This window comes from Chanos chanos, chromosome 10, assembly GCF_902362185.1.
Source record: "Chanos chanos chromosome 10, fChaCha1.1, whole genome shotgun sequence".
NCBI lineage: Eukaryota > Metazoa > Chordata > Actinopteri > Gonorynchiformes > Chanidae > Chanos > Chanos chanos.
The window spans coordinates 3,878,092-3,930,517 of NC_044504.1; the positions used below are offsets into that span (position 1 = coordinate 3,878,092).

General features: G+C 41.9%; 3 protein-coding genes across 3 annotated transcripts in view; 2 read left to right on the forward strand and 1 right to left on the reverse strand.

Annotated features, from left to right (window-relative positions):
* glra2 (glycine receptor, alpha 2) overlaps positions 1–8,169 on the forward strand; it is an 18,974-nt gene extending 10,805 nt beyond the window's left edge. Inside the window, exons 5-9 of the mRNA XM_030786231.1 lie at positions 1,332–1,414; positions 1,899–2,036; positions 2,782–2,996; positions 6,156–6,305; positions 7,885–8,169. Of these exons, the coding sequence (XP_030642091.1) occupies positions 1,332–1,414; positions 1,899–2,036; positions 2,782–2,996; positions 6,156–6,305; positions 7,885–8,169 (871 nt within the window). The remainder of the gene's footprint in view (positions 1–1,331; positions 1,415–1,898; positions 2,037–2,781; positions 2,997–6,155; positions 6,306–7,884) is intronic.
* Positions 8,170–18,222: 10,053 nt separating this feature from the next.
* Positions 18,223–26,311, reverse strand: fancb (FA complementation group B). Its single transcript, XM_030786585.1, has 8 exons — positions 25,349–26,311; positions 24,653–24,808; positions 24,447–24,539; positions 23,567–23,695; positions 22,399–22,565; positions 19,919–20,298; positions 18,914–19,154; positions 18,223–18,625 (listed from the first exon to the last, which is right to left on the reverse strand). Exons 1-8 carry the CDS (start codon positions 26,309–26,311, stop codon positions 18,223–18,225), a joined length of 2,532 nt encoding a protein of 843 aa, XP_030642445.1.
* A 676-nt stretch (positions 26,312–26,987) lies between these two features.
* On the forward strand, positions 26,988–48,934 carry mospd2 (motile sperm domain containing 2). Its single transcript, XM_030786169.1, has 15 exons — positions 26,988–27,240; positions 27,333–27,390; positions 28,317–28,472; positions 29,391–29,477; positions 30,063–30,217; positions 33,567–33,627; positions 34,003–34,041; positions 34,239–34,363; positions 34,774–34,947; positions 41,671–41,789; positions 45,787–45,880; positions 46,410–46,506; positions 47,228–47,357; positions 47,623–47,728; positions 48,302–48,934. Exons 1-15 carry the CDS (start codon positions 27,208–27,210, stop codon positions 48,440–48,442), a joined length of 1,575 nt encoding a protein of 524 aa, XP_030642029.1. The 5' UTR covers positions 26,988–27,207; the 3' UTR covers positions 48,443–48,934.
* Positions 48,935–52,426: the final 3,492 nt, after the last annotated feature.

A 52,426-nucleotide genomic window follows, 5' to 3' on the forward strand; every position in this document is an offset into this window, starting at 1 on the left:
GACGGACACAGACAGCACCCATACGAAACACACTTCTAGGTAAATACATAACTGTCATGCCGCAAAAAAAAAAAAAAAATTACTTTTAAATATTAAGAATTATAAGCAATTGATAACATTTCTTTTCCTTTTTCACATAACGAACAATGTTTTGATATGAGACATGATGAATATTTTAAGGCTTTAAATCTCTGCTACATTGTTGTTCATAACTGTCCTACTGTTTCATTCATATTGCCAAAATAGCAAGAACCGTCTTGACCTAGTTTCGAAAAACAGCCCCACATTTTCGGCAGATGACGAAACAGTTGACGCTCAAAACGGTGACGCACGCCATGATAAACCGATTTTTTTTTTTTTTTCGCTTTCATTCAAAAATCAATTCACCCACAAGCCCCTGGTGTATGTGTGAGAGCAATCTTTTGGTCAATAGGACTTCATGCGGAGAGTGGGAGGGGTAGGTTTGGACAGTACCCAAGCAGGAGCTGAGACTAGATTTTGGGAACAGTAATGAGAAAACCTCTCTGTTCGCCCTCTCCATGGGAGAGAGAAGAGGAAAGAGACCGAGATGGGGCCAAAACAATAAATGTCAGTAATGAAGGTGTGATGAGATGCTGTGAAGAGGGCCTAATCCTGAAGGATGCAGGCCTGTTCACTAAACCTCACAGAACAGCATGGACAAATACATGTGACAACCACAAACAGCATTCAGTCGCATTAGTTTACATCAAAAAACCAAAAAAACAAAAACATAAATGTACCCGACATTGAAACCTAAATAATGGAATAATTTTGCCTTTTTTCGGGTTTGTAAGATTTCCTGCTGTTCATGATCAGTGGAAGCACTGAGAGGGAGTCTGACAAGGAATGTCTAATATTAAACAATATATTTATTATTTTGCAATGTACACATACTAATGAGGGTCTTACGACCTCTACTTGTGATTTGTGACAGTCAGAAAAATGGTATAAAAATGGACTGAGTGTTGCGGTGCGGCTCAGTATTTGGGAGAAGTTCTGTGATAAAGTAACTCTCCAGACTGCCCTCTCATTTACTGAAATAATTACAAGGTCATTTCCAGTTCAACTCCGAGGAGAAGAGACCATAGACTGTACTTTTTTCAGAGTATTTGGACAAGCTCAGTCATACAAATATAAGCATTTAGCATTCGCTTGCCAAGATTTTTTTATGTTTCACAGCGTCACATCAATCATTTATTTTGTCCATTGTGAAAGACAGAAAACACATTGATTCAGCGTGTTGAGAGCAACCGTACGAACATGGAAAGTGTACGTTTAAAAGTTGTTTTTGTTCTGTTCCTCTATCCCAGGCTGACTCTCATCCTGTCCTGTCCCATGGATCTGAAGAACTTCCCCATGGACGTGCAGACCTGTACCATGCAGCTGGAGAGCTGTGAGTAGCACTTTAACCTTTGACCTCATCGCACCACGCAGCTGAGACGACGCTTTTCCTCAGCGCTGCCCCGACTGACATCACAGTGACATCTATGAAACCAACTGCCTTTCCTCCACTGTCCAAGCGTTGCTAGAATACTGTCAGAAAACTGACAGCAAAGGATTCTGCCATGACGGAATGGGTTTGCTGTGCAATCGCCTATAGCACTTCAACGAGATTTTGAGTGTGGATTCAGTATTTGATGGAATGAAAAATTTGTCTGTGATACCAGTGCTATTTGAATGATTCAGAGCTTCAACACGCTTACTATAGTGACATTATTAACATTAAGAATGCTAGTATGCTAACATGTTACTTTGTCATGCAGTTTCCCCCAATTTTCCAGAATGGTTCATACCAGATCTGTTTATTGTAGTGACTGCGAGCAGTAGTAACATGCTTTTGTTGTTGTTGTTGTTGTGTCAACTGGTTTTGTGTGCAGTTGGCTACACCATGAACGACCTGATCTTTGAATGGTTGGACAAGGGACCAGTGCAAGTGGCTGATGGCCTAACCCTGCCCCAGTTTATAATGAGAGAGGAGAAAGAGCTGGGCTACTGTACCAAGCACTATAACACAGGTAACACACAGCAAACACACTACATCTCACCACACACCACATATATACACACGCTCCTCTGGGGGCGGTCCAGTCAAACTGATCCCAATCTTTATAGAATAGAAACGTAACAGCAGAACAGAATTATTAAAGACTGAGACAGAAATAGGAACAGAACAGAAATTGTTTGAGGGGCCAATGAAGTAACGACTATGGGAAAGCAAAATAACGTTGGTCATATGTATTTGCTGGTATGTAAAAAGTGTGGTCTTGTATATTTACAAGTGTGTGTATGGAGGGGGCAGTATGTTGTATGCTGTTGGGAGATGATAAACGGAGAATAAGATTGTTCCATACATACTCATGGTTGGTAGACAGACATGCCGAACTTTCATCACACCGAGCAGGTTGCCAGGGGCTGGTGAGGCAGAGATGACTCACGGTCACTGATGCACAGACAGCTGAATGTGTTTTTAAATGATATCTGTATATTTATGATATGGAGAGTTCGACAAAACCTTAAAATTGTTATATATAGCTCATGTGAATGCAAAATGTTATTCCTTGTTGAAATAAATGTTGTGAACATTGACACTCAAGAGTCTCCGAGGGTTCCAAGTCTTGCAGCGTGTCACTGAGTTCTGGTGTTTTATCGTTTTAACCATGTTCAGTTATCGTCGTTTTTCATTTTCAGTTACCGTCTCAGATCTTACGACCAAGACCTCTCTCAACCTTATTTTCACCTCATGGTGTTTTCTGTTGTTAGGCAAATTCACCTGTATCGAGGTGAAGTTTCACCTGCAGAGGCAGATGGGGTATTACCTCATTCAGATGTACATTCCCAGTCTTCTCATCGTCATCCTGTCCTGGGTTTCCTTCTGGATCAACATGGACGCAGCCCCTGCACGAGTGGCCTTAGGCATCACCACCGTCCTTACCATGACGACACAGAGCTCTGGATCGCGGGCCTCCCTACCAAAGGTACGGACTTCATTCGTCTGGAGAGACTCCAGACACAGCACTGATGCCCGGAGACAGAGACGTTCTGAAGTGGCTTTGAATGTACCTGAGTTTCAGTCAATATGAGTCAGTGAGTTCAGTATAACCCATTTAATCCAAAACCGAGCGACTTCGCTAATTCATCTCTCTTTCCTAGTGCCATATGTGAACCTCTTGCAATGGAGTCGTGTTTGAATCTGACTTGCTCATTTGTTTTTTTAAAAAAAAAACAAAACAAAAGGGCAAACGCTGCTGAGTAATTATCTTTGTCATTAACTGAGTCCACATCTTAATAAATACAAACAAAATCATGCTTTCACATTCTTCACAAAGTGTGTGAGGCTGTTTCAGTCAGTTAAGTCAGAGAAATAGGATCTCTTCTTACTTGTCCAAATCTTACAAACCCAGGTCAAAAATGAGAAAGCGCGTAATGAGTGTTTACGTTAGCATGCAATATATTTTGGTTTCCTCGCCTCGCTTCGCTGTATACCCAATGGATATTTTCACAACATACACATACAAGTGTGCCGGTGCTAGTGAATAGCTGTCGAAACAATAATCAGTTTGAAGTCGTCCGTTGATTGTGAATGCAATGTTGCGTCTCCTTAGATCTGAAGATGAAACAGTCATTACGACGTCGATACAGACTTTGGACTCTTAAGCAGACCAAAGGTCGTCTTCTACTCTTCTCAAAGCGCACTAGTTTCTCGGTTCACTGATTAGCAGTTCAATGATTATGTAAATGTAATCTCTATCTGCTGGTTCGCTCTTGTTCGTTACTACCCAATATTATTGTTATGAGGTGACGAACAGAGGTTTTAAGGACTCTTTGTGCCGTCCAACATGTTCATACAAATGATGAAATGATAGACACACTTCTCAGGCGGACGACGAGGGAGGAACAGTCGTCGCGTGACTCATTTCAAAGAGAGCGAGCGGAGCAACAGTTCTCCGCTACATCAGCAAGGAGCACATGAAAGGAAAAATAAATATTTAGTATAATGTTTTTTGAAACTGTGGACTGAAAACAATACATGCTCAGTATGCTAAAAACACACTTATCACGCCTTTTTTTTTCATCCCGTTGGCCTTTATGCTAATTAGCTTGTCTTTGTTCTGGCGAGACTGTGAAGGTTATTGCTTTTGATGAGACGCGGCCGCAGACGTCATTTAGTTTGTGAGATAAACAGCTTCGGCATTTCAATTGAGCTCTTCTTTGGCTTCGTATAATGGGCGCACGGTTTTGCTGCTGAGGACATGAATAAGAAACCAGAGTGGTCCGGTTGTGTATCATACAGCCATGGTTCAAAATACATACTTTCTCCAGTATAAAGTCAAATGTCACCGTGCCGTATTTTCCCCTAGCATATTTTACCACCAAAGTCCTTTAAAAAAATCCAGCCACGGTTGCTGAGACAGATTTGTTCTCAACCACACAGAAACAAAACACATAAACATTTAAAGGGTAAAACCCGACTCCACATCCTGCCGACATAATAAAGTCAGGCTATAACACTGGCAAGATTCAGAATCAGGGAGTAATAATTACGCGTTTGCACGTAACTCCAGAGCAAACTATTTTACGAACCGTTCCACACGCTGCTGAGGACATATGAGTTTGCTCGGATACAGGCACACAGCAAGCAAGACGACGTCAGACAGAACTATGTCAATCACGTGTATAAACAATGCACTTGTAGGCCTACTTATTAAAGCTCTCTTCTAAATAGCCTACCTCACACTACACACATACCAGTAATGTTTCACCAAAGCAATCTCTCTCTCTCTCTTTCTCCCCCGTTCGTTCACATTAGTGTGGAACGTTGTCGTGGTACACAGTTAAGCATTCTGGGTTACGGAGAAAGGAGCAACCTCCCAAAAATAATCTGATTGTATGTCGCTTTGGCTAAAAGCGTCTGCCAAATGCTAAATTGTACATTGTAAATTGCAAAAACTTGCGCCGCACAACTCTACTGAAATTTTATCTGAATTAAGTGTGATACAGGGAGCTTCCACGGGTCAGGCTGGAAAAGGATTATAAACAAACAAACAAACAAACGCATGAACGAATGAATAAAATAAACAAATAAATAAATCGAAATTAGGATATAAAAGTATTGTGAGAGAACAAAAAGCGTTGGTTGTGATATGTAGCAGGCTCTGGTGTGCTCGGTAATCAGGTAGTATGGTCAGGGTTCAGATTGCGAAGGGGATTGGGGGGGGGGGGGCGCTAATCCCTCTAATTAAAACTTGGACCCCCCCCCCCCCCCCCCCCCCCAAAAAAAGGAGAAAAACAACAGTTTGGGGGGGTCGAAACATTTATATATCCTATGCTATAAAGGTGACGCCCCCCCTCCATTGTCACTGTATAATTCGCAGTCTGAGTATGGTAATTATGTAATTACGTAGACACAGTAAGGGTCTCCGCTGCTCACACGAGTCTTTACCCACGGACTGTGACGCATGACTGTTGATCAAGCATTCAAGTACGTGTCTAAATATATCCGTTGAAATCTGCGCTTTGAGGCAAGATAGGTGGAAGATTAGCTTTATCAAGTCATCTTCCCTTGATGCATTCATAAACTATTCTTTGCCCGCGTCCAAACTAGACATTAACACTGTTTGGCGCCGAGAGCAATTATCTTTTGATGACGATATTATCCCTCAATTACGACTTGAACTCATTTCTGGGATATCATTAATCACGGAAATAAACAGCAGTGAAATAGACTTCTCTGACAGTGACAGTGACAGTGAGTTATTTGAAGTGACAGCATGTCGTTTTTTATGGATTATAGCATGGTTTATATGAGGCCATGTGTAAATGTAATACAGATTGAGTAATCTGAAACCATTTAAAAAAATCTAAACAGGGCGTGCAAAGACGGTCTTTAGCGCATCAGCTTTAGTTATATACAAACTCCAAATATACAAAATCTTGAGTACACATACTCAAAGAACAAAACTCTATAGGCCTATGCTTTTTCATTACAAAGAGCGCACCGGTTGACCAATGCCTCAATCCAATTGATAGCACAGATTAAATTTTTGGGTGTTCTTTACGTTTTCTTTCTCTCGGTATGTTGCTAAGACTTGAATCTGATGTTGGGCGCTTTCTGTTTTCTGACACCTGTCCGACAGGTATCCTATGTGAAAGCCATAGACATCTGGATGGCTGTCTGCCTACTGTTCGTCTTCGCCGCTCTGCTGGAATACGCTGGAGTAAACTTCGTTTCCCGGCAACAGAAGGAGTTCCTTCGTTTGAAGCGAAGGCAGAGACGAAATCATAAGGTACCCAAACGTTTGGCCAAACTATCCGACAGCCATTTGAACGGGTTGCAGCTAAATTGTGGGGGGTTTTCCTATCTGTCTCTCAGAGGTTGTGATGTTTGTTAACGTCTGACATATGAACTTTCTCAGAGAATCTGAGACGCAGTCGTTTGACACACAGGTCATTTGCTGTTTGAAGGCAAAAACCAAGCATTGGTGTGGTTGAAAAGGCACTAGAATTATCACGGTAGACTGGGTCCCATTCACTCCGAGCCAATGAATAATTTACACTATCATAATCTGTCTGTGACTTAATGGTGAACTCTGACAGCTTCAGGATTTCAAATGTGAAGCAAATAGAGCAAGCAAATACGTTCACACAAATCCTCTGAGCTTAACGGAACTTTAACTTTGCCTCTTCAGCACAGAAATAGCACATAACTTTTATACTAAAGGTGCTTGGTAGTTTGGTAGTTAGCATAATGTTAACAGAAAGTGATCAGAAAGTTTGGCTGCAGCTTACTGAAAAGTGTAGTCAAGTCCTCGTAACACACACACTCAGTTTGAAATTTGTTTGACCTGGGGTGTATTCCAGAAAGCAGGTTTAGTGAAATCTCTCAGAGCAAGTAGTAAACCTCCTAATAGAAGAGCCCTATGGCTTTGTTTTGCTAGGAGAATGAGGTCATAGGGCTCTTCTATTAGGAGGCTTACTACTTACTCCGCGTGAACAGTTTTATTTGTAGTGGTTTTTGTTTGTTTGTTTGTTTATGTTCTGTCTGTTCAGCGCCCTCCAATTAGATTACAGTTTAGTTTATTGGTTTGAGTGTGGATTAGGCAGTGAATGTTAGTTTTAAAATGATTTTCTTTTCAATGATGTTTATGGTTATACATAATTACTACTGGGTTTATGAAAACCACAAACCAGAATTACATTTAAGAGTTCATAATTATCATAATAGTTTACTGAAGGACACTTATATTAACACTTTAATATCCTAAAATTAGAAGTGTGATAAAAACAAAAACAGGATTGTCACACCTTTTATTCGAATACAAATACAAATAATTTTGCCACCTCAACAAATGATACAAATACAAATACTGGGTTCTCTGCACATCCCTGAATATATATATGGGATATAGGAATGTATGGATGTTAATATTTATATCTTTATAGATATATACATATAAAGCTGATATGAATTCTTGCCAAATAATTCCTGTTCCAGATTGCGAAGTGAAGGTTGGGGGCACAGTGCAGGAGACACAGACTGATTAAATGGGAAAAGAAAACGAGAGAGTCAGATGGAGAGTGAGAGCGAGCGAGCGCTATTGGAGTCTAATTAGCCATACCTAGACAATATCATGACTCGACAGTGATCCTCTTTAGTCCCCAAATTAAAACTGCATGTTCCTTAATGATCTCCCCCTGCGGTGCAACTTCGTGTTACACGACTTGCAGTGATTATTCCTTTTGTGTCACCCAGTTTAGGTGTAGCATAATTTCTCTTTAGGCCGTGTCAAAAAGGTCTTCCCTTCTTTTACTTCTCTCCCTCTTTCTCTCTCTCTCTCTCTCTCTCTCTCTCTTTCTAACGTGTAGGAGGATGAAATGCAAGAGGGACGGTTGAATTTCTCCGGTTACACCGTCGGCCCCTGCCTGCAGACGAAAGACGGGCCGGCGGCGAAAAGCTCCGCGTCCAACGCCGTGCAGTCCTCGTCAGCTGCTCCGAAGGACACGGAAAACACGAGGAAAAAATTTGTGGACAGAGCCAAGAGGATAGATACAATCTCCAGGGCCGCGTTCCCTCTCGCCTTCCTCATATTCAATATCTTTTACTGGATTACATACAAGATCATCAGACATGAGGATGTTCATAAAGACTGAACTGCTCACAAGGACGAGGGAAATCTGCCAGAAGAGGAGAGGAGCATTTATTCTGATTTTCTCAGAAGAGAAACGGCAGCTAGACCAATCCACGGTGAAGCAGGGCAATGGGAAGGACATTGGTGTTGAGAAGGTTCTTATCTTCACGTCAGAGTATCAAGGCTGAGTGTAGACGCAGAATCTTGTTTAGAGAGATTGTAAAGAAGTGTACACATCTCAAAACACAAACCAGGAATTATTAAGATATAACCTCCTTTTTTTTTTTTGGTCTGTTTATCCTTCGGAGCTGTATTGGTTTTGTAATAGTCAAAAGGAGGTTTTGCGTCCAGTGTTATAAACAGCGGGCCCAAGTTAACGTTACATCACCAATGCATTTGTAGGACCCTACCACATATTTAGAATTTGTACAACTTGAATGGTAAGATTTTTACAAGAGATTTCATACAAAAGCTGACGACTGCAATTTTATATTAATGTCTTGGAACTCTTTACAGATTTTACAACTTAGAATTACTAGGCAAAGAGGACAAGAGACACACAGAAACTGAATAGATTTGGAAATCAGGGCTGGGCGAAGCATTGTTGAAAAGGTAATAACATTCTGAAGCCTTCGACTTGACACAGTCAGTAGGACAAAACTATATGCTTCCATATTCTGTCACTAGAGCAATTCTTTGTCACTGCTTTTTTGTTGACTAAACAATAATGCAACATTTGAAATGTCAGGCTTTTCTTTTATTTCGATGGTTATTGCTTTGTTCTGTCTAGCATCATTTGATTTAAATTGCACATAAGTACATAGTTTCAAATATGTCTTTTTTCTGACTATAACAAGTGTTAAGACACTGTTTCTCAAGCCTTAGTAAGATATTGTACCACACAATAGTAAGATACTGTAGATGCCTCTGTTTGCCTCATCTCCCTCTGATTCTCAATTCCCTGTTGTTAATGAATGCACACAGTTAAATAAACAACACTTGATTAAACAACAAAACATTCCTAAGAAGCTACTCAGACGTAGGAGAGCTTCAGAACACACAAGATGTTCTCATTAAAACACAGTGTCCTCATAAAATACAGTATGTCCTCATAAAACACGATTTCTCATACATGAGAGGATCTCACAGTATATGAGACGTCATCATAAAACACACATGCTCACTACAGACAGGGTGTCCCCATAAAACATACCTACACAGACACAGGAGTGATTAACAACATGCATAATGTCCTCATTATACACAATAATTCATGCCCAAGAGGATCTCACAACACACAGCAAAATCCGGTCCTGGTGGTTTTTGTTTTCACCTCTTAGTTGCCTGTTGATTTTCACTATGAGAACAGGTGTGCATGCTCTTCAGCCAATCAGAGATTGTGTTTAGTTGGTTGACAAGAAGGACCATGGCCCTCCAGGACTGGATTTTGACATCTTTGACATACGGGATCTCGTCATAAAACACAGGCACTCAGATACAGGGGTGCCTGACAATTCCCGGGATGTCCTCATAAAACACAGATATTTGGACATAGGAAGGCCTCACAACACACAGGATTGTCCTCATAAAACACATTTACACTGATACGGGAAAACAGACACAGCTCAGCCCTCAAGACGTCTTTATAAAACAGAGGTAATCAGACACAGGATTGTTCAGTATGGCACAGGCTCCACAGATAATCCTCATAGCACACAGGCGCACCTCATTACACATAAGCATGCTTTAGAGGACACAAGGTTACACACCATGAGATCATCATAAGACCATGAGAGTTCACCATAGCATACAGAAGTTCCTCAAAAAGGCTTTTCTCATTAAAAAAAGAGACAGATCTTGTGAGACACAAACAGATGCAGGTGATCTTCATACGACACCGTGAGCACAGGTGTTCCTCATATAGCATCCTCATACACATCTGACTAGACACAGGTATGAACCACAACACAAGAGTCACATAGCCAGATCCCACCTGTGTCGACTACACCTTATAATACATTTGGCTGTGTTCTTTGGAAAGGGAAAAATAGCCAGGGCTCCCACGACCTCTCACTATCCAACAGCAGATACCAACAGTCAGGGGCTTATGGAATTAGGGGTAAGGTTAACCAAATACAGGTATGTGCTGCATAACAACGTTTTGGTCAACGACCACGTCTCTTGATTGCATTATTTTGAGTACGCTCTATGGTGTTCACACAATGATGAAACCGCCTAACGAGGCATTTCTCAGAACATATCCCCGTCATTTAGCGGCGAGCACCTGTATTGCTATCTTCCAAGTGTTGGTGGGGAAAAAAAATCAGTATTTAGCGTAAGTGGTTCCAGAAATGTGGCATGAGCTTGACTTAATTTGATTGGCTTGGCCTGTGTGGGGAGAGCTATGAGATCAAAGGTGATTGGATATTTCAAAAGGGAGGAAAAGGAAGGAAGAATAAACATATACAGATAACAGTATGCAAAAGCACATACAGTTCTTCTGAAAAGCAAATGCTTTTCATGATAAAAAAAATATGTATTCCTTAGAAGCCACAGCCTCCTTTCCTAATCAAACAAGACTTCTTCAGAAATGACAGAAGTTGGTCACAAAAATCCAAAGCCGCTACATTTTGCACCTTGCCACACCACGATTGTACGGGACATTATGATGTGTTTGAAAATGGATCCATTTAACTGTACACAATTAAAGCTAAATGCACCCCAATACTTTTCTCATCTGTGTATTATTGCCCTTTAAAAGGAACCAGTCGTGAGGGACATTGTGTAGTGAAGTGAATAGTGAGGCTCTGTTTGAGGAGATGCCACTCAGTCAGGCTCAGATGTCAAAAGCTTGGACACTGCATGTAAGTTTGGAGCATACGCGTTGACGACAAAAAGATCCCCCAAAAATAATAAATACAGCCCATCAAACTGACAAATTAGTACTGAAGTTTACAGGCCACTATTTATCCTTTAATTCAGTGGAAAGAAGGAGAAACTGAGTTGAGACCAAGACAGAGAGGGAGAGAGAGAGAGAAAGAAAGAGAGAGAGAGAGACAGAGAAAGAAAGAGAGAGAGAGAGAGAGAGAGAGAAAAATAGTGCTGGCTGGCGATATTATCTGACCAACTGGGCTGCTCCTTGAATCGGTGGAGCCATGCACTGAATGAAATGAGGAGGCACACAATACCCACTAATGTTGGACAATGCCTACTCATGCACAACAATGTCTACTAATACCTGACAATGTCTACTAATGCTGAGCTCCTCACCCTATCCCTAAGGGTGCGCCCAGCCACCCTGTGGAGGAAACTAATTTCTGCTGCTCGTATCCGTGATCTCATTCTTTCAGTCACCACCCAGAGCTCGTGACCATAGGTGAGGGTTGGAACAAGGACTGACTGGTAAATGGAGAGCTTTGCCTTCTGGCTCAACTCCCTCTTCACCATGATGGTCCAGTACAACAACTGCATGACTGCCGCCCCGATCCACTTGTTGATCTCCTGCTCCACTTTACCCTCACTTGTGAACAAGATCCCGAGATACTTGAACTCCTCCATTTGAGGCAGTAACTCAGTCCCAACTCGGAGGGGGCAAGCCACCTTTTTCAGGCATAGGACCATGTTCTCGGACTCGGAGGTGCTGATCCTCATCCCAACCGCTTCACACTTGGTCGCAAACCATCCCAATGCATGCTGGAGGTCACAGTTTGATGAGGCCGACAGAACCACATCATCTGCAAAAAGCTGAGATGCAATCCTGAGGCCACTGCACTGGACAGCCTCCACACCCCGACTGCACCTTGAAATCCTGTTCATTCCACCTGTTTCCTCTTTGAGTACAGTTCTCTGAGTTCTATTCCTGTCTTGCCTGACACTCCAGTGCAAGCACCAAAATTCCTGTACCAGCTCCCGTACCTACCAACTGCCTTTCACTGGTGACCTGAACAGAGCTCCAGTATTTATGCTGTGTTCTCCTTTAATCCCTCCATATAAAACAATATTAATTTTTTTTTCTTTTTTTTTCAAGATTAACATTGCATTTATATTCTGTCTGCAGCAGGTAACCATCAATTAAATATAAATTTTGTTTAACAACTTGACACATGTCCATTTACTCACCCCGTAATAACCATGTGTCTAAATAATAAAATTATCACAAATACACACCTGTCAAAATATCAGGCCACGCGTGCATGCAGACGGGCATAGACTCACACAGAGTGACAGTGGTACTGAGTCAGAAATGAGGACGTAATTACCTACTTCTTAAAGAGAAGTGTTCCAGTTCTGTAGTCACAGCATGTGAAAACACAATTCAATAGATCATCATTATGTGCTAAAAGAGACGGGAACTTAATTGTCTTTGAGGAAATGGGGCTCCCAGTCTTGCCTTAAGCTTCAAAGCAACAGCCCGAGAGATACCGGGGTTTCCATGGTAACTGTCGGCAGCAGACAACCAGCTGGCAGGGAAACAGGGTAAACTGATGTAGACGCTAAGGAATATTCTGAGACACATTAGCCAGAAAAGTTGTCCTCCACAATGTGTCTTCTTCTTCTTCTTTCTCTTCTACTTCTTTTTCTGTCAATGTCCAGAGATTACGAAGTGTTCTTCAAAGATAACTCAGCATCTGTTTTAATCAACCTTGGCAGGAATGTTTATGTTTTTCAAAAATAACCTGCTCCTGCTCTGCATCGAGACACTCTAGACATTTCAATCCTTAAAATCTATTTTCTTGATGGACAGGTTCACATTATTTTATGACTCATAAGTTCTTACCTTAAAGCAACTCTTTTGATCGGCATGCACTGTCAGCTTTTACTCTTACTGTCTACACTGTCATCACAAATGGATTATTGTTAGCGGTGAAATGATGGAAAAAAACCAAAAAAAAACTGGTGGACATCTCCTGTAACATCAAACAACACTTTCAAAGCAATCATTTTCAGAATATGAAACATTCCACAAATGAAGAATAATGATGTTTGCTGTGAAAACAGTGTGCAGATAGCTTCATTATGGTCAGCGGTTCTTTCCTGCATGAGGCCAGACTCTGCAATCCTCCTCTTCACCTCACCTACTGTGTAGGGTGAGAGACAATGTATTTAGAGGGTTAAAGGGAGGAACTCGTAAACAAATGGACATAACATGGATAGATGGTTAAGAAAGTCTAATATTCAACTGTCAAAACATCATACCTTCATCTATGTTTAATGTCTAGCACATTTAATCACTAACATGTTTTACAGTACGTTTAAATTCTTTAACAGGTGTGGACTGAACTTCCTCTGGGTGATATCTTTAAAGAGACCTGGCCACACTGGTACAGACATGGACTCTGATCTGTTACTTGGGTGTAGCGGAGCATTATAGGGTATCTGACCGAGCCAGAGGTCAGCAAGGGGGTCAGATCGGTGACCCCTGTCACTGCCAGGCGTGGTGAGAGGTCATCTGGAGGGGGTCTTGTTTCCTTGATGGGGGGCTCAAAGCTGTGAGACACTGTTTGGGAGACACAGGAGTCTACTGACTGAGCTCTGCTGACAGTGTGTATGGCTACAGGTGCTGGAGAACAGCCAATGTCTGACAGGATGGAAACACTCATGCTCTCCAATGAACCGGAACCAAAAAAAACCCAAATCAATAAAAGGTAATATTAACTTGTATGAGAGCTAAGATGGATCACACAATCGCCCTTGGCATGACCTGCTCTCTCTCTCTCTCTCTCCTTTATCCCCCCCAAAAAGTAAACTCATTTTCCCATGCAGGCTCTTTTTTAATTCTTTTAATTCACATTTCTAAACAGTCTGGTTTCTTGAAGGACAGGTTTAGGTTAGGTGCAGGTTTTATGATTCAGCTATTGCCTATGGGGATTTGATCCATCCCACTTGTAAGCATAGCTGAGTTTAAAGGTAATCTTCTAATGCTGGCGTCCTGCCTTACCGCTGGAAACAACAGAAGAAACGGACCGTTAAATTGATCTAGGTGTGGGCATGATGCGTAATCACCAACGTCACTAGGCTGCGAAAGGTTAGTTTACCAGTCCCAGGTTAAACCCAGACCAAGACTAGAAAGGATTTTCAATGAGGACATTTAATTTTGTCCACAATAAAGCATAATCTGTGTTCTCCACAATAAAGCATAATCCGTGTTCGAAAACCTACCAGAACACCGTACAATCTCGAAATTCTACAATCGGTTCTATCAGTTCTATTTTAGCCAAATGGAAACACATATTTTCTGTCCACGAGGTAAAAATTATACGCAATTAAAAACTGAAAACAACAATAACAACAACAATGGCCTGGAGGCTTGCTGCGGTAAAACAACAATAAAATGTATGACCGTTATAGGCCTATTGGCCTTCTGTGCCTTTGTTGAAGGCTTAAAAAATGACCAAAATTACCAGTTCTGATGTCTGTGAATCAAATATACAGGTTTTAATATGGGATGCGCAACTTCTGTTATTTTCTTTGCTTCCAAATTACTAGTAATAATTAACAGTAATGAGCCCTGAGTAACATTTTATAAGTCTCCGATTTGTGCGTATCAGATAATTAATGCTCTCCTTAACGTTATCTAATATTGAGATTCCACAAATTGCTCAGTAATAAGCCTTTTCAGAACAGAAACTATTGTTTTCCCCAACAAAAGTGGCTAGTCTAATTCGTTGGACAATATTCAGGCACATGTGAGCGAACTTAATCTGATAAGGTATAGTGTCAACCGAGGAAATACGTCTGAGCATTGAGTCCGAGATTTTGCGACACTGAGCGATATCCAGAATCTAATATGGCCCATCCTGAGCTCCAGGTCTGATTGGTACGTTGACTTCAGTTTTGTTTCAGACCACTCAGCTGTATACACTGTGTTTAAATTGTTTAAATTTGCGCAAATAGCATATCATAATTAAAACAGAATCCATAGGCTATACCGTCACAAGAGTTTGTTCATTAGTTAACTTGGAAGCAAGTTAGCTGTGGAAAAAAAATGAAAACAAACAAACAAAACTCATCAGTTTATCATTCAATTCGACATCACAGCCTATGGAGTTGAGGCATAGTGGAAAAACTTTGGGTCCTTGAATCCTCCCTCCTTAATTCTTTTGGTAGGAAGAGCTAAGCCTTTTGTACACCATGTTCCAGACAACGCTGGTGAACTGGATTTACACAAAACTGAGCCTATCCAACAGATAAGATCCACGAACACTTTAAGAATGTGTTTGTCTCAGTTCTGTGACGAACTAAAAAGATACCAGATCATCTCCATGTCCTCATTTTGTATTGAATGTTTGTAGAAACTTAAGTGCCTGGTGTTTTGCAAGGAAGGGGCAAAAGTCGGAATTTCCTCATTTGTTTTTAAGTCACATCCACGTCACTGAAACTGTCGAACAAGCCAGCGGGGGGGGGGGGGGGGGGGGGGGGGGGGGGGGGGGGGGGGTTGTTTCAATCATTTCTCTCGTTTTTCTGGTTAAATTATTGGCAGAGATATATAAACCCAAAATGGCTGGATCATTTTGCAGAGACAAATCACCTCAGGGCATTCGTGGCTATTACCCACTGAAAGGCCGTGCATGCGAGCGCGCGGTGAACGAGAGGAGTTTATCTCTAATAGGACTGAGCATGGCTAACAGATGGAGGCATTCAGCAGTGTCTGGCTCTGATTCCACCAGCCCAAACCCCCCCCCCCCCCCCCCCCCCCCTTGTCCCTCTGGGGCCTCCATTCTCCAGTTCCAGACCAGAAATCAGCTATAACACATACCTTTACCCAGGCTGTCACATCACTCTCACAACCTCTCTCTCTCTTTCTCTCGCTCTTCTCAGAAGGCTCCTCCACCCAACAGCCACTTCAATGCCGGACTGGAGATGGGCTTCCTGGAGACGGGGCCTAGTTTGTAGTGATAAACCGAAGCAATTTTTCACAAACGGCTGTTCTTAAGGTAAAGTGATATATATCCACAGAGCGAGAGAGAGAGAGAGAGAGAGAGAGAAAAAGGTGTCGAGTAACACTTTTTTTTTTTTCCAGCCACACTTGACAGTTGACAGCATATTGATTCAGTCCTTAACACCTCTTTTTCTAGAACTTTCCTCTTAGTGGCCGAAAGGCTGAAAAGTGTTCTTTTTTCCCCCCCTCCAGCTGGCTGGACAGCGAACCCAAAGCAGTGAACCCAATGTCCCCCAGGGGAGGTAACACGTACAGCTGATTGCACCATGCTCTGGTTCTTTGAAACTACGGGGGGGGGGGGGGGGGGGGGGGGGGGTGACGGTGACAGCAAAAAAAAAAATCAACAACAACAACACCGCATTTCTGCAGACTACCACATAAAAAAAAAAATCAACAACAACAACACCACATTTCTGCAGACTACCACAGAGACATTAAAGCTGTGAAACTCCCGAGGAACGGCAAAGGTTACGTCCCAGATGCCATGGGTTATTCCTCCCCACCCAGGGGCTTGGTTCAGAGGCGTATGAAAAGGATGAACTTGGAGAGACGGTTTAAAGCCATCCATAGCATTGCCCTCAGACTAGAGCCGAATGAATTCACCCTCTCTCCCATCTAGCAGGAGGAGGGATTACACATAATATATATGTTGTACATAACGAATGGTCTTTTTTTCAGTAAGGTGCATAGAACTTCGAGTACTGTAAAAGTACATATATCTTAAAAGAAAAGCCTCAGCAAGGTTTCTCTTTTTTTTTTTTGGTCTTTTCACCCTTGTGGTCTTACCTTAAAAACAACCCTGTTAACTAGTGTTTGGTAGTCTCCAGTGTTGATTTTTCAGAAACAGCACGTTTTCAGATTGCTCTTTAATAATTTAGCATTGTTTGATCCTCTCCTTTTGGTAGAGGCATAACACAAGCAGGCTTCCAGACATAAGGGATTGAAAGTCGTAGCCAGGGAAAGATTTAAAAAGTGAGTCAAAGGTACAGCTGTAAAATCTGTTGCTAATTTTTGAAGACCAGGTTCCAAATGATGGGGTTCAGCCAGTTTTCTACTGGCAATGACAGTATTGTCATCATTTAGATTCCACAGTGTGAGAGATGACAGAATTAAACAGGAATCCAGACCAGATAAAATGATTGCTGTAGGGAGGTCGGATGAATGCTTGGAAACACAATGAGTTTACAGCTTTCCTGAATTTCCTTGGGTAATCCAAGTTTTCCATAGTTATATATAGGTAAAACCCAGTCTTGGCATTTCTCAAAAGAGAAGTGAGCCGATTTGACAGCTGCCTAAAAAGAAGCCGGGGAACCTCAGTGTCTCAGAGCTCCCTAGAATTTTGAAGTAGAAGAAATTTTTGACATCATCACTGAGGGAAATTCAAAGCAAAATAATACAAGTCATATAAAAAAAAAAAGCCTGCTCCACAAACATCTTCATGTTCTGCCTTTTTTCCTAAATGAAGTTTACATTTAGCACTCCTAATATCTCTACTAGCAGCTGTCACACGGTGATCACTCACATCATAAGGAAAGACGCCAGTCGCAGAGTATTTAAAATGAGCTTTGGCCATGACTAGATTGATAAAGTGAAGATTTCTCAGGGAATTTGGGATTCAGGTCCAGCAGGGGAGTTAATTACTTGCGTCAAATTCAGAGAATCGCATTATGATTGAAATGCGTCACATTTGGAGTGTTCCATGTTCCAAAACTCTTCACAATTAGCATCCATAGCCAACTGTTATTTTCTCATAATTCACTGTTGACTTACTTTAACCTCTCCTTTAATGGTATTTTTGTTTTAAATGAACAAACTCTTGTGACGGTATAGCCTATGGATTCTGTTTTAATTATGATATGCTATTTGCACAAATTTAAAACAAATCAGTTCAAAGTTAAATTTTAGGAGAATGACACAATACATGAACAAAAAAATATCAACGTCCTCCACAAAACACACTGTACAGACACCATACAGTGTTTATTCAGCTCTCTCAGTCAGTTGTATTGTTCACATTTTAGCAGCATTCTGACCACACTAAATCAATCCCCAGTATGTTGGTTCTGGATTGGTTCTGCTCTCACATAATTAAAGCCTGTCATTTCTAACAAGATTCTTCAAGGATCTTCGTTTGTCTCACAGAGGAGCGAAACCATCCCCGGCTTCCGAGAGAGCAGCCAGATCGGTTTTCTGCTGGGCCTTCAGGAGTTCCAGAGTCAGTCTGCGATAGTCCTGCCCATCCACCAGGGGGCTCCACCTCCTCTTACACCTCTCTCTGTCTCTCTGCCATTCTTCTCTTCGTCTCTGTAGCGGCTCCGCTCCCTCGCCTCGCTCTGCTCCTCCGTCGCTCTCCATCTCCTCTTTCTCACTGTTGCGGAGGAGAGCGGTTACTCCTTCTATCGTGGTGAGTAGTTCTTTCTGCAGGCACTCTGCCAGACACCCTTCAGATCCTTCTCTTCTCCTCACCCGCTGTATACGGTGGGATGCTGGCAGGAAGTCACACAGAGCATCCAGAAACTGCAGCAAGCCCAACTGTCCACTACACACACACACACACACACACACACACACAGAGGGAGAGGGACAGACAAACATTTAATATTCCAAATACAAGATGGAAACATATACACAGAGGGATAAAACCTAATAAGGATGGATGGATAACAGAAAAACTTTCATATTCAACTGTCAACTGTCAGATTTTTTTCCCACTTGAAATAAATGCATAACCAAGGCACCAAAAAAAAAAAAAAAAAAGAAATGAAAATGAAACGTCAGGCATGACGATGATACTGAAGCAGCTCTGATATTGTCTCTGCTCACTCACCTGCAGTGGATGCATAGCAGACCTTGGAAAGGAGAGCTCTGGTGCCACTTTAAAAGCATGGCAGTGCCCGCTCCCGCAGGGCTCACCAGCAGGTGCTGCGGGCTGACTGCCAACCTCTCGCAGCCCGCGCCATGCTGCAGCCAGCTGCCCACGTCCACCAAGGTGTGATCTGGACAGCTGATCTGGAAACACCAGCAGTCCCAGGCAGCCAGCAAGCTGTAGAGATCCTCTCTGGCTTCATCTGAACACAGAGAAAAGGGCGTGAATGTGTGTGCAGTGGGTTTGTACGATGAATCTCAAACATGCATGTGCACACGCACGTGCACACAGACACACACACACACACACACGCACAGACACACACACACACACACACACACACACACACACACACACTGAGGTGCTGGGGTGGTATGAACAGGGACAGTCTGTGAGACATTAAGTATTAAATAGCCTTTGGCAGAGCAGATTTCCCATTAAGCAACTTTCTGCTGAAAAACAGAAAACAGCAGGAGACGCTAGCCCACCACTACAGATGCCTGAGTTTGATTCCCAGGGCTTCAGGCCTGAACAGTTGTCCAATAGAAAAATAGAAAAAATATAAATAAAGAACATAATATATAAATAAAAAAAATAAAAAACAAAACCCAACCAAAAACAGTAAAGCAGTAGACAGACTGTCGAATTGGAGAAACTAGTACATAAATACATACTGAGCCTATGTCTGGTTAACAGTAAGACTTTTACAGGAGCAATTCGAGAGGAAAAGTGTGACATTTGCAATTCCTTGGCCTATTAGGGGGAAAAATGATACCTGCAGATTATTTGGAAGAAAATGGCCATATTGGAAAAAAAAAACCCAAAAAAACCTGAACGTTTTGTCAGTGATTTCCATAAATCAGTTTTCTTCTTTTACTGTCATTATCATTACTGCCATTCAGGCCCTGATCAATCAGTCTTAAAGTCTGACAGATTACAGAGTGCTGTAGATCTGCCTTGCATTACCTGTGGTGAGTTGGCAGTTCTTTAACAGCTGGGGAGTGAACCTGCCCTGGGTGATATCTTTAATGCTCAGAGAGACCTGGCCACACTGGTACAGATGTGCACTCTGCTCTGGTACTTGGGTGTAGCGGAGCATTATAGGGTATCTGACCGAGCCAGAGGTCAGCAAGGGGGTCAGATCGGTGACCCCTGTCACTGCCAGGCGTGGTGAGAGGTCATCTGGAGGGGGTCTTGTTTCCTTGGTGGGGGGCTCAGAGCTGTGAGACACTGTTTGGGAGACACAGGAGTCTACTGACTGAGCTCTGCTGACAGTGTGTACTGATACAGGTGCTGGAGAACAGCCAATGTCTGACAGGATGGAAACACTCACGTTCTCCAACGAACTGGAACCAGAAAAACAAAACACAAATCAATAACAGGCATCAGAATTCATATGTATGAGAGCAGGAATGAATCTCTCAGGCACTGGTCACACACAACTGGAGGAGAAAGAAAAGAAAAAAACAACAACAAAAAAAACAAAACAAAATTGTTTACTGTCCGTTCGAGTTGTGGAACATAAACAAACACTAAGACCTGGAGCCCCGGCGTCACCGAGCTGTTTCTGACAGCTCCTGCTCCTCTCCATCAGAAACCTTAAAATAAAACAACAGCCAGACTGGGGAGAGATACAGGCGCTCGCAGGGGGAGAGCCGGCGGGCCGTTGCCATGGTAACCCGGCAGACAAGCTGCTGTCTGGGCTATTACCGCAGTGGAGAGAGAGATTTCAAACTCTTCTGGTATTGGACCAGAGAGTAGACACACACACACACACACGTCTTCCATGCTGTGTTGATGCATGGAACTGTGGGGAGGCATTACGGCAGGTGAGAGAGGCAATTACATTTATAATTACAATTACAATTAGGATAGCAAGGCAAATATATGACTTGTTTACATGCGCAGCTTTCCGTCAGCCACTGCAGAGTTCAGAGTCAAATTCATTAAAGTGAAATGAAGCCAAATTCATCATGCAACTTATTACACTATTGTGAATTGTGTCTACTGTATCCAGGCAACCACTATGCTAATAAACTCTGAAAGGGCTATACACAATGCAAAAATAATTCAACTGTTTATTTTAGTGACAAAATATGTTAATATCTTGAATTATAGCAACTAACTGAATTTTAGTGAAATTACAATAAAGTCCCTTTAAAAAAACGCCTGCCTAAAAAAGCCCACCACACGAGAGACTGTTAGAAGTTCTCTGACAATGAACCTTATCAAATACCAGCGTCAAGGACTATGATACTCACTCTAAGTGCATTGCATACTTCAATTAGACGTTGATGTATTTACTTATTTTTGCTCTCAGATGACACCTATGCATACAATGTACCAAGCAATGTACTTTTCATGAAACATGTACATTCACTGATAATGAATTAGCTGGGTTTCTGTAAAAGTAAATAAATAAATAAATAAGTAAATAAATAAATAAAACAAAGTAACAAACGCGTTCAAGGTGTTTTTACTGTAATAACGTAATCATCATCTACAAAACTTGATTGTCAGGCCATAATCAGTTTCATATTAAAATCTTGATGACATATTTAAATGGAAATTTGGTTACTTTGATGTTACAACGGTTTATACAGAGGCTTGAGCTGGGATTAAAACAGCCAATTACTACACCAATTATCCAGTGGGGGGGGGAAGAGGGAGTGGAAGAGGGGGTGGAAGAGGGGGCTGCTCTGATAATGACTAAGAACCTAACCACCACGTCTCAGGAACTGCAGTCTGCACAGCCCAAAAGGTCAAATAGAGGACACCGTTCAGAACAACGTCTGCTTTCAACCCAGAGAGTTTGACCTTGGTTTGGACAACAGCTTTTGTGCTAAGACCATACAACACAGGACGAAACCCATTAAAGTCAAATGAACTTAAAATGCATTAAGACTGTCCCAGATCATAACATTAGATTCATAACCAAGATTTTCTTGTCTTTCTTTACAAAAAAAAAAAAAAAAAAAAAAAAAAAGCTTTATTACAGTTCCCTTCAAAGGCCTGCTGTCGGCTGAGTTTCTGTTATGGTTTGGATTTCGCTGAAGATGTGATTTTAATGTGAGAGCAGCGCGCAGTCACACAGCAGCATCTGTGATGGCGAACAGCTGGCGAAGACCACGAAGTGGAGAAGCGCATGGCTGGTCACAGTTAGCCGACCATGCACCGTAGCACTGAGGGAAGACCCCCTGAACTGACACTCGCATTTCTGCCAAAACCTGATGAAGTACAACACGGCTGCGGAGAAACACTGATTCACTAACAAGCCCGACGGGCGGGCACGCTCACCGAACGAGTGAGCATTAAAAAGACATTTGGAATTCAATGTCTGTTGCAGTAGACAAGTAATGAACACATAACTACTTTAAGTGCACAGTTCATTAGGAGACTATGCGTTCTCTGTCAGGAGCGATGTATATGTAAAGGAACTGACTTACGTGGTACTCTTTGGAGACAGCATCACACCAAAGACCAAATGGTCACCGAGGATTCTCTGCCACACTCTTTCCACTTTGACGGGTGACTCCGGAGGGTCGGTTTGCATTTTTTCACCCGAGAAATCTTCGCCCTGTTCTTCATCATCCCAGAGAGAAACCAGGCCTTCCTAATGAGCATACGGTTAAAGGCACAAAAGATAAGGACAACTCACAGGCACGCAGTTATCAATTCATTTCATCTAAATGAATCTTTCACATGGGGGTGCGCGATATGTATCGTCTACTATAATATCTTAATTGTTGTTTTAACGATGACATCACCAAGTATGTCACTCACTTTGCAAAGACCAATCAAAAGCACATCTTGAGAGTCCATGCCTTCACTGTGTCATGTAGCCTAGCAGGATAGACTACTGGACACGCGCATTGAAAGTGCATGCAGCGTGCTAGTACGTGGTCACCACACAAGAAGTTAAGCTAGCCTAGCTGCCTAAAAATGCACTGAAGTTAAAAATGTGTGAGCAAACAGCGCCAGGAGACAAAATACAGACCCCACCAGCCACGCGATCTACGTCGTTAGATTTAATTGCTAGACGTGAATCATCCTCACTCGCATGGAGGTGGTTTGGCTTTGAAAAGACGGATGTTGCTCAAAAGACAGCGATTACAAACTAGCCTATGTCGGACATAGGCTGCTGCCATGTAAGACAGCTCGACAATTAACTTGTTTCACCATCTGCAAACTTGCACAAGTGATTTCAATGTTTTTGTATTGTTTTTAACTTGAATGCTTCAGTTTTAAGTAAATTAATAAAAAAACCTGTTTTCCTTAAATATGTTGTTTCCATTAATATCATCAGTAAGCAACAATTAATATCCTGTTTACAAGAGCGAGCTAGTACAATATAAGACTTTAACAAACACATTTTTGGAGGATGCAAAATCGCACGCCCCTGTTTTCACAGCAATCAGAAATTATAATCTGATTGCTCTATTCATGGCCCTAGCTGAGATAACATTTGGCCTGACAACTGCACGTCTCTTTGTTCCGTCAAGAAACAGCGGAACAGCGGCGCATATTTCAGGAGATAATTTGACTCTTTCTCTCCCTTTTGGTATTGTGACATTTTAAGCGGCGGTCACGTGACGTTTGACTTAACGAGACGACCTGTGCAGGGCTGGAGACGAGGTGCGGCGTTCCGGAGACCAGGTCGGTCAGAGCGCGGAGAGACTGTCGCAGCACCCTGTCCTTCACCTCACACTCTCTCTCAAGGTCGTGCAGCATGGTCAAGCCGCTCTGAAGGTCAAACACACACACACACACACAGAGAAACTATTCAGAATGACATATGGAAGTTAAGATTGAACATTTGAAAAAGCATGTGCTTCAAGTTTTTGTTTATTTTTTTAATTAAAAAAAAAAAACATCACTGTGATTTTGTATGTGTGCTGCTGTTTGTGAGATTTTTTTAAACATTTTTTTCCCCACACTGAAATTAGTGTGAGAGGCTGACACGTCACTGTGTTCTGCTGTTATCGTTATTGTGAAATCCAGTTGGAGTGGTACTGTCACTCAGACACACCCGAAGATCGGAATGAATAAATCTGTTTGTGTGGTTGTGAACACAGGCCAAAAAAACCCAAAACATTCTCCCAACAATTTCATTAATAACGTCTGCTATGGTGCAGGTTCATAGTTGAGGTATGACTGCACTAATCTTGACATTTTCAGAAGGAATTTAAATTCCTTTGTAAACGGTGTGAAACACACGATGTATCAGCTGGCTCTGTGCCTGGTGAATACTCTTCAAATACTAATGAAGCTTTTTTTGCTTTTGTTTACATGAACTGTTGAAATTATTTGTAGATGTTGGGATCATTTTATGTGACATCATCCAGCTGGCAACACAAAGTTTGTGAAGTATGGTTTTATTTCCATTATACAGTATTTTTTAAGTAAGTCAGCTGGCTCCACTGAGTGTTTAATCTTCCAATCAAGACTGTCTGACATATTTATTTTAAATAATACATTCACTTAGAGTAAGTACCTGCAGTCTAGTTTCCAAAACTTGGACAGTGCGAAGGTAATTCTCTTGGGCTGCGTCAGATTTACTTAGTGGTCCACCGTCCGGTTGTCCACTCTGAGACGAACAGACAAAACAAAAACAAGAGGAAAAAAAAATCGATATTACTTTATGTGACAACCTCTTAATACTCGGTGGCTCAGGTAAGGCTGAAAAAGGGCATTACTGACGGTGAGAGTCGTGCCACAGAGGTCAGTGATGATGAAGCTGCTGAGAGGGTTGTCGTGACAACCTTGGCCTTGGAACACGAGCAGCATCTGGTCGGTACCGTAACCCATAAAGTCATCTACAAGGAGCAGGCTCACCCCGGTCCAACAGGACGCGACCTGAGGGAGATTAAAAATGTCACTCAGAGCAGCCAGGCTGCAAGTCTGCACGGGAAAATGCTCATGAAAACTTTTACCAAGTCAAGCAGGCAGTCAAAGACTGAACCAGTGCAGCATAGTGTGATGGGCCTGTAGACCTGTTTGTCCGTTTATAGACTTAAGTCTTAAAAATACACAATTTACTTCACTTTCTGGAAATTGTAGAAGGAGGAATATTATATTGATGTGGGGGGGGGGGGGGGGCAATATAGTTACAGATAATGTGTCTGCTATAAAAGAGTTCCTTACGGAGATAATGTGATACAGAGCCAAGCTGTTAGCCCACACCTGGTCTTTAAGCGGTCAATTGCCAGTTTTCAAATTTAAAACAGCCAGTGTGATTACAGTACGCATCCCATCTCTTTACTTTTAAATAAAGAATAAGTAGATAAAATAAACAAATGTATTACATATAAGCCGTATCTCTTGATTCAGCTATGGATGAACTGACTCAGCCATCAGCTCAATACTGGGTTGGTTTACCCTGTCATGTGGCGTTACCTGAAAAGTGTCTTTCCAAACCGCACAGACATTTCCGTGGGAAAACGTGATGGCAAACAGACAACCACTGCAGCCCGTGTCAACCATCTGAATTGTCTGCGGTTCGTTATACGGGAGTTGACAGACGTCCCTCGGTAGTCCGTTCACAAAACATACCAACTGTTTTCTGTTTGTCGCCGCCACTACAACAGAACTCAACGTGCCATTCCTTCTTTTGGCTTCGACCACACAAACGCACTGAATGACACAGCTGTAGGCATCTGGCACCATGAACGTTCCGTCAGATGCGTTCCCGTCCTCTATAAAGTATATGAGGTTTTTATTTACGTTCATTGCATTTGATTGGCTCTTCACGTCTTCCTCTGGGAACGTTCTGGAACCCAGCGCGATTATTTTCCTTTTGGGAGTGGGTAATTCTCCAATGAAGTGCACATTCATGTGAATGGGAATTTCATTCACTCCGCCAGACAGAGGAGATGTGTAGAAGACTGTGTCTTCATTACTCCATACCAATGTGGGTCCTTGTAATATTGTTACATTGTCTCTCATCTCATATGGTAGGACAAATTCTACATGAAGTTCTGCTTTGGCTGGGGTAACCAAGGAATAAAGCATATACGTGAAAGCAGATACTCTTTTCTTGCACAGCCTCAGCAAAACGCAAGGCACTTTTTGACCCCTTCTCACATCTAGAGCAGACGCACAACAAACTATGTCAACTTCTCTGGCGCTGTTGAACATGGGGAATATTCTGTCGTCTCTCATAGAGAAGCAGACAGTTTCCTTGTCGAAAAACATCCTCCAGCATGTTATCTCTGACCCTAGTCTAGAGTCTCTGTCCTTTTGTCTTGCATGTTTGCATCGGAATAGGAGAACTTCGCCGGCGACGGGCAACATCCTGACGTAGCTGTGCTGCTCCGACGTAACAGCGGAACATGATGACAGCGCAGTGGCTGAATCCATGAAGTCTGAGAGCAAAAATGCGATTTGTTGATACGCAGAAGAAAAAAAACAGACAAGAGCTATGAGTATACACGTTACTGTCACTGATAGCAAATACTTACTTAAATAACCAAAGTTAGTCGCAGAATTTTAGTTTCGTATTAACGTGGCGTTGAACAAACTAAAGTAACTATTACAGTTCTTATCAGTGCCGGTCACATTCTGACCGAAAACGGACTGTTTCACCTTTATCTGGACAGAAGAACTATTGTATCAACGGAAACTTCATGTAACAGAAATACGTATCATCTAACTTGAATACACTGGATTGGCACTGCATTGAAATACCGATAATGTGCAACAGTTAGCTAAATTTACAACGCTAACAAATCACATCAGTCGCACTCTAAAGAATATAAATGTAAGACACAAAAATAATCACACCCGATAAGTTAACTGCTTCGGAAAGTTGCAGGGAAACGTAAACAATGTTGTTTTCCTCTTAACATTACCTATTTGTGCACAAATTATATTTTTTTCAGCAACTTTGGGTTGGTTCATCCGCACTTCAAGACATTACCCTAGATAAAATTGCCCGCCCTCGTTAAGGGGTTGGACCTATTGCATTGTGGGTCTCCCCTTAAAGTCCTAACAAAGTCATTGACAGCAACAGTTTTACACTACTGGTGTACACCTCTTTCAAGCTCTTTTGTGTACAGTGTACCTGACAGATTGTAACTTATTGTAATGTACTGTAAGTCTTGAATATAGAATTCGTGTTCTTTGGTTTCAGCATACTGAGAAGGAAGTTTTAACAGCAGAGACAAAATGGTATTTCCTAGGCACTAGTTTCTCTAAAACCGCTATTGCAACAAACTGCTTTTAGCACTCACTTGTGACAGCTAGCTAGTACAAACATGGCGGAAGTTGGACAGCCTGAATCAGAGCAGGTACCTTGTTATTCAACTAACACAATGTTTGAAACATTTCTAAATTATTACGTGACATGTTCATACTTCTGTTTGCTTTTTTTCTCCAAAAGGACCTTGAGGCTAAGATCGAAGAAACGCGTCAGAGATTCAAGAGTGAATTCGTGCAAGGTAAGGTAGCAAAAAGCTAGTTAGTTGCCATTACATTTGAGGATCAGGGCAGACAGCTTTAGCTGGTTAGCATGTCAAGTTCACTGTAATTGTAAAATCATAGCAAAACTGATTTCAGACAGACGTTGGAAAAGATCCATCAGCTTTACCACTGGCTTGTGAAACAAACACTTATCTTTCCAGTGTTAGCTGGGCTCTCTATTAGCAGAGTGGGCTAAAGCAATAACTTGTTTGTGTCTCAGCACAGAAAATACCCCTGACGTGTCAGCTGAGCAGAGAAACAGCAACTGTAAATATGTTTTCTAAGCAATGATTGTTTTGTCGAAGGAAAGATGATGTGAAGACTGTGACTCATGTTTCACCGTGAACTGTTTTGGTTACTTATTTTGAATTGGGTTTTATTAGTTAGTACATGTTCTGAGAGTTTTATTGTCATTTTGTTGCTCTGCAGCAGAACTGTTCGCTTAAACGGCTGAAATTAAAAGGGAATTTACATGCTTTTCACATTTTTGGCCATCTCACGTTAAATTATGCTACTTTTCCTATTGGGACAATGTGGGCTTATAGCTTAGTCCTGCTGCCAAGTCTTGCTTCTAAGTGTCCCACCTAATTCAGTGTCCTCGATAAGTATTCATATTTTCATAACGCAGAACGATTCATTTGCAAAAGCGAGTGTCCCCTGGAGAGATCAAAACAACTTGGTTCGAAGCAAAATCTAGAACTCAACCGGAGTTAAGCTTTAACAAAAAAAGAACGAATTTCCCACTTTTGTTTATTGTTATTCATTTGTTTTCGTTTTCCCTAATCATAAAAGGGGAGTCAATTATAGATTCATCAGATGGGAGCTAGTAATTATCGATAAGTTTCAAGGGAACCTAAAATCGTATTATTCATGAAATTACTTATAGCTTCTTTTAATCCCGCAGATTCGTCAGACAAATATGATTCCAGAGACGTCGAGAGGCTGTTGAAAGATGACACGCTGGTTGAGAGTTATCTGACCTGGAGACTTAATGTGGTTAATGACGCTTTACAGATGATCCACGACAGCTTTCAATGGCGCAAGGAATTTGGTGTGAACGGTACGTTTGTTAACGGTTTATTAATTTGCTTTGTTTATAGAACATAAACAAGAGAAAGTTAAGCTTGTCGGGGTCTCACAGAAACATTCTCACCAAGCATAATGCTCGTCTGGTGTTTGGAGAGGGAATATTTAGAAAGTCAGTGACAAGTTTTTTATCTTTGAGGAACTTAGTGTTAGGGTTATAGTGAAATGAATCAGAAGTCTTGTCTATTACTATGCGAGTCCCAAGGGGTTGTTTCATTTTCACTTTCATTCATTCATTCATACATTCATTCATGTAATGAGTGGCTGAATGAATTTAACTTGTGTTTAGTCAGTCTGATCTGGTTTCATGATTGGACAAAATTTTGAATCCTGTAAGCTGAATTCACTTTGGGTTAAAGTGGTGTTGTGCTAATAGCTGCTGAATTGCAGTGTAAACATCTGAACTTGGCTAATGGTCCAGCACTTTAATCTGTAACAGGGTTCAGCAGTAGCGTTTATTTTAGCGTTGCTGCCAGTGGATGTCTTGGTTTCCATGTAGATAAAGACCCCCATTGTACTGACTCCGAGAAGTGCACTGTACATCTTAAACTCGACACAATCGCCTTTGTCCCTGTTCAGAGAGTTCCACCAAAAACAGAGCTGTTTATTTGAAATGATTTTCCAATGTCCAGCCATTGAAGGACACATCCACCCCATGATGCAATGCACCTTGTGAAAAAAATTCCAGTATGTCAGTTGACATAACATATATCTGTACTTGTTCCATGGAAACAATGAGATGATTTCCTAATACTCTTAGGGTATTTGAGTGCATTTGAATTTGAATTCATCGTGTCATTTGTCAGTAGTTGTTTCTGTCGTGGAAGGGCGTTTCAAGGGTCTTGGTTTGTCCTTGCAGAAATGAGTTTGGCTTTTTTTTTTTTTGGCACAGATCTGACTGAGAGCAGCATTCCCAAGTGGATGTTTGAAACTGGTGCTGTCTACCTCCATGGCTACGACAAAGAAGGCAACAAACTCTGTAGGTGTCTGTCTGCTGTTCTGTCGTTTCCTCCATTTTCCCTCCATTCCTCTGGTCTTGTAACAAAATTGTCATGTTGTGTTGTGACCATTCACCGTAAATTCACACTTTGCCCAGTGTGTTTGATGTGGAGATAGTGGAAGCACTAGTATTGTCCTTGATAACTGTGTCCTTGGCCAGTCCCCACTCTCATATTCAAATAGATAAACCGCTTATCATATTCTTATAAAAGAAGAAGGTCATTTGCTTTCGTTTTTTCTCTGAGATGAGGAAGAGACTTTGTTTGCAATACTCTGTAACAAATTTTTCCTTTTTTTTTGCCTCAGTTCATTGGTGCACTAGCTCTCTTTTGACAAGCTTGTAATAGAGCTGTCATTACAGACCAAGCCTTAATTAATAGTTAATAATTAATAATGTTTGCTTTGATCACTCTGCCTAGGCTCTGCACTGTCAGCTTTCCTTTAGAAAGAACACGGGCCTTTTAAATGCCACCCCTGATTGTTTCATTTAACGTGTACACTGAGGATTTGGGCTGTAGTAGCCAGTCAGTTTGTTTTGTGTTGTTTTCTCTCCCTCCTTGTCTAGTCTGGTTCAAAGTGAAAATGCACGTTAAGGATCCAAAGACGGTCCTGGATAAGAAAAAGTACGTTGCCTTTTGGCTGGAGCGGTACGCCAAGCGGGAACCAGGAATGCCTCTCACGGTGGTGTTTGACATGTCCGACTCTGGGATCAGTAACATTGTGAGTACACACATGGTTTGGGATCCATACTTCCAAAAGACTGGAGTTCTTTTTTTTTTTTTTTTTTTTTATAAATCTCATTCCGATCAAGAAACGGAAGTGAAATTCTACACCGTTCATGGAGAAGAAAGTCCTCCTCGTCAGTTGTTTTAATTCCCCTGAATTGACATTGAGTTGAAATTGAATTAGCTCACTTCTGTTTCTTTAGTCCTCAGGAGTTGAACTAATTAAACTAAACCTAATCAGATGAGTTTTAATCAGAGTGTGTAGCTGATTAGCTTTTAATCATGCACTCACTCTGAAAGTGAGGTTCAAGCATACATTCTGCCGTATGTTTAATCCCTACACCATCTTTCTGCTCTGTTTGGTCATCCTGTTATCACAGCTTTTGATACAACAAAGAGACACGAGAACAGCACTTCTGATGTTTGTGGCCAAACATGTGTTTGATAATTTATCTACAAGAATCTTTATCTAAAAGACTTTGTCCACTCCACTTATGTATTTATTTAAATACACCCAGCAGGGCGAGTGCTCAGTTTGGTTTGAGGTACACAGGAGGTTGAGGTCTGCGTCTCTGGTGTTGTTTGACCAAGTTCAAACCAGTAAGTGGATTCAATTAGTCGAAAACCGTGTGTTTAGGTCATGATAATTGACTTTTTGATTTGTTTTTGCACTTTTGAAAGGTGTTTTTTTTTTTTGTGCTCCTGTAGTTGTTGTTTAGAGTCTGATGTGCGTCTTCATGTTGTTTGCTATCTGAGTCACAGGCTCAGAACTCTCGACACTGCTCTGTACTTTGACACTTCAGGGATTATGGTGATTGTGGTAAATCCGTTTGGTCAGATTGGATTTCTTAATCCGGGAAACAGACTTGGCGAGCGCTGGGGGAAAACCCGCAGGATCTGCTCATCTGACCACTCAGTTTCTCAGACCTGTATCTGTCAAGCTGCGATAGAACCGTGCGTGAGGAGAGAAAAAGACCAAGCTCTAATCAAACTTCCCATGAGCGTTAAATGAGTGGATTAGCAGAGGCCTTCAGTCGTCTCTCATTAAGATTAGTTAAGTTTGGCATATGTGTCGGCCGCTCACACAAACTCATGTTTGACAGCACAGTAATGGACAAGGCACACACACACACACAAACTGAAAACATTTGACCCAGTTTGGGAAGGTCAGTTACTCTAAATATTAAACTTCCCTCTCTCTTGACAATTGTGAAAATCGGGGAAGGAGAGACGCGTGTCATTTCTGTGAAAATAAAATGAGTTCTTCATTTTTTTCTTTGTTGTTGTTTTGTTTATTTTGCCTGACATGGAAATGACTAGAAGGAAACATTTTGAAGGTAATACCTGAAGTGAAATGCTTTCACTTTGCTGTGCAAACTCTCTTCACTTATCCTTTCTGCCTCGCACAATTAGCCAACACCTAAAATTTTAACTGCCACAACACAGCTCGATTCGTTTACGAAGTAGATTCTTGAAAAAATATTTGCGCGCCACTTGCTCTGTCGGCAATAAAGTTTATCAGGTTGATTGTAGTTTAAAATAAAAGCACTCGTATTCACTGCAAAGATCATTTAAGTGAAACTAAGTTGAGAAGCAGACAGACAGTTTTCCTGTCAAGCTCATGGCAGTAGGGGGTGGCTGTTGCTCCCCGGGGCGAGACATGAAGAAGCGGTCGTTACATAGCAACATAGCACACAGATTGGATGGTTTCCTCAGGTACACATCAAACTTGTAGTACTCCTTTTCTCTCTTGACTGGGGATTTACAGGCATGGTGTGTCTACGTGGCATGTGTTTATCCACTGTCGTTTCTCTCCCCTTTCCCCTACTCACCTTCTGGCCACGCTGCTGTGTGGACTCTGGTCTGATTTTGACTGGTAAAGATGGCTGAGAGTGTGTGTGATTTTGACTGGTAAAGATGGCTGAGAGTGTGTGGATGTGTGTGATTTTGACTGGTAAATATGGCTGAGAGTGTGTGGATGTGTGTGATTTTGACTGGTAAAGATGGCTGAGGGTGTGTGTGATTTTGACTGGTAAACATGGCTGAGAGTGTGTGGATGTGTGTGATTTTGACTGGTAAAGATGGCTGAGAGTGTGTGGGTGTGTGATTTTGACTGGTAAAGATGGCTGAGAGTGTGTGGATGTGTGTGATTTTGACTGGTAAAGATGGCTGAGAGTGTGTGTGATTTTGACTGGTAAAGATGGCTGAGTGTGTGGATGTGTGTGATTTTGACTGGTAAAGATGGCTGAGAGTGTGTGTGATTTTGACTGGTAAAGATGGCTGAGGGTGTGTGTGATTTTGACTGGTAAAGATGGCTGAGAGTGTGTGGATGTGTGTGATTTTGACTGGTAAAGATGGCTGAGAGTGTGTGTGATTTTGACTGGTAAATATGGCTGAGAGTGTGTGGATGTGTGTGATTTTGACTGGTAAAGATGGCTGAGAGTGTGTGGATGTGTGTGATTTTGACTGGTAAAGATGGCTGAGGGTGTGTGTGATCTTGACTGGTAAAGATGGCTGAGAGTGTGTGGATGTGTGTGATTTTGACTGGTAAAGATGGCTGAGGGTGTGTGTGATTTTGACTGGTAAAGATGGCTGAGGGTGTGTGTGATTTTGACTGGTAAACATGGCTGAGAGTGTGTGGATGTGTGTGATTTTGACTGGTAAAGATGGCTGAGGGTGTGTGTGATTTTGACTGGTAAACATGGCTGAGAGTGTGTGGATGTGTGTGATTTTGACTGGTAAAGATGGCTGAGAGTGTGTGTGATTTTGACTGCTTAAGATGGCTGAGAGTGTGTGTGTGGATGTGTGTGATTTTGACTAGTAAAGATGGCTGAGAGTGTGTGTGATTTTGACTGGTAAAGATGGCTGAGAGTGTGTGGATGTGTGTGATTTTGACTGGTAAAGATGGCTGAGAGTGTGTGCGTGGATGTGTGTGATTTTGACTAGTAAAGATGGCTGAGAGTGTGTGTGATTTTGACTGCTTAAGATGGCTGAGAGTGTGTGTGTGGATGTGTGTGATTGTGACTGGTAAAGATGCTGAGAGTGTGTGTGATTGTGATTGGTAAAGATGGCTGAGAGAGAGTGTGAATGCAGGTTAGCAGCTGTGCTCAGTGGAGCTCGTCACTGATTTTTTTTTTTTCTTTCTTTCTTTCTTTTTTTCGTAGCCCTTTATGAACTGGGTCATTTCACAGCTTGAGGAAGTAAATATCTCAGCCTTAGCAAACAGTCACTGCTTTGAACAGCCTGTGGAAGTTTTTTTTTTTTTTTTTTTTTAAATTGTCAAAAAGCTACTTTAAGCTCCCACATCTGACTGAAGCCTAACCCTCCTCCTCTCTCTCTTCTAGGACATGGACTTTGTGAAGTACGTCATTAACTGCTTCAAAGTGTACTATCCTAAATTTCTCTGTAAGTGTATTCCCTTTCATTGACGTAAAAAGCGGCCAATGTGTTTACAAATCCGCCACGGCCCTCTGCAAAAAAAAGCATTGTTTGAAATGAGGTTGACCCCATTTAGAATTAGCATTAACTTAAAAGTGCTGAGTAATTGGCCAGACTGCCAAACGCTGGCTGGGCCGATCAGTCTCTTAGCCTTCGTCCCAGCTACTTAAATTTACTTGCATGTTTTTTTTTTCTTACGTCAACCTGAATGGAGATTTTTTTTAAATATCTGCATGTTTTAAAATAAAGCACAATTCGCCAACAATTTGAGCAAATGTATTGAGTCTATATGACATATTTACATATGATGATAAGATAATGCCTGCATTTTCGTCATTTCAGCCAAAATGATCTTGTACGAGATGCCCTGGATCATGAATGGTAAGTATGTTTTTGTATGTTTGTTTGTTTGTTTGTTTGTTTTCTGGTTCTCTCTAATTTATAATTTAAGTATAAACAGGTGAGCAGTTTGCCTCTGAGCCTTTTTTCTGGAGTAAAATTATCTTGACAATCCAGTTGTCATAGCTTAGGCTTTGTGTGAATGTGTGTGTGTGTGTGTGTGTGTGTGTGTGTGACAGCTGCCTGGAAGATAGTGAAGACGTGGCTTGGTCCTGAAGCCATTAGTAAACTGAAGTTTGTGTCCAAGAATGAGGTTCAGACTTACATTGGCCCTGAGAACCTGCCCCCACACATGGGAGGGACGGTAAGAGACAACATTTTATGTACTTTTCTGAAATTCTGAAATCATGTCCGATTCATAATGTTGTGAATTTTTTTTCAGGTTTTTTTTTTTTTTTGTAACCAAACCAAGAGATAGTGGAGATACAAATGAAAACCGTTGATGAAATAGTCAGTGTGAAGTTACCGTTGATTTCAAGCTGTACAGTCTAAACAGTTTTACACTGCATGTGGAAATTGTCATTCGCTTTTTTTCTTTCTTTTTTTTTTTCTTTTCTTTCTTTTTTTTTTTTTTTTAAATTAGCCTCACTGTTGAGAGTCCTAATGGTAATGGTTTGATCCCTGAATATAATGACATGTAAAGTTGTCAGTTTAAGTTTTTTTCTTTTTTTTGTTTGTTTTTAAATCTACTGATGACTGATAACGTTTTCATAGGACGAGTTTAAGTACAGCTACCCGCCTCTGCCAGACGATGACTTCCAGACGCCAATGTGCGAAAATGGACCAATCGTGAGTGAGGACGAAAGTGAGATTAAGGACACAGAGTCTGAATGTAAAGAAAGTCTGGAATCTAGCTTCAACAGCGAACAGGCCATTCGGCCTAAAAAGGTACAACACACACACACACACACACACACACACACACACGTAACAGTAGTGAGGGAGTAGAGTGCTGTGCAGTGAGTGTACCTCACTCCCCCGACACCTTAAGAGGCGTACTAGCGATCGATGCTAGCGCCCATGGGTTTCAGCCTCATTGCTGGCACGCCCGTCTCTCATCCCGAGGGTCGCCGGTTCGAGCCCAGTGGTAAACACAACGCAGAGCGGTAACACACACACCTGACACTTCCTGTACTACGTCTTACCCCATGTTGCATTTCTGTATGTTTCCAACGCTGGAGAAAGAAGATTCTGTGTGTTTGTAGTGAGGTTGGTCTAGTTTTGCTGGCATGGTCACCATAAACTGTTTTTTTTTTTTTCTAATATCACTTTATAAGACTGGGGTGCCCAAAACCCCTCTCCGAGGACCAATCCTCTGGTGGTAGCCATGACAACCACAACTGCTGCTGTCCCTGTTTTGGCTTAAGCGTCAGAGATGGCCAAAAACAACAGTGATACTTTGGTCCTCCAGGACTGGATTTGGGCAGTCTTAGTGCTGGCCAAGGAGGTTCCTTAGATGTCATTTTTGGTCTGTTAGTTCAAGCTTCTTAGTTCTTTTTTGCAGTTGAGTCTTATCATCTTGGAAAGCCAAAAGACTCATTTTAACGAAGAGACAGTAATGGTTCCATTTGTGGTAGTTATTTAGTTCATTTTTATCTCAAGGGCGTTCCACACTCGTATTCGGTGAGGTGGAAAAACATTCAGTGCTTTGTAAACATTAACTGTAAGGCTCGTACACTGACGTGGCTTAAGTGTTAACAAACCGAATCACATCTGTAGGTCTTCAGTCTTCACAGTCTGACAGTTTCATTCTTAATGTCTGATTTATCTGTCAGACACATCAAAACATTTCGATCTTATCAGATCGTTCTCACCAATCAGAGGCTGTTACACGTCTCCTTAGCCCCGCCCATCAACCTATTAAAACAAAACGCTGGTTGATATTACATGCTACAATTCCTCCTGCGTGTTCCCAAATGACCCCACACCCCTCCACACTGTGTCACAGTCCTCACGACTGATTTCAGAGGGAGCTGTTTATGTCTCAGGGCTGAGCCTCAGAGAGGGTGGGGGGTGGGCAGGGTCTTTGGGACCGTTTAAAGTAAATAAACGTAACATCTTTTGAGGCGGAATCTGCAGAGGTCCAGTAGAAGCGTGTGTTTGACCTTGAAGGTTCTGAGGTGCTTTAGTTTGTCGCTGCGCGTTACGTGAAGCGGTGGAACGGCCTCATCTGGTGTGCTCCAGGCTGTGTTCGGGCGATACCTTTACCCCGTCATGCGTGGTATGAAAATGCCCACACGGGTTTGTCAGGCGACGCTCCTCGCGGAGCACGCGCGTGGGAGCGGTCACAGCGGCTGTCTGCTCTCCTCTGCGCCGCGCCCGTCTGACCGAGAGACGGCGTCTCTTTGCGTACGCGTCAGGCAGAACCTGCGCGTTGTCTGTTCGGCTTCTAATGGGAGACGTCTTTCCCAGCGCTGCTGCACGTGGTAATGTGGCGTCTCCTGAGAGATGGTGCACGGCCAGTAGAATCTGTCAGATATGGTCTTCAAAAAATGCCGCCAGGGACAAATTTTTCACAAACGTCTTGATCTTACTCAAATGAGTGTGTGTGCACGAGGGAATGGAGAATCCAGAGAGACCGTGCGTGCGTGTGTGTGTGTATGTGTATGTGTATGTGTGTGTGTGTGTGTGTGTGTGTGTGTGAGAGACAGAAAGGAGAAAGCTGTTGTAGCTTTCCATTGAGCCTTCAGGCTATTTATGTAACCTGCATAACTGTCATGAGAGACATCTCTAAACTCACAGGCACAGACGTGTGTGTGTGTGTGTGTGTGTGTGTGTGTGTGGTCACATGGGCCCGGGATTACAATAGCACTAACGGCAGCTTTATAAATTCGAAGAGGAAGTGTTAGTCATACTTACTAAAGTTAGTTTTGCCAAAAAGCACCTACTGAAACTTACACTGTCAATCAAACCTCACTGGCTTTTGAAAAGCCTATGACATTATAAAGATAGATTCTTTCCATAAAGCCTGTCTCCACAACGATTATCATCACAACATATAAATAAGAATCTTAATAAGAAATTATTTCAAACAGTTGTCATCTGACCCGGTGCATTTCTAAAATCTAATGAGCAGTAGTTAACCATGGAAGCATTTTATGTAAGCGAACTATGTGTAGGTTTCTGAAGGACTGACCTGGTTCAGGTGAAATGTGTCAGTGCAGAGGTGTGTCGGGTTGGAGCCCAGCTGTGTTATGTTGACTGACTGTGTGAAGACACAGTGTGCTTGGTTCTGCTCGGCTGGTGAGTGGATCAGGGCCAGTCTTCCACTCTCTGCTCAGTGTCACGCGTTTGAGGACACTCTGCATCGACCTCGCTCAGCTTGGGCGAGAACTGCAAGGGATCATGGGTGATTGGGCATTCCAAATTGAGGAAACATTAGGAGAAATGAAAACAAAAGAAGCATTGTTGAGGCATTCTGTTACTGACACGTGTAAACCAAATGTATTTGGGAAGTACCCTACTGACTCTGAACCTGAATCTGCACCATTTTCTGCATTCAGTCAGACTTTTCTTTTTCTTTTCTTTTTTTTCAGATTTGAAGTTTGAAATGAAATCAAGATTGATTCCAACCTCATTATTCTTAATGCTGCCCCTAAATGAATCACTTGTGAACCACCTGATAGCAAGTTGAATCTGTGTTTTATGAAAAAAACATGTTTGAGAGGTAATTTACGCGCTTTTCTTTAGCCCACGCTGACGGCAAAACGCAAAAACACATTCAGACCAAGACATGCAGTCAAGACTTGGGCGTCGTGTTCTACGATAATAAACCCATTGTGCTGTTGAGACGCTGATCCGGGATCAGGCGTGACATTTTGTTTGTATCTGTTAATATTTATGGGCAAACGTTTTAGCTGATCCCAAATCTGCTGTGTTAGTGCTGAAATGAACCTGACCTTCTCTTCCAAGCTAAGAAAGGAGCCAGCCTTTGTCAGAGTATGGTCCAGATCTAGCCACTCAGTGTCTAAAGCTAATTGCTTCTCTTTTTGTTTTGTAACAAGGATTGGTAAGGCTTTGTTTGCCATTGCTCTCCGCTGAGGTCGGGTGTCTTCTGGAGACTTCTCTGCGCTCACGGAGGACAAGTGTACTGTCAACATTTTCCCAGGGTCCAGCACATTTCAATTCTGCCTCTCGCCGCGGCCGTTAGTTTGTGTCTGGTTCCGTGAAGGTGTCCAATCATTTCAATTATATCAGTCATTTCATCGTAGATCTTCTCCCCAGATTCCATTTACTCACCTGATTCATAGACACTAGTTACTTCTATGACTGAGATGAAGAATTTTAAACTTATTTGCAAAAAGCAAAGAAAAATGATATTGAAAAAAAGAATAAATGTTAAGACTATATAGAATGAAAGAGTCTGTGTAGAATGGAAAAACTCTGGCCTGTTAACTTTGCTTGAGCTGTGTGTTCATTCACTCTCAGTCCGTGAGAGTGAATGAACTGTAGCAACTACTGTGCGGTTTGCACCGACTTTAGCAATGGTTTCCCAATTTGAAGTTGATTTGATTGAAGTCTATGTTACGAATCAGTATTTTGTTGATGCTTGATTTATTTTTTGTTTGTTTGGGTTTTTTTTTTTTTTTGGTTAATGTAGCATTTTAGTAGCACCAGAAACCATTTCAGATATCACTTACACAGTATTTTACCTTCATCCCAGTTCTCAGATTTCCACAGGACAGTTTTTGATTTTGAGTTATGTTTTCTTGATTTTTTTTTTCTCATTATTTTTGGTGATTCGTTTTATGAGATCATTGATTTGAATTGATTGTTAATTACTTGCTAATCAACACTACCTGAAATCTCTTCTTGCTCTAGATGACTTTATACATTGATTCTTTATATGAAGGAAAAGGTGATTTTAAAACATGTAATGAATTGAGACTTTGCCATATTTTGCCGGTGCGAACGTTTGTTAATGGTCAGCTCAGGTACATTTTGATAAATTGAATATTTGTCATTTGATTTTGCCACTGACAGGTCAGTGGAGCCCACCCCCAGTCTGTTCTTCTCTCTGAAGATTTGTTTTAAACAAATGGACTGATTTACTGTCAAATACGTCAATATTATTTTCTCTCAAGACTTCATTTCACACCATATTTATTCAAAGTCCTCAAGTGCTCTTAGTTTTTAAGAAGCAATTTCAATGCAAAAATCGATTATTACTTTTTTATTACTCTCTCTCTCTCTCTCTCTCTCTCTCTCTCTCTCTCTCTCTCTTTTTTGAAGGCATATCAAAGCTTTAAAAAAAAAACACAGAGAGACATTTCATTGAAGGACTATGGCATGGGAGTTACTGTAAGCACTGAGCTGTTACAACTTCAAAAATGTCAGGAAGATGTTTTAATGAGGACAAATTTTGACTTTCAAAACAGGAACTGGTGAAAAGCCTTCAGTGGAGAATGTCAGATAATGGCATTTTTGGCCTCCTCCATTTTCTCTGAGCAGAAACACTGCCAAATTTAAAGCAGTAAACACAACACACAATCCAAAAAGTGACATTTCTATTAACATTTATTCATTTAGTGGATGCTTTTATCCAAATAGTGACACCAGTCTTACGTGGGCATGACATGTTTACTTTGTCACATCGTAAGTGACCATAGACTTTTGCCAAACAAAAGAAACTTGTTTGTTTCGTCATAAAAGAGGAAAGAAACTTGTACAGAAATGTTGGCAAGTAAGAATTGGTCTCGTCGAGTTGAAACTTGTGAAACAAAGGGTCTCAATTTTTGTCCTGGGGGCCAAGAAGACTGCACTTACTTATCTCTCTCTCTCTCTCTCTCTCTCTCTCTCTCTCTCTCTCTCTCTCTCTAGAACCAGCACTCACACACATTCACACACACTCACACACACTCACACACACTCACACACCTGATTCAACTTATCTACTGCTCACTGAGCTCTTGGCCTCTTGAGTGAGGTGTGCAGCTCTTCTGGACATCAGCCCAAATTGGGCAATCTGTCCGGTCCCCTGGACAGGAATTGAGAAAGACTGTTTTACAGGAGTTATTTGGCCGGTTCTGTATGGTTGTGCTCAGAGAAAATGAGGTCCTCAGGCTGATCCAGTCCATCTGGATCAGAACACTGTGACCCAGATTAGACCGACAGACCACTGTTCTGTTTCATTTTTCAAAGATGACACTGTTTCTGATTCATCATGGTTTTATCTGTCTGTGTTCCTGTTAAGTGCAATTAGATATTTTAGCTTTTTTGGGGGGGGGGGGGGGGGGGGGGGAACCAGTTTGAAGAGAGAGACTTTTTAATATGTTTTTACTCTGACATTCTTGTATTGAAGTGATACTTTGTACTGATATTCCAAAGACTGGAAAGCAAAGCTCTACGTTTTGACTAATCTCAACAGCTATTCTGTGACAATCATGTAATGATTTTTTTTTGTTTGTTTCTTTGTTTTACCTGACATAAATACGTCCCAAATCAGTCACTATATGAACTAACGTTAACAAAGAACTCAGTGAATCCATTCTGAAATCAGTTCATTCTTCTCCCAGTACAGGAGCAGATACTGCTGTTAATGCATTAACCTGCTACCACATACGCTGTGGTATTTAATACATGAATATATATATATAGCCATGACGCTGCTGTAATTCCATAACTCTATGATTTTACCTGAATCAAAACATTGAATAAAATCAGACGTTTCGAGACCTGCTGGGCTTCATGCTGTCTTGATTACGTATGCGCCGGTCACTCTAACGGAAGGGTGTCAGCAGGTAGCGCAGAGGTGGTCTCCCGTGGAAGGGCAAAAAGGATGACCTTTGACCCCTCCTCTGCCGCTCCCGTCCTCTGCCTCACGCTTCCATCTGTTCCACACAGGATGTGTGTGAAATGTCCTTACACACACACACACACACACACACACATATACACACATACACACCAGTGAACGCTGCAGTCTGTCAGAACCCCACAGGCTGCGCTGTAGTATCAGTTCAACTTAACAACTTCTGCAAACGCAGCACAATGAATGTGTGTATTCAGCCTTTTCTTTTTTCTTTTTTTTTCCATCCTCTCGATCACCTGATCACCCTTCACGTGCACATGTGTCTGTATGTTTGTGGGTGTGTGTGTGTGGGGGGGGGGGGGTGCATTATATGGGGGAGGGGTGAGGAGGTCAAGGAAAAGGAAGCTGATAGAATATTCCGGAACTCTGTGGAGCTGGCATATGACTGCTGGTTTTTATGGTGCTGTGGTGTCTGGTTTCATTGTGAGGGGATGTTTGTGTGGGAAACGCTTGCGCATGCGCACTTGTCCCCTCCGTGGGGGGGGGGGGGGGGGGGGGCAGTGGAGGGGCGAGGGGGATTACAATGGTCTGTACCAATGCAATGACACTTTCTCCCAGATTCACCCAGAGTCTCGCACACACACACACACACACACTGACACACTCAACACCCACTCACTCAGACAATGCTGACAGAACAAAAACATGTTGCTCAGCACAGTTCTCTTATTATGACATCACTGGCCCTCTGCCTCACTGAAAAAAAGAGAAAAAAACCTGAGGACTTGAAAATGGAGGACGTTGAGTTCATTGAAACATGCTCACCGTCAACTGTCTCTCTCTCTCTTTTGCTATTTCAGGTGAATTTCTTAGAGGAAAGCCTGAAGCCAGAAGACTTGGACAAAGGAGACACGGTTAGCAGAGCAAAAGGGGTCAGAAAACCGACAACTACCTTTAAAGGGACTTTACTGCATGTCAGGTATGCCCCACTGCCCTGAGTAAGCACTCTCAAAACCCACATACCTGTTCCATTAAGCTGTCAGAACAGTCTTTAAAGATGTTCATAACTGCACGGTGTCCCACTCTGTCAGGTCATGTTCTGCTGTGTTCTAGCTGTGTTATATGAATGAATGAATGAGTTAATGAATGCATGAATGAGTCTTTTATTTATGTATTTTATGTGTAATAGTGGTCCAGATAAATGTGGAGATCTGGGATGCTGTGTTGTTGTCAGTACTTTAGAGGTTGACCTAACACACAGAAACAAGGGTCCCGTAGATCTGTATTCATTGGTCAGACCCCCTCTGAAAACATGCCTCAAGAAACAAGCAGGGTTTTTGTGTGTGTGTGTGTGCTGTAAACATAAGGACTGTTTTCTGACATTTAGAAGGCAAGGTTTCAGCATTAAAAAGGATTTCCATGACCATACATTTCTGTAGAAAACACCTCAATACACAGCGGAGGTTCGGTGCTGTCCGTAAGCCGACGGCCGCGTGTCATTTCTTCACCGTGTAGACAACACACAGTTTCCTCAGTTATATTTATAAATGATTATAGCGCCTTGTTGTGATCTTACGACACACTCGCGTCTGTTGAAATGCCTTTGTTGTGGATGGATGTGACTCCTACGTGAGATGTCTCTGGTTTGGTAGAGTGTGCGGTTTCCAGAAATCATGCAGATGTTGTGACTGAGAATCAGCTGTGTGTTAAAGGTGAAGTGATTGATTTTTGTTGTTCATTACAGTGAAAATCCATTGTATTGATGATGTAGTAAGCAATCAATTATCGTAGTTGATCCGCTATTGTAGTCATGCACACTGAATCCATAGCAGAGTAGCCACAGAGGTCTTCAGCCTGGAGGGAACCCTGGATAGATTACAGCTGTAATCATAGTTAATGAAATAGTAATAATAATTATCATCATCATCATTATCTGTACTGCAAGATTTCATAACAGTGTTATCTCAGGGTTCTTCAGATATAAAAATGACCCAAAAGGCACTTTGAACGTGAAAATCTGACAATTAAAAACATGTCAGTTTAAAGGAAGAGTCAGCATTCAAAGTCCCCATGGATCTGTTTCAGTTTCCACACTGTGTAACAGAAGGTCATGACAGCATTAGAGTTTTCCACAACCATAACAACCCCCCTTGTCTCCACCAGCCCAATCTGGACCCACTCTCCTCTGAGGTCTCTCCCTCCAGGCCAGGGAGGAGAGAAAGGAGAGAAGGACACACTCTAGCCTTTGAGTACAGGAGTTACCATAGTGTCGTAGAACTGCGTGGAGTTACCATAGCATTGTAGAGCTGTATATAGTTACCATAGCGTTGTAGAGCTGTGTGGAGTTACCATAGCATTGTAGAGCTGTATATAGTTACCATAGCATTGTAGAGCTGTATATAGTTACCATAGCATTGTAGAGCTGTGTGGCATTACCATAGCATTGTAGAGCTGTGTGGAGTTACCATAGCATTGTAGAGCTGTATATAGTTACCATAGCATTGTAGAGCTGTATATAGTTACCATAGCATTGTAGAGCTGTATATAGTTACCATAGCGTTGTAGAGCTGTGTGGCAGGCTTGCAGTGGGAGGGAATGTGAAAACTTGGCTGAAGAACTTGTCTTCCTGAGCCAGTTTCTCTCCTGTGTTTTGTAGTTTGGGGCACTGGGTGTTCAGGTCCACAGGAGGCTGTGAACGCTGTATAAAGGTCTAGTTACTGAAAAATAAGAAAGTGAAGGAAAAGTTAGAGGAATGCACAGCACAGATGGCGGAAAAAAGAAACCCTCCATAACGACCAGGGAAGAGGGAATTTTAATCCTGCGGTGGCGGCGGCTTAAAGACTTTCTACTAGTTTAAATCGTTCACACCGTGTCAAATGTCCGCTGAACCTGAATGATCAAATTAGAGTATTAGTGTAAATCTGAGCTCTTCCCCCTCATTCTCCCTCCATGGTCTCTCTCTCTCGCTCTCTCTCTCTCTCTCTCCCCCTCCCCCTCTCCCTTAGTGTGTGTGTGCATGTGTTTGTGTAGTGTGATTCTAAGTGTGTGTGTATGTGTTTGTGTGGTGTGATTCTCTGTGTGTGTGGTGTGATTTTATGTGTTGGAATGTGTTCTGTGATTCTATGTGTGTGTGTGTGTGTTCTGTGATTCTTCCTGTGTGTGTATGTGTGAGTGTGTGAGCTGAATATTAGAGAGGTTGTGAAGAAAGCCCTTTGGCTAGTCTCTCAGCCCATGGATATGCCCTTTGCTCTGCTTTTTCACAGCTTTGATGCAATAAGTCCCCTCCTGTGAATAATAACCCTGCTAACGGTCACGTTCAGGGAAGAGTGATTGGGATTTGTCCTGCTGCTGTCACCCCAGGCTGTGTGGGTCACAAGTCAACCCACTGATCAGAGCTGTGTGATCCAGCTCTGTGTGTGAGGGGAGAGAGAGGGAGAGAGCAGGAGGGGGGGGGGGGTAGAGAAGAGAGAGAATGAGTGAGTGAATGAGTATATGTGTGGAAGGGGAGAGAGAGAGAGAGAGAATGAGTGAGTGAATGAGTATATGTGTGGAAGGGAAGAGAGAGAGAGAGAATGAGTGAGAGAATGAGTATATGTGTGGAAGGGGAGAGAGAGAATGAGTGAGTGAATGAGTATATGTGTGGAAGGGGAGAGAGAGAGAGAATGAGTGAGTGAATGAGTATATGTGTGGAAGGGGAGAGAGAGAGAGAATGAGTGAGTGAATGAGTATATGTGTGGAAGGGGAGAGAGAGAGAGAATGAGAGAGTGAATGAGTATATGTGTGGAAGGGGGGAGAGAGAGAGAGAGAATGAGTGAGTGAATGAGTATATGTGTGGAAGAGGAGAGAGAGAGAATGAGTGAATGAATGAGTATATGTGTGGAAGGGGGGAGAGAGAGAGAGAGAATGAGTGAGTGAATGAGTATATGTGTGGAAGAGGAGAGAGAGAGAATGAGTGAGTGAATGAGTATATGTGTGGAAGGGAAGAGAGAGAGAGAGAATGAGTGAGTGAATGAGTATATGTGTGGAAGAGGAGAGAGAGAGAATGAGTGAGTGAATGAGTATATGTGTGGAAGGGGAGAGAGAGAGAGAATGAGTGAGTGAATGAGTATATGTGTGGAAGGGGGGAGAGAGAGAGAGAGAATGAGTGAGTGAATGAGTATATGTGTGGAAGGGAAGAGAGAGAGAGTATGAGTGAGTGAATGAGTATATGTGTGGAAGGGAAGAGAGAGAGAGAGAATGAGTGAGTGAATGAGTATATGTGTGGAAGGGGAGAGAGAGAGAGAATGAGTGAGTGAATGAGTATATGTGTGGAAGGGGAGAGAGAGAGAGAATGAGTGAGAGAATGAGTATATGTGTGGAAGGGGAGAGAGAGAGAGAGAATGAGTATATGTGTGGAAGGGGAGAGAGAGAGAGAGAATGAGTGAGTGAATGAGTATATGTGTGGAAGGGGAGAGAGATGGTGAAAAACACTTTAAACTGGGCTGTTTTCACCTTTAGATTCAAAATGACTCAGAGTCACACAATGTAATGTTTTTTCCTTCACAGAAATGTTAAGAACACTGGGTTAGTGTGCGTGTGTATGTGTGAGTGTGCGTGTGTGTGCTGTTCCACAGAGTCTAATGCCAGCGATATTACTCAAACCCACACTGGGACTACACTTTTCCCAGTGCGTTAGCAAAGCCAGAGCAAATCAATAGTAAACAGGATGCAGCAGCAATGCAAAACCAATTACAGTGTGGAGCTGATTTCTCCACAGATACATTAGAGCACTGTAAACCCCACCTCTTTCTTTAACTGATTAATTATTCAAGGATGCTCAACTGTTCTAATGTGTTATTACCATCCACTATGTTGACCCCAATGTCAATCCTTAATCTGCGTTGCTCAGATTAGGATTTTAGGACATATTCTGGAAGAGCGGAGGGAAAGGGAGAGATTTTATTTGTATTTTCAGGTTTGTGTTTTCTCTCTTTCAGTCCTGCAGAGGAGCTGAGTTTTGGCTCCAAAGAGACGGAGAGAAAGTGCCTCATCGTCCTCAATAATGTGACTAAAAACCAGGTGGCGTTTAAGGTGAGTTCACATCTGTCTGTCCCTGAAGACACGACAGTTTTCCAATTCAACGTTTAAAAACCACAACGGTAGAGCCAGCGGTGCTCCAGACTCACTCGTCAAGAGAAATAACATCTCTTGTTTTGGCCACTAAAAAAAAGGACTTAACATTTAAATATACTCGCTGCTCATAGCTGATTGGTCTAAATTGTAGAGTCATATTTGACAAAGAAATCATTCCTGTCTGGTTCAAATGTTTTTATTGCGAGACAGCAAACGTGCCCTCACATCAAATGTCATCTTTTTGTTTAACAGTAGACGATAGTAAGAACTCTACTCTCCGAATGTCACAAATCAGACATTAAGTGTCTTCATTAAGTGTCCTTTTTTTCCACGTAGAGAGTGGTGGTGTTTCTGTGTTTCTCTTCGCTAAAAAAGTATAAAACGACATACGGGTTTTGCGATGCGATTGTTTAATACAGCCGTGTGACGTAGCATAAGGTATGCGTGTTAAAAACTGGACTAAGTGAAGTGGTTTATCCGGGTTCAGGTCAGAACCACAGCGCCCGAGAAGTACCGAGTCAAGCCCAGTAACACGAGCTGTGAACCAGGAGCCAGTGTGGACATCGTGGTCTCTCTTCATGGAGGTACGGAATCGAGCACTTATCTCTAGATTCCTCATTCTCCTCTCTCTCTCTCTCTCTCTCTCTCTCTCTCTCTCTCACACTCTCTCTCTCTCTCTCTCTCTCTCTCACACTCTCTCTCTCTCTCTCTCTCTGCACTTTTTTCCCAATGTACTTCACATCTTCTCTCAGATAAAAGACTTCCTGTCGATCCACTTTGTAGAAGTGCTGACAAAGAGTGGTCCTTTTTTACTGACATACATATTTCAACAGTGATAAAATAATCATTTGTTATCTCCCTCAAACCGTGCCTTAGGAAACCATTGGTGTTATACACACACACACATACACACAAAAAGGTGGCTTCTCCAGGCAGGTAGAAAGCCCAAAGGTTTCCCCATAACTAATTCACATAGGCCTGGTTTAGACATCTTTGAAGCAAGGTGTACTGTGATAAGCCGTTCAGAACGGCTCAGTGTACTGAAATATAGCTTTAAGATGTAGGAGAAGGGCTTTAAAATGTGGCTGGCCTCCCACATTCTGGCGTCTTTTTTCCTCCACTGGAAGCAGTTAATTCAGTTTCTGGAGACAAGCTGCTGTTGACTCTGTCTGGAGCTGAAGTCTGAGGATAAGCATGTGCCTTTGATTGACGCTCTGTGTGTGTGTGTGTGCGTGTGTGTGTGTGTGTGTGTGTGTGTCTGTATGCGTGTATGTGTCTGTCCGTCTGTCTGTGTGTTCTCTGCAGGTTTCCAGGCCTCTCCTCAGGACAGGTTCCTGGTGATGGCTGCAGAGATGGAGCAGACAGCTGGGGCTGGAACTCCAGAACTCGCCCAGTTCTGGAAGGAAGTTCCCAAAGCCAAAATAATGGAGCACAGGTGATGATAAAATTTTTTTTTTTTAAAAAGCATCAGTATTTCACCTTCGTTGTTGTCCTGATTTGTATCCAATGAAAAAATAAAAACACTCATTTTCACATGATTTTAGACAATTACAGTTGTAGCATAACTATCTTTGAATGCACCATACATTGGGGGGGAAAAATGAAATATTGTTTGAACACATATAATTACATATAATTGTAATCTCCCACCCTTTTCTGTGCTTTGCCCGTTTCCATGGCAACGTGTCTTTCTCCTGCAGGCTCAGATGTCATGTTCTAGAGAGTCCAAAGTCCATACTGTGCAATTCAAATGAGATGCCACTCATCACACCCATGACCAACGACCACCAGGACCTTCACACCACTGTGAGTTCACGCCGCACTGCCGCCCCCCCCACCCACCCCCACCCTGGGCCGGTTCCTGGCCACGGGGTCAGTGGTCAGATAGAGAATATTCTATGAAGATCGCGTGGAACATCTAAATGTAGAATGTAGAACATTCCAAAAAAAGACATGGCACTTTCTAGTCTCATACACACATCCAGTGTGGTTTCCTTTGGTGGAAGTGAAGTGGTTACATCATAATGAACTACATCAACCCTAATGCTAACCGAAACCCTGATCTGAAACTTAACCCTAACCTTAACCCTAAACCCCAACCCTAATCCTTACCTTAGTCAGGAAATAATATTTCCGTTTTTGCCAAATATTGAAGACTTTAAAGATCACATGATATGATTAGAACTGATAATGAATTGTATCCGTTATGGGAGAAATACACAGTCCAAAGGCTGAGTGTTTCGTGTGCAGAACCTTACTTAGTCCAAAAAATGGTGCTTTAAATGCATGCTGGGTATGAAATTATGTGACATTACTCTCTTACATCATCTTTCTCTCTCTCTCTCTCTCTCTCCTTCTCTCCCTCCCCTTGCCCTGTAGCTAATGCGAGTTATGACCAGTAGCGCCAGAATGGAACAGAAACTGGAAATGTGTCTCTGGGTTCAGAAAGTTCTGGTGGGCCTGGTGGCTGTCTTGTTGGCCTTCAGCTTTTCTACTGCCTACATGCTGTGGACCTCTTAACTGGATCACACACGGGGTCGCACACAGTTTACTGGCCACCTTCTCAGCCAACAGAACTTTTCCATTTGGACTTGGACAACACAACCAAAGTGCAGCGCACAGCTGCGTAGACTGTGGATGTCATCGTGGAGATGGAAGCTCTCTCGACAACGGTTCAAGGTGGTTGTCGTGAATGACACGTTGAGACAATGTAGCCACACCCAACAAGAACTTCGCTGTGAAGTCTCTGAAGCTCGGATGCAAGATACGAGAGCTGATAAGCTGTCTCTCTCTCTCTCTCTCTCTCTCTCTCTCTCTCACTCTCTCTCTTTTCTCCTGCTGCATCTCTTTCTGATGAAGAGTTGTTAAATGGTTGGGTTTCTGTTGTTATTAGTAGTTTCTTAATAAACTAAGAAGTAATTTATAACAGATGTAATCTGGAAAATTCTACAGAGATGAAGTAGTAATTTACTTTCTTATCTCTTATTGTACAGTATTTCCTTGAGAAATATGAATGTATGAAAAATAAAATGGCACTTTTTGTTACCGAGCCTGTTGTCTGTGTGTTGTACATTAAGTAAGGCCATTGTGTATTTCTGAAACCTGGATGGATCAGCCGCCTGGTGAACTACTATGTTCTAGATCCTTCTCAAACTCCACACATGCACTGCTGATTCAAAGAATTAGTTTTGAGGCTGAATCAAAGACGGAAGAAGGAGAATGGAGATGGAAAGAATTGGAAACACTTCCATCCCCAAAGATGGAATTCAATACAATTCACCTTTTCACCCCCCACGTCTAAAACATTTAGTTAAACATTTTGTTTAGTTACATACTGAGTACACATCTGTAGTTATTGTATAGTATTATGACACAATATAGTAATTTCGTTTTTTTTTCTTTTCTTTTTTTAAGAGCATTTAGTGCTGGTTTAACAGACAAAGATTAAAAACCGGCCTAAATTCCAATCTGTAGAAATTTTCTACCGTGGAGTCCAAGGCTATACAGCTGTTTTGGTCGAAACAGGGTTTACTGATGGAAAATTTCACGACAGGTAATTTAAGTCTTAAAATATATTACCAAACGTTTATTCATTTGACCCTTTGGAACAGCAGCAAGACGGCGTGCCAGTTATCCATCCTGTTTATTGGTTTTAATTACCCGGAGCACGGGACTAAATATCAGAGTAATTGCAGGTGCAGAGGCGATGCTAGCACAGCCTCATCAGAAAACTCAGTGTGACGTTAATATCCATAACAAGATATGTCTCGAAGCAACTTCACTGCCAAAATTTAATGACACTTGTCATACACTACTGGGTTCTGGCGTAGCATTAAACTGGGCACAAGTCAAAGGCTTTTCAACCATTCATTCATCCATCCATCCATCCATTCATTCATTCATTCATTCGTCGCACGGTAACTTATGTTGTTGAGGGCATAAGGTCGTGTTTTACCCGGTGTTTTACGCATTTACTTTTTTTTTTATAAGGTTGTTCTCTCCCGTTGTTTGTATGCCACAACAGAGGTTCTATTATCAAACAATACGGTACAAATGACCGTGATATATTCCTGAATGTTGTGACAACCGAAAGGATGTTGTTGGACACAACTCTCATCACAACATACAACTCGCGCGTCATCTGACAGCGGTACAAATGGGCAGTTTTGTCTAAGGAAGAATGCGCTGTCAATCCGTTTTACATTCATGTAGGTAAATTCAGGTGATAATCTCTCAACGTCGTGTGAGCCAATTTGAGTTATACCCAAAACAAGATTGTTTGACAGCAATTACACGACATTACTTCCCGCCAGTTACGAAGGACCAGTCTGCAGTGCACATCGAATCGATTTCACATTTAACAAAAGTAAATTGAAACAGTGCATGTTGTGTTGCAGAGTGAACATAGTCTCTCCGGTTTGAAGGAACAATTAATTACAAACAAGCACAAATGAGGTCACAAACTCAGCAGTAAACTTGAGAATCGTATACATGTTCTTGTTCTGTGCACCAGTTGACTGTGAAAGGTGTCATATTAGGCCTAATTACGCCTGCGCTGTTTTTTTTTTTTTTTTATCGGTTGTAACGCAGCGCCGTTTAAGTCCGTTTATGTTCATAGTTTAGGGTGTAAAACAGGTTGTGGAGTCATGAAGTGAATTTTAGATTCATCTTGCAATCAACATTTATGTAAGCATATGTATATACAAACAGACGGGTGCGTAAACAGAGTGTTTTGATTCAGATAAAATGTTATACTCTGATGTGATCGCTTTGTCACGCACCCTGAAAAAAAAAAGCGCTGTTTTGAATATCCGCGGGCATAGAGCTTTCAAACGTTGTGTAATCTGGGCATGGTGGGTGTTTAGTCAATATCAATCAACATCAGTGGAGACAAATTTTGCATCTGATTTATAGAGAAGAGTGTTTGATCCATCTCTGCCCCCTCAGTTCCCTCCTGCCCGCTATCACAGCAACATCATTTCCATTTTAACCTTTGACCGCAAGCTAAATGGACTTCATGTAAATCCTCTGTCAGGAATGATTGATCCAAATGGTCTGTGGTAGCATTAGATCTACATTGACGTTTCACCGTTAGGTGCTGACAGAATCCATCTGATCTCTCTCTCTCTCTCTCTCCCTCTCTCTCTCATTCTCTCTCTCTTTGTGTGTGTGTCAATCTATCTATCTCTTTTTCCTCCTCTCTCTCCTGGTCTTTCGTCTTTATTCCTCTCTGGAAGAGAGAGAGGAGTTGAGTTGAGAGTGTATTTTGCTCAAGTCTCCTTGCCTTTTGTTCCTTGCCATATCTTTTAATTCAGCTCTATATGTTTTTGTGAATGATCGTTCATTTTTAATGTAATCAACAGTAATAGCAACAAAATGAATCCAATACCCGCTCAAAAATAAAGCAAACAAAAAAACAGAGCAATAAACAAATAGGCAATAATAAACAGTTCTGAAATTCTGATGTGACAAGACAAAAGGCAGATAAAGCAGCATGTGTACAGATAGTACATGCCGACTGTGAAGTTACTTTAACAGGAGCGTGAGGCTGCAGATGCTGTTAACATTGTCTATGACACAGTGAAAGCAATTGCTCTGTATCTGTTAAAAAGTGTCTCAAGCCTTGAGCCATTCTTGCTTACAGTGAATGTTTCCAGAAGCCTAATATCACTGAATATGTGAAGCGGTTCTTTCTGTAACAGTGCACCTGGCATCGCACATTCCAATCATGTTTGTAGCGTGTTTTTGTTTGTTTGTTTGTTTGTTCTGGGGGGGGGGGTTCAAACACATAAAGTAGTAACTGCATTTAGTGATGAGTTCAGTGTGGGGACAGCCACAGGTTTTCAAGACAAGAAAAAAAGAAAAGGAAAAAAAAAAAACCATAACAGTTATCTTTCTAATTTTTGAAAACTGGCCCAAAAATTTTCCGTGCATTACGGAGAGACTTAGCCCGTAGTCCCAGGCGTTAGGGAATTATTATTCCATTTGGTGTGGTTGAAATCTGGTGTGAAACTTGTTTGTTTAATAATAAAATAACAAAGAGCTGCTCAGGTTGCCATGGTATTGGTGAGGTGATGAATAGAATAGGTCCCATTGATGAGACACTGGTTTTGGGTTTAGATCAGAAAAGAATAAAACTGGGAACCTAATTGGGAAGGAAAAAGAGGAAGCCGGGGGATACTGAAGAACAACCAGCGCTTAAGAGATCTAAACTGGAAAGCTCAGTTTTAAAAAAAAATCAGACTAAGGAAAGAGAGCCTACAACGTGTCTTTAGACTGGAGCGTTTTTCCGTCAAAAACGTCTACAGAGAGCATAAAGAGTCTTAGAGAATTTGAGAGGAAGCATAAGAGCATTGAAAAAAAAGGGGACGAGGAAGAAGTGATAAAGGGAAGAATATTCTTCTGGATCACAGAAGCTTGACTATGGGGTCTAACATGAAATCGGGACAAAAATGACAAAAGTTTCTCTGAAGATTCCCTTGAATTTTAATCAGAAGTCTTTCT

What these genes read in the sequence shown, in the direction of transcription:
- fancb (XM_030786585.1), bottom strand. Translation starts at nt 26,311, where the DNA reads ATGGATTCAGCCACTGCGCTGTCATCATGTTCCGCTGTTACGTCGGAG. An exon ending in CTGTCTCCAAAGAGTACCAC is followed by an intron (nt 20,299 to 22,398) that starts GTAAGTCAGTTC and finishes TTCTGGTTCCAG; the next exon opens with TTCGTTGGAGAACGTGAGTG. An exon ending in CTGCTATGCATCCACTGCAG is followed by an intron (nt 18,626 to 18,913) that starts GTGAGTGAGCAG and finishes GTGTGTGTGTAG; the next exon opens with TGGACAGTTGGGCTTGCTGC.
- mospd2 (XM_030786169.1), top strand. Translation starts at nt 27,208, where the DNA reads ATGGCGGAAGTTGGACAGCCTGAATCAGAGCAG. An exon ending in CAAGGAATTTGGTGTGAACG is followed by an intron (nt 28,473 to 29,390) that starts GTACGTTTGTTA and finishes TTTTTGGCACAG; the next exon opens with ATCTGACTGAGAGCAGCATT. An exon ending in GATGCCCTGGATCATGAATG is followed by an intron (nt 34,042 to 34,238) that starts GTAAGTATGTTT and finishes TGTGTGTGACAG; the next exon opens with CTGCCTGGAAGATAGTGAAG.